At 40.0% G+C, this 72089-nt stretch overlaps 2 protein-coding genes across 2 annotated transcripts; both read right to left on the reverse strand.

Annotated features, from left to right (window-relative positions):
• Positions 1–27341: 27341 nt before the first annotated feature.
• On the reverse strand, positions 27342–43930 carry LOC311085907 (uncharacterized protein; the record flags this gene model as incomplete). Its single annotated transcript, XM_084118525.1, has 7 exons — positions 27342–28482; positions 29057–29130; positions 29744–29857; positions 29976–30257; positions 30445–30762; positions 41671–41763; positions 43792–43930. 7 exons carry the CDS (start codon positions 43928–43930, stop codon positions 28429–28431), a joined length of 1074 nt encoding a protein of 357 aa, XP_083974651.1. The 3' UTR covers positions 27342–28428.
• Positions 43931–69162: 25232 nt separating this feature from the next.
• LOC311085909 (uncharacterized protein) lies at positions 69163–70165 on the reverse strand (the record flags this gene model as incomplete). Its single annotated transcript, XM_084118527.1, has 3 exons — positions 69163–69666; positions 69751–69761; positions 69931–70165. 3 exons carry the CDS (start codon positions 70163–70165, stop codon positions 69430–69432), a joined length of 483 nt encoding a protein of 160 aa, XP_083974653.1. The 3' UTR covers positions 69163–69429.
• Positions 70166–72089: the final 1924 nt, after the last annotated feature.

Raw genomic sequence — 72089 nt, forward strand, 5'->3', positions numbered from 1 at the left:
CACACCTGGGCTGCGTTCCAGTCCAAAATTGTCATGCCCTTCACTCGCAAACTTCCCTCCGTCTCGTTCACTCGGATGTACGTCATTGCGAGTGCTCACTACTGGCGGAAACTGCAATGGGCTGAATTGGAACGTCCTAAGCCCTTGATCACTTGGAATCAGCTGTAGAGTTTATTTATTATTTACATTTTTTTTTCCCTTTAAGAATTTGTTTAATGCAGCATCCAAATGTTTATAGGTGTGTTTGGGTTGTTTTAAATTAAAAATATATATTATTAATATATCATAGAGTTGTCTGTTGTGGTGGTGATTAGATGAGATATGAGGTGACGTCACAATCGTACTGCATTGTGGGACATATAGGTGCCTGAAGTGTACATTTGAAGCAGACTCGCTCCCTCGGTCAAAATCGAGGGAACGAGGGTCTGTCCATATAAACTTCCCTCGTCCACTTCACGAAGTGGAACGCACTTAAAAATGGCGGCAGGGATTCCCCCAAGGGGAAGTGCTTAGGGAAGTTCGCAAGTGCGTGTCTAAAAGTGGACTGGAACGCAGCATCGATGAAACACTTAAGTGAAACACTTCGAGGCTTCGTTTGGCCATAGTCACGTGACATGGGTGTTTTGAATCACGCTTCGGATCAGTGTTTCGAAACATCTGCGCTTCGGGATCTCGCAAAGCTTCGGAACGACTGTTTCGACTCAGCCATCCCTACCTAACATTAAAGTAACACATACTGCATATTGGATCTACCTTTCTTCTGTTCTTGTGTGGATCGTGACACTACATCAATACTGTAATGTTAGTTAGCAGGCTAGCGAAGGCACAGCTTTGCCTACCATATTTTTCTTTGTTTGTTTTTTCAGATGTATTGAGGGTCATTTGTGGATATAGTAATACATTCATTATATTCATTCAAATAATAATTTCACCATGGTTAATAAAAGTTAAATGTTGCTTCTCCTCCCCACTAGGGGGACAATCACAATCACTTGGGGACAAATGTATCAATCACATGTAAATGTCAAGAGAGAGAGAGAGTGGAAAGGAGGTTTCAGAATCCCACAGAAGAATCCTCTATCTATCCTGTTATACCAGATGTTTATTTGTGTTTTAGATGTTCCTGGTGCAGAGACGGATAAGACGAAGTCTGTGAAGGAGGGAGAATCTGTCGCTTTAGATCCCGGTGTAGTGAAAAACCCCAAAGATTTGATGACGTGGTATTTCAATGACAGTCGTTTAGCTGAAATCAGAGTAAGATCTGTACAGATGTTCAGTGTAAAAAGAGATTCAGAGGCAGACTGAAGCTGGATCATCAGACTGGATCTCTGACCATCACAAACATCTGGACCACAGACTCTGGAGTTTACCATCTTAAGATCTTCAGCAACAGCAGCATCATCCACCGACAGCGCATCAGCATTATCAGTGATGGGACTGGCCCTAGTGAGTAAAATTCAGTCATTCAGTTCATTTTTACCTTGAGCAGGTCTAAAGTTTTTCATTGATTTTGTTTTCATTGTGGCCTGTCTGAAAAATAGAGTTCTGAAAATTAAATAATTATATCAAATAATTGAGATAATTTGTATCACTGTGACATGCATGTCAAGTGACACACTTTTGTCACAATTGAAAGCTATTAACATAAAAAATGCACACAAATCGGTCAGTATTCCCATGAGCACCAGATGACGCCATTTATCGGTTCCATAAATAGCACACAACTGATGAAGGTGGAAAGGCAAAATAATCAATTATTGTCAATCTCTAGTTAATGACTATATTTTTTTCATTACAGATTGGATTATGTATTTAATAATACCAGGAGCTGTTGTTGTTCTGCTGGTGCTTGCAGGTGTAACTGGTGAGAATTTCTTTCTTTTGTGTATGTGTTTTCTGTGTTTATGTGTGATGTCATTTAATTTAGTCATCATTACACACACATCGGTATAATGACTATTTAAGATTGTGCTGCTTTTTTAGATGTGAAGTTGTTTAGGGAAGATGACTGACATTTTAACTGTTTATGTTAGTTATCTATGTTTATGTTATAGTGTGTTTATGTTATAGTTATCTATTATCTTACTGTGTTCAACTTAGAAGTTTCATGTTTCAAATCACATGCAAAAAAGTCACATGATACAGTTATATTTTTGTGTGCCATTTTATAGAAACAATCAAATCCTTATTGAATAGTTTGTGGGTGATTTAATCACAAAGCATCAAACACTGTATTCAAACATGTTGAATTGCTAATAAGATGACAATGTGATTCAGTTTATCTGTTTGAAGATTCATTGAACTGAAGAGTATTGTGTGTGTGTGTGTGTGTGTGTGTGTGTGTGTGTGTGTGTGTGTGTATGTGTGTGTGTGTGTGTGTGTGTGTGTGTGTGTGTGTGTTTGTTTGTGTGTGTGTGTAGCTGAAACAACAATCCTCTTCATTTCCTTTACCTTCTGTCAATCTGTTTTCTTCTTACAGATGAACAGTGTAGAAAACGGCCCCATAATAATATCTTGTATCCCTTAAATAATCAACAAAATGACTTTTGAACAGATGAACAGTGTAGAAAACGGCCCCATAATAATATCTTGTATCCCTTAAATAATCAACAAAATGACTTTTGAACAGATGAAGAGTTTTTTTTAATGTATGTGTAATTCTGTCACAACCATTTAGCTTATAACCAGTGTCATGTGTAAAGTGATGTTAGCATTTGCATCGTTTGTGCATTATGGATGGACACTGTCTATTCTGGATCCTCTTCGCTGTGAAGCTTAGTGACATTTTACTGGATTTAACTAACCATGGAAGTTATTCTAGTCCTGTTAAACATGTTGGTGGGCAGCTATTCAATAGTAGCCTGGCAAGCCAGACCTACATCAAGATGTTAGGTCTGGCAACTCACCATTGGTACGGCTCAATCCGAGGGGCGGGATAAACAGTTGTCTCTCAAAATCCCTCTGCATGCAATAGGACAGCGCTACAACCAACCAGAGCATTTTCTCAACAGCGGAGCTAGTTGATAGATTAAACTTTTGCCATATCTGGTCGGCAAAACTACGAACACATCTTCCTTTTTGAAGAATGACTTGAGTGCCGTTCTTTGTTCTGTTCTCAAAGAAAAGCTTAACTCCAAGTCCTCCAGAGTCGCGGCCAAAGCCGATTCGAAAGAGCAGCAGCTCTTCTTTGTTTTCAAGTAGCAGGGAATTCACGCGGAACCGTCACAACTCTGCCGTCATTATGTTAAGCCCGCCCACCGACTCTATACACGATGTGATTGGCCTGACTAGAGTTTGGTTCTTCCAGCTCGAAAGTCAACAGAGAGTTGCTAGACTACCCTGGCTGCAAAATAATTTTTGCTGCCGCTAGGGTGCGTCTAGATTTCTAGGCTAATTCAATAGTCATTTTCTTTTAAATTCACGGGTTTCAGTGTAACTGCACATGAGTCACTACAGTGGACACACTATTGCCTCACTCCATAGGCTTCCATACAGTGGCCAGAAGTTGTAACTGCAAAAAATATTGGTTTGTTTGAAAGATGACAAGATACAAAAATTGATCATGGCTGGAATATCTTGCCAAAATATGATGACTTAACGGAATAATTACATTGTTTAATTTTTAAAGTAGGCTTTTTCATATACATAGTCATGGTATATATAAATTATATATATAGTCAGTTTTGAGGGATACTTCACCGATTAGTATTAAGTTTTGTATCAGTAGAAAGCCGGTAGTATTTTCGAATGACCGTGCTTCCCTCCCTCATGTCCCCCTGAGACGACAGATTTCTGTATTGTGTGTCTGGGAAAAAAAAAACTCAGATGACGCAGAAATCGGCATTTTGTGTCATCAGAGGCTTTTTTGGCAAGAGGCGAGAGACTACAGCCAGTAGTAGGAGCTCGTTCCGCATGTTTTCAACCCGCCCATAGGGGGATCTCACGATAAAACGGTGTCTTTTCAGTTTCGAGTCAACTAGTAGCCTAGTTGTATAATGTCTTCCGATACTGCCCTCTGTAACCGGTAGGTGTGGCTTGGGAGTGGCCTCGTAGGGCAGCGAAGCAAGTGCATTCTGGGAGTTGTTGTCTTCCATCCAAATGAGCCAAAAATACATTTTCTGGCTTTTCTCAGTCTAGAAGGCAGCAACTTATAAAATAATTTCACATTTCTACTCCATAAATGACCCAATTTAAATACTTTCATCTTTCCAGCGGTAAAATATCCCTTTAACTATGTGTTCACTAAAATTGACAACATGCATCCGCAGCTATATTTCAGCCAACCGATATTTAATATAGGCTCATAAATCAAATTTGATGTGGTGTCCTTGCAGTGATCCGACAGGGTGGCACATCGACCGTGACGCGTGGAGCTCATATTGTCCAAAGTTTACTTCATTTATGACATGAATACGGTATACATAAAGCCGAACACATCTTTTCAAAGTATAGTCCATATATATAAAAACATATTACTGTGGCTTCCTTCCTGGACCTTCAAGGACAGCTTTACTATATTATTTATTGTAAGGTCCCAATTACAGCATCCATTTATGATTTTATTAATATAATCATATAGGCTGCACTGCACTGCAATGTTTTTATTGTATGCCGTTTTAAAATGTTCTACACTGGTGCAAATATTATTAGTTTAAAGAGAATGGAAATAGCATGTTAGTAAAGAGAATGGAAATAGCATGTAGCAAATTAGCTCAAAGGGGAAAAATATATATAAAATTATTATATAAGAGACATATAATTACAGCGGGTTATATTTAATTATAAAGATATAGATCAGCTTTTTCAGAATTTTTTTTTCAAGGAAAATGTTTAAATATGTAATTTTGGTGATTAAAGATAGTTTTAAGGGATACAATTATTGACTACAGGGGAAGTTGAAAGATTATTCTCTTGGCCAAGAAGGATAACTTTCTCTATGTTGTAAACTCTATGTTGTACTAACAGTACAAAAGCATGTAGCAAGATCGAACGTTTAAGTGACTGATCTGTGAAATGCAAACACAGAGACAATCAAGTGCGGATATAAATGGTTTAATAAATGAAACTATACAGCTAAACTAAGCAGAGCTTATATATAGAATGAAGAAAAGCAAAGGAAAAGGAAGAGAAGAGCAAAGAATGGACAATGTTAACCACAACCTAATGAGATTCAAAATCACCTTCTTAAAAGGTCAAACTCAGAGACGCATGTAAAGATTGATAAAACGGTTATTTGCATTGGCTTTGGTGCTGAACAAGAGTCCTGGATGCGTGTAGAATACAGAGATTCTTCATGAGTTTGTTAGGCATGAGCTGAAGCGTTCATTGAACTGAAAGTTAACCTGAAAGTAAATTTATAAAGTAAGTCAGTAAGTAAAGTAAAGTCAGGAAGAAGTGTCTTGTGTTATGTGCTTATGAAATTAACGTCTTAAACTGCTGATCTTATTACCTTTGTATTTTCACTATATTTGGGATATTAATATCAAAGAGTATAGAAGCCCAAGAGGCGAAACTCTGTTGTGTTATGGGTAACAGTCTGTAGATGGCGCTGCGGAGGCACGTCCGCCATTATGGACTGAAAGCTGCTGAAATCGTTAGCGCCAGTCATGTGTGCACATGCTAGATTGCACATCTTTTTTGTACCTTTCCGCCTGTAATAGGACATTCACAGATTGTTTTTGTTCTTGCCATTGAAACGTTCACTGTGTGCACTTTCACTGAAGATGTTGAAAAAACAAGTTGTTAATATTTTTGTGATTTTCTATGTAAAAGATTAACTGTCTTTAGAAATGTTCATTTATAATTTTATTTATTTATTTATTTTTCCAAATCATATATATGGTGATGTTCACTAATTTCAAAATCAACATTTGAATAAATATCTTATTACTGTGCGTCTGCCTATATATTATTTCATGAATTTCTGTTATTCATATAACAAGGAAAATGCATAATAGAACATAAATATTGATAGATTATCCTAGAGCCGCTATAGTATTTCTATAGTAGTCTTATAGTACTTCTATAGTAATATTTTGTCCCAAATATTTTCCTAAGGGTAATTAGGCCATGCATAACCAACACATAGACGTAACATTTTCTGTCATTTAACGTCGGTCATCCTCATTAATGTATTTTAAATAGTTTTTATATTTAGATATGACGGCCAGAAAAAATTAAGTTATGTTAAGTTTTTGTTATGTTAAGTTGGTTCAGTGCCATTTGTAATGTATCAGTATTACTGGCGTTGTTTCAAGCAGTTGTCACTAGAAGGCGCTGTTGCCTAAAAGAAAAGGAAGTATAAAACATGGAGTAAAAGAAGGAGAGTGGAGGAGGTTGAGAATGGAAAGATTGTGTCAGTGTGTTTATTTGATTAAGACAGAGATGCAACACTGGCGACGAGGATAAACTATAAAAAACAGTACATCTAAAATTGTGAACCGAAACAATGACAGAGAAAAGCGGGATCCAGAGCTTTGAATGTTTTTCGGACCCAGCCACGCTAGGACCGAGATGGACGCGATGGCTAAAGTCTTTCGAATTGTATGCAGATGGGAAAGGACTCATCATCACAGGGGATGTGACGGACGCGACTAAACAACGGAGGAGAGCTTTAATGCTACACCTCGCGGGACCAGATGTACAAGATGTCTTTTCAACTCTGGAAAACACGGGGGAGGTAACTGACTATGACGCCGCAGTGACCGCTTTGAATTCTTATTTCGTGCCTCAAGTCAACGCAGCATTTGCCCGACAAGCTTTTCACATGTTGACTCAGAAAACAGGTGAGATGATACAACAATTTGCTACTCGCCTGCGGCAAGCTGCAAAAGACTGTGGGTTTCAAACAGACACAGACAATCAGATAAGAGATGCTATTCTCAGCAAATGCATGTCAGATTATGTTCGTCGGAAATTATTAGAGGACGGTCCGAGTCTAACGCTCGCTCGTTCAGTGGAATTAGCGTCACAGTGTGAGAGAATTGAAGAGCAGATGTCAGTGATGTCGTTGAAACCTGAAACAGGTGCAGTTAATTGAATTGTGCAAAAAAGAGACAAAAAAGAGAAAGGATACACCAGAAACAGACCTGCAGAGAGAACAGATGAAAAAGTAGAAAGGAAATGTTACAGATGTGGACACAAGGACCATTTAGCCAGAGACCAAATATGTCCAGCACGGGGTCAAGTATGTCATAAATGCAACGGAAAAGACCATTTTTCCAAGATGTGTCGCACGAAACACCAAAAAAAGAATCGTGTAAATAATGTGGTGGAAGCTGATTATGCATTTGCTGTCCAAGAATACAATGTCAGAGAGGTTGACTTTCCTTGTGGGCGGAGTAAAACTAACACTGTTAATCGACTCAGGTGCCACAAATAATGTAATTGATGAAGATACCTGGGAGGATCTCAAACGGAGTAAAATTAAATGCAAGTCATACGTACCTGAAGCTGAAAGAAAGCTATACACATACTCTTCCAACCAACCTCTAACAGTCAAGGGTGCATTCAAATGTGAGGTGAATATATCCAATAAAACGGAGCAGGCTGAATTCATTGTGATAAGAGGGAAAGGAGAACCACTTTTGGGAAGAGAGACTGCTATTAAGCTGGGAGTGTTGAAAATAGGAGCTGACATCTCTGCTGTGATGGAAACAAAGCAAGCACTGCAACAAAAATATCCAGAAGTGTTCAGTGGGGTTGGCAAGTTAAACACCAACCAAGTTACCTTACACATAGACCAGAGTGTAAAACCAGTAGCACAGCCACTTAGACGCATTCCATTTAATCTCAGAAGAGCAGTAGAGCAGAGAATAAAGGAGCTAATGGACATGGACATCATTGAACCCGTCAGCGGTCCCACACCATGGGTAAATCCTGTGGTCATTGTGCCAAAGGCTAACTCAGAGATTAGATTGTGTCTGGACATGAGGCAGGCTAACCGTGCTATAGTGAGGGAGCTTTACCCCATCCCGACAGTGGATGAAATTCTCCAAGGCGTCAATGGCTCAACTATATTCAGCAAGCTGGATTTAAAGTGGGGTTACCACCAGCTGGAGCTCAGCCCTGAATCAAGAGAGATCACTACATTTGCGGTGCATAATGGCGTATATCGTTTTTAAAAGGCTGATCTTTGGTGTATCCTCCGCCAGCGAACAGTATCAACACGAGATTGCCAAAGCCTTAGCAGGAATTGAGGGTGTAGAAAATATCTCAGATGATGTCATTGTTCATGCTTGTGACAAAGAAACGCACGATCAACGTTTACATGCGGTCATTAAAAGGCTGAGCGAACGGGGATTGACATTAAACGCTGAGAAGTGCCAGTTCAACATGAGCAAACTGATATTCATGGGAATTCTTTTGTCTGAGAAAGGAATCGGTCCAACAGAAGAAAGAGTGCGAGCTGTAAGGGAGGCAAGAGAACCAAAGACGTCTTCAGAGGTTAGGAGTTTCCTAGGTCTGGTGGGTTACAGCAGCAGATTCATCCCGCAGTTTGCAACATTGTCAGAACCACTAAGACGCTTGACCAAAAAGGGGACATGCTTTGAGTTTGGGCCAGAACAAAGACAATCGTTCAAGGCGCTAAAAGAAGAATTGGCCAGAGCAAGCACGTTAGCCTATTTTGATAAATGCGCACCAACCAAAGTGATCGCGGATGCAAGCCCAGTGGGGCTGGGAGCTGTCTTAGTTCAGATCCAAAAAGGGGAGACGGTGCGAATGTAGATATTCACAGACAGAAAAGGAGGCACTGGCTCTCGTGTGGGCATGTGAGAGACTACACGCTTACATTTATGGCCAAGAATTTGAGCTGGTCACTGACCACAAACCGCTAGAGGCCATATACAGCCCCCGCTCTAAACCCTGTGCACGTATAGAACGATGGGTACTCCGATTACAGCCATACAATTTCAGGGTCACGTACTTACCTGGCAGGCAGAACATTGCAGATCCTCTGTCAAGACTGCTGGGGGAAACAGCAAAAACTGAGAGACACATCCATAATTCAGAGGAATACGTCAGATTCATTGCAGTGAGTGCAACTCCTAATGCTTTAACCACCAGAGAAGTCGAGAGAGCCTCTGAGAGTGACATGGAGTTGAAAGAGGTGCGTTTTGCAGTTAACAGTGGACATTTTGAGAACTGTAAAGCATATGCTCCAATAGCTAACGAGTTGTGCTGTATTGGCCATTTGGTCCTCTGTGGAACACGGATAGTGGTACCAAAAGCGTTACAACTCAGGGCATTAGCTCTAGCGCACGAAGGACATTTAGGAATTGTGGGCACTAAACAGCATCTCCGGTCCAAAGTGCGGTGGCCGGGTATGGATAAAGCCACAGAGAAGTACTGCAAATCATGTCACGGGTGCCAGGTGGTATCCAGGCCGGACGCACCTGAACCACTAAGACCAACGCCACTACCAGATGGACCCTGGCAGGATGTGGCCATAGATCTGTTAGGACCACTCCCAACTGGTCACTCCATACTTGTCGTGGTGGATTATTATAGTCGCTACTACGAATATGATATATTGATGTCAACAATATCAGAAAAAATTATAGACAGCCTGGAGTCTATATTTAGTAGACATGGCTTACCTGTTACATGTAGGTCAGATCAAGGACCTCAGTTCAAATCTGAACAGTTTGGTGCGTTTTGTGAGAACAATGGCATTGAACGTGAAAACTACTCCCAAATGGGCTCAGGCTAATGGGGAGGTGGAACGCCAAAACTCCTGAGGAAATATGTCACTGTGTATAGGAGTATAGAACATACCACGACAGGAAAAAGCCCAGCCGAATTGCTTTTTAACAGAAAGATTCGAGGGAAGTTGCCCAACCTTTCAGAGGCATGCAAAGATCAGCAAGTATGCGATAGGGATGCAGAACAAAAAGCAAAAGCAAAGAAGTATGCAGATGATCGTCGAGGGGCAGAGTACTCCAAAGTAAGTGTCGGCGACACAGTGCTTGTGCAACAAGAGAAGAAGGATAAATTCACAACCCCATTCAATCCAATCCCACACCAGGTCGTGAGCAGAACTGGAAATCAGGTGACTGTGGAATCACCCACTGGGGCGAGATACACGCGAAACACCACTCATGTTAAAAGATTCAACACCGACAAAACGGCCGTCGTAGGAACTGGACGTGAACAGACAGATCAGAACACAAACAGCTATTGTCCTGACTCTAATTCTCATGATCAAAGTTCCAAGGCTGATTTCCCAAACACACCGAAACCGGATAGACCCCAAAGGACCAGACAATTGCCTGAGAAGTTGTCTGATTATGTCGTAGACTGAAAGGAATAAATGCCATAGAGGTTAGAGTGTTTGATCTAATCCCAGAAACCTGGGGAAAATGGCAAGGGAAGTATATAAATATGTTGAGAATTGTTTTGAAAAAAAAAAGAAGGGGTTCAAGATATGTTCAGTGAGTTAGTATAGAATTTAGTCTTAAACGTGTTCAGTTAAGTGATATGATTTTATATCCAAGAAAAGGGGGGATGTAATGTATCAGTATTACTGGCGTTGTTTCAAGCAGTTGTCACTAGAAGGCCCTGTTGCCTAAAAGAAAAGGAAGTGTAAAACATGGAGTAAAAGAAGGAGAGTGGAGGAGGTTGAGAATGGAAAGATTGTGTCCGTGTGTTTATTTGATTAAGACAGAGATGCAACACCATTGACTCCCATTCTTTTTCGGTGTTTGCCTTCAGTTTTCAGTCCATAATGGCGGCCACGCCGTCACGTCATGAGGGCAACTGTTGCTATGGAGCGTTCTATTGAGTTTCGCCTCTTGGGCTTCTATACTCTTTGTTAATATCCGCTGCAGAGTTGATAGTTACGGCCTGTTTAATTGAGAGCTGGACGATTAATTTGTTCGTCCGTGACTCTTTCAAAATCCCCTAATTAACAATTCTCTTTGAGCTAAACTGACCTGTTTCACCCACAAAAATGTGCATGCATCCTTCACAAAAGTAATCCATCCGGCTCCAGGGGGATAAACGAAGGCCTTCTGAGGGTAATCCGTGCGGTTTTGTCGTTAAAATATACATATTTAAAACTTTAGAAAAGAAAATAACTGGCTTCCGGCAGCGGTCGACGCGCGTTCACGGAGATGGATGCCGGCGTATGACGTAGGACGTAGCGTAGTAAGCGTCGTGACGTAGAACGAACGTGACAGCGCAGAAGGCCTTCGTTTATCCCCCTGGAGCCGGATGTGTAGTATATAGTGCCGTGCACATATGCTAAGGTTAAATAGTGCCCGCTTAGAGGCGGAGGGATTGATATATGTGATGTGGTTGTTGTTGTTGTTGTAGCCTGTTGTCAGTGCAGCTGCTGCTATTCAAATGCAAACAACTTACCTGGTGTCATCCTTCCACTCGCCACGACGCACGTTATAAATGGTTATTAAAAGAAACTACTACAGGATGGATTACTTTTGTGAAGGATGTATGCACATTTTTGGGACTTGAAGGAGCTGGACCCCATAACTTCACATTATAACCACTGAAAGATCTAAGACATTTTCTAAAATAACTGAAAATGTGTTCGTCTGAAAAATGATTGACATATGCATCTCGAACGGCTTGAGGGTGAGTAAATCATGGGTTTAATATAATTTTTGGCCGAACTATCCCTTTAAACTATTGGTTCCAATGACCCCTGTGACCTATAGTCGTCATGGTGAGCTAGAAGAACAGATATATGAAGAGTTCAGATGCAAAAGCCTCTAAGTGCCATCTGAAATTTTCTTCTAGAATGATCATTTTTATCAAGCTCGTATATTTAAGTTCAGTAATTTCACTTAAATGGCATTGAAAATGACCTATTAATTGTCATTTAAGTGAAATTACTGAACTTAAATATACGAGCTTGATAAAAATGATCATTCTAGAAGAAAATTTCAGATGGCACTTAGAGGCTTAACTCTGAACTCTTCATATGTTTTAACACTTGTTGAAGACCTTTCTCAAACAAAACAAGTCCATATTTCATCTCTGGAAGCCAGGATAAATGAGCAGGCACTGTTACTGCATTCCTGGCATGGGTCAGACCCTCAGTCACCTCTCAGATATCAAATACAGACATTAGATAATACATGAAAAGAACATTTCAGTAATCACACTGGTAACTTTTAAAACGAAGAAAAATCGCATAGGCCTAGAGAAGTCATTCAACTCATGTTGAATATTGAAAAAAAATATTGATTAATACCTTGATTATAATCAATCATTAGATATACATTGAAGCAGCGGGGCATTTTTACGATTTTTTTTATTACATTTATCTCACCTAAATGTTCGCCTACTCATTGTGTTTTTCCAATGGGGTAATTTTGTTGTTACGAGTTTACACAATCAATTCAATCTTTGAATTAAATAGAATAAAGTAGCACAAATAAATAAAATAGAATAGAATAAAGATACAAATAAAGAGAAACAGGTCTAACACTAGTATTCAGAAATACTACAGAAACTGAATCAAATGTAAAATAGCACTGGATTGTCTTTTAGTCCTGACTAAATTAAATACATAGGCTAGTAATCCTGATTACTTACAATTAAAGCTATCTTTTGTTGTTTTGATAACAACATTGACACACACACATGGCTGCGTTCACTTTAAGAGCAAGTGCACGGCTCCGTTACTGTTTTCATTATACTGTCTGTCTGTCATACCGTCACATGCGTTTTATGCTTATTTAAGACATAACCGGCTGTTTTTACGAGCATACTAACCAAGACCGGAATTTTGACACAATTTTGCGTGTTTTTTCCCCGTTAAAGCGATTTTGTAGTATTCCCGGCTGAACAGATGCAATTTACTCTCATGAACTGATGTTTATAAAGAATTTAATTTCCAAAACACCGTTAGAGCTGAATAAATACAAAGAAAACAAATCAACATTAGACATCTGACTGCAAATTGTACAGAATGCAAAGTATGACCTATATGCTTTTATTAATTGTTTTAATTACAACAATCTCATTTTAAAGTGCAATATGAACTAAATGAGAGACCTTAATTAACTATGAATTAATTTTGGTACAGCTGGCGATCTCAATTTAGAGAGGAAAATATAAAATATATAAAATGACCAAATAAAGACCTAATTTAGTGTAAACAACCTATCAGAAGTGCAAACCAATAAAACACTGTGTTCTGCATGTGACAGTAACCATGAATCACACACACACACACACTCTGCATAACATCATAAGCAAATGAAATGGTTATCACTGATGTCTAAACCTGCATAATATGCTAATGACCCCACTAAACGTTAGCTAACGGCTTCAAAGGAGATGGATACAATAAACACTTTAGTCTCTCAAAGTTTAGCAGACATTTTCATTACAATACCATTAACATTTACGGTTTGGGTCTGGATTTCCAGGCTACATCAGAATCATTATTTCACAGACTCAGGCTCTAAAAATGAAGACAAAACATCCCAGTAACTGACCGTTACTGGGATGTTTTGTCTTCATTTTTCTACCGTGGAAAGAAGTGGAGATGCGCTGTCCATGTTTTTTTGTAGTCTATGGTGTGGTTTCAATAAAGGCAGCGCATTAACGGTGATTAAACTGACTGGAACTATCTGTGTATTCGCTGTTTTGGGCACCAGCCAATCAGAATTATGTATTCAGACAGGCCATGGTATAAATACAGAAAATGAGCAAAAAACATAATCAATGCATGCCTTTACAAACCTGTTTGAGCCTCTGTTCACTGTACTTTGTGTGTATGAGTGTTGCTTAATGATTATATTTGGTTAAAAGCCTAAATTAAATCAGTTCATCATATAAAATAAAATAAAAGAATTTTCAAATCCACAGACTTTTAAAATGTGTAGTTTGTTGTTTTCAGCAAATATATCCTCCAATCATCTGTTGGTTTGTGTTTCAGGTGTTTCTGCTGCTGAACGAGATGAAGTGAAGAGAAAGTCAGTGAAGGAGGGAGAATCTGTCGCTTTAGATTCTGGTGTAATAAAAAACACAAATGGTTTGATGACGTGGTATTTTAATGAGATTCTCATCGCTGAAATCACTAGAGATGCGAGTAAGATCTGTGAAGATGAACAATGTGATGAGAAATTCAGAGACAGACTGAAGCTGGATCATCAGACTGGATCTCTGACCATCACAAACACCAGAAACACAGACTCTGGAGATTATACACTAGAGATCATCAGCAGCAGCGACAGCTTCAGTATTAGGAGGATTAGGAGCTTCAGTGTTACTGTGACTGGTGAGTGTCATTTAGTCTGTCAGTGCATTCTAAATAAAGTGCCTTTCATTGTGGACAGTTTTGACCAACATTATGATGAATGTTATAAACCTGCACAATACACAAAATCAGTTTTCCTGTGAGCATCGATGTTTCCTGTTGAGCTCAACGTGCTTTGATGTCTTTTTAGTTCCTGTTTCTCTAAAACCCACCATTTATCAGTTAAATCAGAACCACACAACTGATGAACAAAACAGAAAGGTGTAAATGTCGGTCAAAAACATCAGTAAAATTGATGTCTATCTTTTTATTGTTACTGCTTTAGGTCGAAATCCAGCTGCTCGTGCAGGAATAGTAGCTCTGGTGGTGGTGGTTGTTGCTGCTGCTGCGGTTGCTGCTGCGGTTGCTGCTGCGATGATTTACTATCGCAAGAGTCGAAAGAATCGCAGGAGTCAAGCAACAAGAGAAGGTTAGTATTACATACAGCTGATTTAACAAGATGCAAATATGAGTTTGTGTGTGAACGTTTGTGAAAATATGTATTTTCATTTTGATTGGAATTGAGCTTGTCATTATTGTTCTAACAGGCACCAGGACCAGGACAGAGCCAAATCATAATAATAAGGTAAAATAAAACACACGAAAACTCGCATGCAAACAGACACACAGCACTTACAGATCTGAACAGTTTTATGTAGTTTAATTAAAAATCAGTACATAGAAACTGTTTTACTTTAGATTGAAAAGCAGTGGCATGAATATATAATATATATGTGATTAAATAATTAATACACACACACACACACACACACACACACACACACACACACACACACACACAGGGAAACCCACATTCTCCATGAGTAGTTTCATATTATGTTAATCAAAAAGAATCAGGCATTGAGATTCAAATGTTGTACTACTGTAGTACTGTATTATGTCAAATATTCAGGAAAAGGAAACCACCCCAGATTCCTCAAACACAATTCCAAGTCAATTTTTTTTTCTGTTTGTGTGACTGAATCATCAATCCTGTTTATTTATTTTACCTTTTGTGAATCTGTTTTCTTTTACAGGCGAATGATGTAAAATACTCAATCGTTTGTCAGAATGAGGATCCTGCTAATGGGACATGCTGTAATCAGACTGAGACTGCCAATGAAACATCACAGTAACATTATTATTTTGGTACATTTATTTAATGGGACACTAAAGAGAAGATGGATAATGAGAGAAGAAGAGGATGAAACGGTTAAGCCTATGGCAAGCAGGGCGGGGCCAAGAGTCTCGAGAGTCCCAAAAAGAGTCCCAAATGGCACACTTCATATGCACTTTCTGTCTTGTGGACCGGCTGCCGTGTCCGTAAAGTCCATGAGACTGTAGGGTGTCCCATTTGTCATTTTAGGTTTCAGAAGGGTGTTCGCGAGCACCCCCTTTGCAGTCGATATGCGCTCTGGATTGATAGGAGGAGCAATGACAGTGAAGAACAGTGAAGTTCCTGCCTCCTTGTTCCCCTGAACCTGTAACTTTTTTACATAGCCTTACTATTTTCAAAAAAGGCAGTTAAGCAGGAAACAAGCTTTAAAGTATGAACCAAAGTGACACTTAACCAGCAATAGAATAGAAAGGCCTAGTTTCACAGACAGGGTTTAGATTAAACCAGGGTTAGCCCTTAGTTCAATTAGGACATTTAAGTAGCTTTTATAAACATGCCTTAAAGATGTCCGGTGTTTCTTTGAACGCTGTGTGGGAACGCTGTGCGCATCTGGCTGCCGCTCCACGCTTCGTCGTCTATTGTTTACGTTTGCTGTGCCCGCTTTCTTGGACAGTTGGTGTTCCCCTTTCTGCATCCTTCTACAAACTGGACTTAATTTTTTCTACTTGGCTGAGCGTATTTTTGTTGTTGTTACCGTTGGGAACTCTCTGCTGTCAGCCTGCTACGAGCCCTCTCACCCTTCTCTCCTCCATCTGTTGGACTGACTGTGAGGTGAGTTAACTCTCTTCTTACCAGTTGTTCGATTAGCTTGCTGTCAGGTTGGGTAGCTTTCCTCTCCGTAAGCTTTTATAGATGTTGTGATGGTTGTGGTCCTGGCTAACGTGACATTGCTGATAGCCGATTTTCTCATGGCGATTACAACCACATCAAAGGCTTTAGCACTCGTGCTGTCTCTGGTTTCCCTTATTTTTACTGGGTTACCTTCCAACATGGATTTTGGATACCTGTCACCCGAACTCAGGGCGCTTAATCGGCACCCACGCCTCGACTCTGAAACGTACGAGCACTGCCGCTCGCTCGGGATCACCCGGCGCCCGCGCTACGTGCACCGTTCAGTCCGAAGGATCATTAACTGTCAGCAATCAACACCAATTGTGATCCCGTGCATCTGGTCAAATAACAGAACTCTGGTCAAACCGAAACGCCTACTAAGCGACTGTCGTCCACCGCGATCGCTTGTCTGCGTAAAAATGTCAAATTTCAATGTCAATTTAGCTGATAATTCAGATATGCTGCAAAACCACCTTGCTCTGCTGAACTGTCGCTCTATCTCGGACAAAGGCCCCTATCTAAATGAACTTATTACTGACAAAAACCTGGATATGATATTCCTTACTGAGACCTGGCAAACACCGAATGATTTCATGCATCTTAATCTGCTAACACCATATGGATACCAGCACCTGTCTAAGCCGCGTTTATCTACTAAAGGGGGTGGCCTTGCGGTCATCTATCGCAACTCCATAACGCTTGCTCAACTGGACTTCCACACTACTACGACTTTTGAATACATGGTTTTGAAAATTTCCTCGAACAGTCCCCTAACAATCACCCTGATTTATAGACCACCCAAACAGCAAAACGATTTTTTCTCTGAACTAAGTGAACTACTAACGTTAGCCTGTGATTCATCATCCAAGGTCATCTTGCTTGGTGACTTTAACATTCACGTTGATACTCCCTGTTCAAATAGGACTCAATTAATGAATGTTCTGAACTGCTTTGAACTTTATCAGAATGTTAACTTCCCAACTCATACCCACGGCCACACACTTGACTTAGTTTGTACATCTGGCTTGAATGACATCTCCATCAATGGTCTGGTTACTCCTATCTCCGATCACAAGCTTATTACCCTTGATTTTACATTAACTTGTCCAACTAAATGTACTGACAATATTAACATATCTTATCGTAAGATCAATGCTATTAATGCTAGTATGTTTGCTGCATCTATTACATCTTCTGCTATTTCTGATGTTTTTGATTTCACCTGTCCATCCAAAATATTTGATTTGTACCATTCTGCCATTGCTGACGTTTTAGATGAGCATGCTCCAATTAGGACTAGGTCTGTTCCCTTGTCCCACTCTTCGCCGTGGTTTAATGCTGAGTTACGTGCTATGAAAGCAAGAGACCGACAGCTGGAACGTCTTTATCGGAAAACCAATCTAACTGTACACTTTCAAGCATTTTCGGACCATATCAAGCTTTACAAAACCGCCTTAAATACAGCTCACTCTTCCTATATCGCTAAAATCATCAATAACGCAAACAACAGGTCTAAAACACTATTTAGCATTGTAAATAAGCTTGTGCAGGCACCCGCGCACAATGCCTGTTTACAAGAATCTGACGACTTGTGCTGTTCTTTTCTGCAACACTTTCAGGGAAACCTGGATGCTTTACGTGGGACTTTTAGTGATGAACCGACCACTTCTAGTTGTGAGCAAGCTCAGATACAAACACTTAATAACTTTATGTTGACCAACCCCATCTTGATTAGTGAAATTATACAGAAATCCAATTCTTCTTCTTGCCGGCTGGATCCTGCACCTACAACCCTTCTGAAACACTGTAGGGGAGAGTGGGGTGAGTTGTGCCAGTTTTTACTCAAAGTGACTTTAAAGTGAGGCCATGGCAGTAATGCCTTCAACTTAAGGATGTACATATATTTCAGGATGTGGTGCATCCCTGAGAACAATAACTTTGGATCTGAAATAAATTGTTTCAGAAATATAGCTCTTGGGAAAAAAGTGGTCTCATGGCACAACTTGCCCCTGGTGCGGGGGAAGTTGTGCATTTGGGGGAATACATTGGGGGTAAATTGTGCCAGTGATTTCTGAAGTAAAACAGAACATTTTAATGTTATGAACCGTAATGCTATATGAAAGCAAGATAAATTCAATACAAAATTACTCATTTAAGGTTTATTTAGATATTGTCACCCTGGAATACCATAGCATGCGTTTTTCCTACTATGGTCAATTGCATAGGAATTTTGTATTGAACATAACTCTGGATCACAGTGTCATAGAGACAAGGGGGCGGGCTCATTTTACTCAGACGACCAATCAGTCTCTCAGGATCATTGTGAAGCTATCAAGCTACGCCCTAGCAACCATTTAGAGCACCATAGCAACACAATATATGATATTTGTGAATCATTTCAGGCAAAAAGGCTTTGGCAATAGATGCCTGTTGACATAGCGCTGTCTGTCAATTATGTAACATATAAGAATAAAGTGACTAGGCTAATTTCTAAACATCCTATTGTGACATAGGCCACTTAAAAACGGAATAAAACTTCTCTTAATAGTGCAAACTCAAAACTGAAATCAGTGTTAGCTAAATTAAACAAATAACAGGCAGGCCTAAGTCAAACAATGATGAGGCATGCCCATCTCCTCACTTCTCAAGATTATCCCCTGTGAGTATGTAGGTCTAGGTGGTCTGGATCTGGCACAACTTAACCCAGGCCCTTTGGCACAAATCACCCCAGACCCACAAGTTTGAAAAACTAGCATGATCCAGCAGTTAAGAGCTAACATCATGCTAACTGTATAGACTCATTGTGTAGCCTACTAAAGCACTAAAACATGTGTGAAATGTTTTCAAACTTGTCTATAATTGTTCAGTCACAACAATCAAAAAACCTTAATCATAGAAATTTTACTTTGAAAGGGAAAAAACAGTTTTTTGCACTAAAATATGCTTAACTCTCATGCCATGTGTCTCTCTTCTTTGGAGGACGAGTAAAAGTGATTGCTTTTCAAAATTATGTGGTCACATGACCAATTTCTTCTATGGTTTTCCAGAAACAAGGGTGGAACTACTTCCCCCCCTGGCACAAATCACCCCACTCTCCCCTACCTCTGTCATTTCTGCACCTATCTCACATCTTGTAAACATGTCTCTTCTCTCTGCCTCTGTTCCAGTCTCACTAAAGACGGCCGCAGTTACACCTATTCTTAAAAAAACAAATCTGGACCCAATTGACTACGCTAACTATCGCCCAATCTCCAATCTACCGTATGTCTCAAAAATCATGGAAAAGGTTGTTGCCACTCAATTGCAGTCATATCTATCTCTCAACAACAGTTTTGATTTATTTCAGTCTGGTTTTCGCCAAAACCACAGTACTGAAACTGCATTAGCAAGGGTTATCAATGACCTCTTACTCTTTGGTGACTCGGGAAACCTTTCCTTACTTTTACTACTCGACCTCAGCTCAGCTTTCGATACTGTCTGCCATAAAGTCCTACTCATGCGCCTCTCAGAGATTGGTATCTCAGGAGCCGCGTTATCCTGGTTTTCCTCCTATCTGACAGATAGGAAATACTACATCACTATGCACAATTACAAATCTCCCACTGTCACTCTCAAACAAGGTGTTCCACAGGGATCAGTTCTTGGCCCATTACTATTTATTATTTACATTCTGCCTCTTGGACAAATCATTCGCCGCCACGGTTTTCAATACCACTGCTACGCCGACGATATCCAGATATATACTGCTTGCCGACCAGATTCTATTCACCAGACCACATCACTATCATCATGTATTAATGAATTAAAGACCTGGCTCAACTCCAATTTTCTCAGTCTGAATCTGACTAAAACAGAAATATTAATCACTGGCCCCCCATCTCTAACAAAAAATTTAAGTAACATTCCCAGACTTGACCTTGAAGCTACATCAATAATTCCATCTACCACTGTCAAAAATTTGGGTATCATTCTTGACCCTGCACTGACGTTCGACTCTTACATTAGTCAACTTTGTAAAGCGTCCTTTTTTCATTTGCGCCGTATTGCCAAACTCCGTCCCTATGTCAGCCCAAAAGACGCTGAAGCACTAGTACACGCGTTCATCACATCTCGCCTCGACTACTGTAATGTTCTTTTTTCTGGACTACCAGCACACTCTATCTCACGTTTGCAATATATTCAAAACTCTGCCGCAAGACTACTAACTTACACTAAAAAAACTGCCCATATCACTCCAATTCTGTTTAAACTGCACTGGCTACCCGTGTCATCCCGGATCACTTATAAAATTCTTCTGCTTACCTTTAAGTCACTCAATGGTCTTGCTCCAGCCTATCTCTCTGACTTACTTTCTCCTTATATTCCCCCTCGAACTCTCCGATCTTCTGGCTGTGAACTCCTCTGTGAGCGGAGATTTCGTCTGTCGTCTATGGGTGGCAGGTCTTTCTCTGTTATAGCCCCTAAGCTATGGAACTCTCTTCCGTTGGCTCTCAGGACAACAACCACGTTGCATGAATTTAAGCATAAACTCAAAACCCATTTGTTTAATCAGTATTATCAGTCATGAAAATGTTAATTTGACATAACACAGTCACAATGTTAACCTAGGTACCAATAATCTATTGCATCTTTACTCCAACTGCCCACCATGCTGTCTGTGATTAATGTTTGTTGCCTCTGTTTTATGTTTGTATTGCAAATGTAATGCGATTTGCAACTGCAATCGCCCATTACTTGGACTGGGCAAATGTCCATTGTCCGTTTATTTGTAAATTGCTTGTTATTTACTGTCATTGTGAAGCGTCCTTGAGCTTGGGAAAGGCGCTATATAAATTAAACTTATTAAAGAAAAATTACTGGTGTGCATCTTGAGACGAAACAATGGCACTGACTATTTTTAAGATATTTCAGTGCAAGTTGCTTTCAGTTCAAACAGTTCAAACATGCGTTTTAGTCTGGGATTTGGTTTAAGCCTTGTCTGGAAAACGTCAAACACTTGCCCCCTGTTTCACAGTGTGTAGAGGTTTATTAAAGCTGCTAAAGAGATCCAGACAGGAACAGTGAGACCTGTGATTTTTTTTTTTTTTTTTTTTTTTTTTTCACTGATCTTGTTTAACATTGGTTATTTTGCCCCGTCTGTGTTCGTCCTCTTGTAACTGATTGTTTTACCCTTCCAAGACAGCTATTATCATCAAGAAGTGTATTTGTCTAGTAGTCACAGATGGCCTTGTACTGTAAGACACAAGCACTTTTCACAAATGCACAGTTGCGAATTTGAAAGCAACTGTCAATCAAACGACATGCAGGTGCTGAATGGAGTTTGCACCGATACTGTAGGTGCCTATCATTTTTGGATTGACATCTTGCACTTACTACAGTACATATCATGTACTGTATTGTGGTCTTCAGATTCTAATGCTTTAGCTAGATCTTTCAAGCAATGTTTGTCCAATTTTTATTTTTTTTATTAATATTTTGTTCTTAATGTAAATAGCTTAAATAGAATTTAGAAGTGTCTAATGTATTGTCATCTATTTTTGTCATGTTAATATTTTGTCATTTCAAAGCTAAAATACTGTCATTTGCCAAACCCTCACAAAATCCTGTATCATGAATCTTACCATGATGTATATCAATAAACTGGACATGAATGTTTCCTTTTTACAATCACTAATGGTTCAGTTTATTTTTGTTAGATATTCAAATGTGGTAAATTATCTGTGTATATAAAGATGTTTTATTTTGTGTGGAAAGACAAAAATTAGATCAAACTATTTGTAAATATTTGTACACAACTTTGCATCAGTCAGCATTAAAAAAGGGCCTTGAAGTTCTTCCTTTATAAACACCATTTTCTTTCTAAAATATGGAAATTAATTGGAAAGATATTTGTTTGTTCATGGGTTAAATTCCATTAAAAACATTTTTCACTCATAACTGGTGTTTTTAAACTGTGAATTCCTACTTAGGACACAAGATGGCGTAATACATTATTCATAGTAAACATCTACTCACCACCAGGCACTTTATTATGTACACCTTGTTAGTAACGTGTGTTAAGGCCAGCTCATTTCAAACCGCAAAATAAAAGATGGATCATACACCAGCGTTTAATGAATAAAGTTGTTATATTTTCTTTAACAAATATAACAATAACCACAAATAATAACCAACAAGTCTAGGGAAAAGTCTATAACAAAATCTCAAAGATACATGATTTAAGAATTAATGAAGTAAATCACTTGGATGGGTGAAATGCAGAGCATAAATTCTGAGTATGGGAAACCAAACGTGGAAGTAAAATGGATAAACATAAAAAAAATAAACCTTTACAGCCATATTATCTTTGAAAGCACAGGTTTTAGGTTTTATTTAGCATCAAACAAACACAGAAATAAAAAAACTGATTAATGAAAAAATAAAAGATAAGATAAAAAAAAATGAAAACCCGCTCAGTAGATGGTGATATGCACTAAAATATATCGGTAAATGAAGAAAGCGTCTTAGCATCCGTTTCCATGGTGACTCCTAAATTTGAAATTCTGTTGAGAAAGTATTTGTGTGGTCATCGTTAACTCTGAGTTTCATACTCTGGGTCTGGGTGAAGGAACTTACTCCAGACTGCGGTTTTGAAACCTAGGCTATACCTCGAGGATGCAAGGTTTGGGTTAATCAAGTAAGTTAACCTTGCTTTCTGGAATACCCCCTAGTGACTGTGGAGGCCAATTGAGTAATTAACTCATTGTCAAGTTCAAGACAAGAAACCAGTTTGGACGATTTGAGCTTTGTGACAGTGTTAACATACTGCTGAAAATAGCCATCAGAAGATGGGTATACTGTGAGCCCATCTTCACACCCAATGTATAATTGGGGCACACTGTGTGGGATGCTGTTCCTGCAAACAAACAAACAAATAATTAACTGGCATGGGAAACAGCTGGAAAACATTTAAAATTATAAGGATTATTAGTGTGATATCAGACACTACCGTGTTCTAGGACCCTGGTTTTTGTGACAGCCCCACCAAGCCAATTCTACTCAAACATAGGAGACCTGATTCAAGCTTCAAACAAACAGATGCAAAGACTAGACCCATGCATGTAAATTATCCATTATAATGCTCAATGCATAATGTAAAAAGAAATCTGATGAAACCTGAGAGGATCTAAATGTGATGCTGCAATCGACACTTTTAATTTAATTTCCACATTTCATTTAATCAGCCAGAATTAGTTTAATTGTGCAGGGGCATTTTTTACCCCCTTACCTAAGCCCCCTTATTTCCGACCCTGATCTAATCTATGAAATGGGAAAATCTTTGGGTTAAAAATGCAGGGTATGTTTACAATACAGAAGTATTAGGTGCAAATTTTGATGTGGGATATTATTTAAAAAACATGGTAGCTTTGCAGCTGTCCATTGTCAACACAAAATTTGTAAGCTGAGACTTTGTTTCACACCAGAAGTAATCTGCTCTGTCTTGTCCGTGCCTTTTTTACTCCTCAATATATTTCTTTGTAGAAGTTGGAAATCCCATAATGTCCACTTTGTTAATGAATCACTCAATTGAGTCTGTTCTTTGGTAAAATGGGTTTGGTCAGTATGAATTGGTTTGTGATTCAGTCTGAATGATTCAGACAGCTCAAGGATCATTTAGACTCAAATATGAAATTCAGTGATATGTCATTGATTTACCAAGTTTTTATTATTGGGCTTTTGGCTGCTCTACTGTGAGATATGTATTGTTTTGTTTATTGATAGTACTGGTGCGTACCATCGGCTGTCGTGACAATTCCCTAGGGCCAGAAACCTTGGCTACATACCCTGCGTGCAGAGATCCGGGCCTGGTATTCGTCCAAATACCTTCAAGGGAATTTGGCCAAGGATAAGGAAAATATCCTCAGGAGACACTATACCCCTGATGAGTGGAGGTTTCAGGAAAACCACTCTCCAATGAGAGGAGACCTAGCAACACTCTAAAAAATATCATCAAGGAGGTTTGCAGAGAGCCAACAACCTGATAGTATCTGAGAGGAGCTCTATAAATGGATGTCTCAGCAAGATGACTCTCTAAAATGAGAAGAGGCCTAATTATGTTCTACACAAAAGACTGCTTACCAAGGAGGCTCACAAAGAGACTGACAACTCCATACTGCTATCCAGAAGGAGATCTGGGGATGAAGGCCTCAGCAGGACAACTCTCTGGAGCGAGAGGAACCCTAACAACTCTCCATCTTAAGCCAGGGACAGACTTAATGACTGTTAGGCCAATTATGAATGTAATTTGATACTTACGAATGATCGTGCCGAAACACGCAGAGTCAGAGACAGTTGCGTTCAGTCGATGTATGAAATCTGCTGCAGTTGTTGGAAACAGTCTGTAAGTGTGTTCAGTTCAGTCTTAGAATGTTTCAGCTAGTTGTTAAGTGTGTCCATAGCATTCCCCATGCTCATCTTATACCAATGGGAGCTACCAGTTAAGGCTAACTACAACCATTGTAAAACCTGTAATATGATTTGGTCTCTAGGCTCCAACACTCTCAGATGTGACGTACAACAGGAGGGGTTTGCCCAAGGTGAACAGACCGCTGCCTCTAGGATAGAGCCCTGCACGGGCCTCAAATTTAGGCCCGAGCCCGGCCCTGGCCCGAGACGCTCAGGCCCTAGCCCGACCCGTGTCCGACAGCTCATCAGAATTATCAGCCCGAGCCCGACCCGAGCCCCCTTTTTTTTTTCTTTTTTTTTTTTCATTACACAGCGGCAGCCTGCCCTATTTGCAGCCATTAAAATAGCTCAGTTTTGTTAGTTATGTTTCTTTGTTAGTTATGTAAATTAATGTTTCTTTTCATTTCTTTATTAGGTTAATTTAGACAAATGTTTGGAGCATTTTTTTTTTAAATGACGACCAAGCAAACCGAGCCGACAGCAAGTAAAACATGTTTGACAAATTGAGCCTCTCAAATCAATGCTATAATACTTTACTTGTCTACAATAAAATCAATAGATATAAAAAACTTCAAGCATATCACACAGACAGTTAGTTTAATAAATGTTTATTTATTAAACCACAGTGAGTAAAAAATTTTTTTTTGAAATACTGAGGCAGGCTCAGGCTGCTCGCAACAGCGCTTGCAAACGAAATGAGCAATAGCCTATTAAATTAAATAAATTAAAAACAAACTTGCAGATTATCTTACCTCAAAAATGCACCACAGAACATGGCCATTCTTTTTTTCCAGTGGTTTCCAACAGTTAAACGAAAACAAAGTCCAATCAAACGAAAAAACATCAGAGGTTTCCAACAGTTAAACGAAAATAAAGTCCAATCAAACGAAAAGTTAGAACAGTCTCTAACAGAGCATCGTGGAGAAAAAGAATAGCTAAGCATCCACAGTGGAAGGTTTTAACCCAGTCCTCCTTTCTTCTATCACGAATTCTTCTCACGCACGCGATTTTTCTCTTAATATTCTCCATTATTTGCACATGAGGTGAATCGTGGGTCGCGCTGACGGGAAACCTTCTGTGTGCGTGCGTGAGACAGACTGTCATGTCAGTCATATGTCAGTGTAATTTTAAGATTAGCTGATGGCTATAATGGCCAGTATTTAAAACACGTTTTAAGTGCAGGGCACGTCCAGTTCCCGCGCGCGAGCAGAGAGATTCGCGCTTGGCACATTATATTCCGTGTACGAGCAGAGAGATTCGCGCTCGCGCATTATATTAATGTAGCCTACTTTCACGCTACAATAATGCGCTCTCGACATTTGACAGGAAAAAAACGCCATAAGTTATGAGGTTACGAAATGTCTTTCTATGTTTGTTTTTCTATCGTCAACGTTTTTTTTTTTAATTAATGTCTAAAAATATAAAAAGCAGGATAACCCAAAAAAGGCCCGAGGCCCGGCCCGCATTTTAACTATGACGTGAAAATTGTCCCGAAGCCCGGCCCTAGGGGCGGAAAAAAGTCGGGGCCCGTCGGGCTCGGGCTGAAATGCAGGGCTCTACTCTAGGAGACCATAAGAGCTCCAAGCCTTCTTTGTTTGGCAGTTCACAAGAAAGTATAAGGGGGCTAGTCAAAGGTGCTAGCCTCACCATCAAAAATGCTCAACTGAGACTCCAGCAACAAACCAAGCATTCAAACACCAGACTCTATCACTTGAGAGCCAAACGTGCCTGTGTTAACACAAACTACTATCCCTCAGGTGACAGCAAAGACTACCTTGTGTTCCCTGTAGAACTGAATGAGTACTCCTTACCCTAACACATAATGCACAAGTCATGCGTCCTCAAGTGTCGTCTCAGAGACTGAGGCACAAACTTCCTAAAACGCTTGGATGAGTGATCGTCTTCACACGTACATAAACAAATGGACCATGAAGACAAAATAAATTGTTGACGTATACTATAGGCACTCACTGGTTCTCAATATCCCTCCTCATCTCCTCGCTCCTCCGTCCTCCATCCTATGACCCGGAAACCGATCGAGCTCAGCCATCTTGAAGAACATTTCAATTCTCTAATTGCACCACAAGGAGGGAGGAGGCTTCCAGAGGAGTCATAAGCGAGGATACACGGGTGATCAAGTATTCCAATGTATAAATAAGCTTTCCTTTGATTCCTCTGTCCTCCTTTTCTTTCCTTGCAGCCTTCCCTTATATCCTACATGGGGTTGAGCGAATAAAGGAAGCAAGGAAAGGAAACGGGGATGCACAAAAAAGAACTGAGAAGCACCCCATGACTCCTCAGAAAGCCTCCTCACTCCTCGATATTCGCCTCCTTGTGGTGCAATTAGAGAATTGAGATGTCCTTCAAGATGGGTGAGCTCAATCGGTTTCCAGGTCATAGGATGGAGGACAGAGGAGTGAGGAAACGAGGAGGGATATTGAGAAGCACCCTTAGTATACTCTGGTCGCACCGGTGACGTCATAGGCTATCGTCGGTCAATGTTATTGTTGCATTTAGACACGTGTTTCAGACATCAGTCACGCTGGAAGCATTGCCGAAAGGCATTCCTAGGACGCAGTGCAAATTCCTATTCAAAAGAGAACACTAACAATGCCAATACTGGAAATAATTTTTTATTCAAATTGATTTGAATTTTCACACTTTTTTTTCTGAATGAGCAAAGCCATCTGAAGAGATAAGAATTTTAAAGAATATTTAATACCTACATTTTGATGATTTATGTTTTTCCTTTGGACAGCAGCACTGCTATGCACTGTTTTGCCATAATTTTCTACTTTTAGTTATTTTCTTCACACAACCAATGAAAACAAAAGAAATTACAACATCCATCAAACATGGGCATGCTACTATAAATATTAAAACAGTACATCGCACATTGAATTTATTCTTAAATAATTCCCAGACACTGACAGGAAAAAAAAAAGAAAAAAAAAAAAAGGATATGACCTTTATTTTAAAAAAGATGTGAGATTCAAAAGTAGTTCTTAGAAATAACTTCTGCCTCGCTTCCTGGAAATAACTACTGAAACTAGCAGAGCTTGTCTGCACGGTCACTGCATGCATGTATATGGTCATGTTGCATATGCACACAAAGTATAAGATATGTTCATATTTCATAGTAATATCAGTGTTTGATTTAAGACCTTTTATTGAACACAAGTTCAGAATTTTGTAGTAAAAAGAAATTCTGTAGAGCAGAAGTCAAACAGTTTCATGTGAGCAGGAATGGAAAAAGCCCTTCAACCACACTCTTTACTCAAACACACAACTGACACACTCAAAAACTGACATCAAACACAAACCTCCAGCAGCAGACACATTCTCACGCACAAGCTATTTGTCCAACAGATCAAACAATATCGGTTTAGATGTAAATAAATGAATAAAGCAGGGTCTCCACTCTTTTACATTTATGTTTTGCACTTTTTTTATGAGATTGATACCCATAGTCTCTTTTACAGAGCCCATAAAGAGACAAGGTGACGAAAGGAAAAAAATAGTTTTAAAAACAAATTATAGTTTTGCGAGAGAACGCAATGTTTCTCTGGGGAATGCAATACTTGTGTTTTTTTAAATGTCTCTTTAGGGGCTCTGTACTTTAAGATGAAACATGAAAGGAGGTTTGCAGTGAAAGTGATCAAACAGCTGTCTAGTACTTGTAAATTATAAAAATAATTTAGTTTGATCATCGGCTCATGTTGAGAGGGGCATAATCCATGTGATCCTCCCTTTTTACTTTCTGTAATAAAAAACAAACAAAACAAAAACAATGCATAACAAAATATATGATAATAATAGAAAAAGTGGCAGGTTATTTCTGAAGATTGATTGAGATGTAATGTGATCTGCACTGTTATATGAAAAAAAGAAAAGAACAATCCCTCCTATGGCAAAGCTAACATAACCCAGCTTGAGGAAACGCCTTTTAATTTCTTTATTTTTAGTTCAAAATAGGTTGTGGGTGGCTATATGATAGCATAATAATAATAATAATACATAATACTAATAAATTCAATTATATTTAGCATACAATTTCTAGCTAGTAGTTATCTGACACAATAACTTTTATTTTAATGAAACAAAACCTTATCTGTTCAAAAGGACTCGTTATAGTCTTGTTGTACAAACTGTAAATATGTTTCTTTTCCTCAATGTAATTACTTTAAAATCAATTTAATAAATTAGTTTAAAAATTGGAGATCCGGCAGTGTTTCTCAGTTGCTAAAATGTAGTTAAGTTCAAATGACTACTTGCTTGCTTAAATGTAATTTGTGACGTGTATTTTTATGTGTAACATTATACAATTGTCTTACCGTTTTCTGTGCGTTTCTTTTGTAGAACACTGGATCAGCGTAAGTGATCTCGTCTTCGCGAGTCTCAACTGTTTCTACAAGAAAAGATATATTAAAACAAACAAACTCAACTTGATCTGTTTCTTTACAACATATTATTATTAGGGCTGTCAAAGTTAAAACACTAATGCACACATTTAATTAATTAATTGTCAGGCATTTATTTAATTAATGAATTAATGGCATCAACCATTTAACATTAGGCCTATAACCTTTTCACACACAAAACATTCAAAACAGAGTTTGTGTTTACCATTAAATTTAGAGAAACATTCTTTAATTTATAAATCAAACAAAGTGAAGGTTGTTTAACAGGAGTAAAATCATTTGCATTTTTTGCATGGTGAAATGTATCAAGTCATCATTCATAGAGATTTTAATTTGAGCATTAGCAGTTTCTTTACACATGTAAGATTATTTTTATAAAATGGAGAAAGTATTTTTATTGCTGAAAACATGCAGATTTTCATTTCAGTTTTTTTGCATTTCCAGTGTTTTTAATAAAAATTTACTTTGATAATTTATGAAAAGGAATTAATAATTGTGAGACAATAATTGATTAAATGATAGTGCTATCAATCGATCAAAAACATTTAGAGCACATTTTAAAAAACAGTATTTATTATAATACTACTTTGTAACACTTGCCTCCGCTGTCAATTTTTCTACATTTCCTGCAGATCCAGAAGATCCCGAATCCAGCAACAATCATCAGAGATCCAGCAGAGATCAACACTATCAGAGACACTGAGACTGGAGGAACTGAAGGAGAGGAAAAGAGAGACAGTCATTAATGCGAGTGAACGCATCAGTGTGATCTCCAACAGAAGACAGAGATCAGGTCAGTAAATACACACATATATCATCAGTGCTGTGGTACCTGCACATGTGTGACAGAGTGTGTTGATGTCCAGATGTGTGGTCTGGTTGCTGATGGGATTGTTCAGCACACAGCTGTAGGTGTTTTTATCCTGATATTCCACCTCCAGAGGTAGAGAGAGACTGATGCTGAGATCACACACACTGATGCTGGACAATACACTGATTCCTTTGTACCAGGAGAGAGTCGCATCACACACATTCAACACTGATGAACACACCAATGAACATGATGATGATGATGAAGAACAGTCTCTGATGATGTTAGGAGTGGGCAGATGAACTGGAAAACATGAGAGAATAAAGAGAAATATGGATGAATCTAAACAACAATCTTATTTTCAGTTTAATGTGTTTAGTGTGATGACTAGCAGGGAGTGTGTCTGTCTTTTCAAACTATAAAATTATCAAACATTTCAATATGTAAATAGCTAACAAAATACAAAGGGCTGGATAATGTCTCTACTCACCATAGACAGAAACACTGAATGTTTTTGATGATCGTTTCGCTCCACTTATCAGTAGTTGATAAACTCCAGTATGTTCAGTTCTGGTGTTTGTGATGGTCAGAGATCCAGTTTGATCGTCCAGCTTCAGTCTGTCTCTGAATCTCCCATCAGGAACATCATCATATGTGGAGAAAATCCCAGCAGCTTTACTAATTTCAGCTATCAGAGACTTTTCAGCTCCAAATTTCCACAGTATGTCTTCATCTTCATGTATTTCAGTATTAGAGTTTAGAGTAAGAGAATCTCCCTCCATCACTGACACTGAATCACCAAACACACCTGGAGAACATGAAGAGGTTTTTTCACTGATTTATGCTCTTAAAAAGCCTGAAATCAGTTTTTAACCTTTAAATATGAATTGAAGAACAGCAGCAGAGATGCTGAACAAAATGGAAGGTGACACATTTCAACAGTCAGACTTGTGTGAATCAATATAATTGAAATCTACAATGTTTTAAAATGATCTTCTGTAGCAAAATAAATGTAAAGTTACATGATAAATTAATTGTAACTGAAATGCTAATAAATGACACCACACAAATATATGAATAACTTACCAATCAGACGGCAGCAGCACAAACAGAACAAAACAAGCGTGTGAAACATTTTCAGTTCAGCGAAAACTCAAAATGATTAAAGCAAGCGTAACAGAACTGTTAATCATGTGTGTGAATCCTCCCCTAACAGAGAGTGACCCTCCTATAGTGCACATGCACAACCGCTCTGACGCATGTTATAAATGGTTACATACAGTCTTATAACAAGACTAGATGTAAAAAAAAAAAAAAAAAAAAAAAAAATTTTTAATAGTGGATTTTTTTTATTTTTTATCATTTTGATAATCTTTAAAAATGTAACATTGACGGTGTTAAATATTTAAAAGTAGAAGAATATTGTGTGAATATTGGATGAAAATATATGATGAACATGATACAGTGAAATGGAGACTAACTCTAATTTTAAAATGGCTGTGTATATTTATTCAGCTCTCATTTTCAGTGTATGGAAAAAGTTAAAACCGTGTCTGATCTCACATACGTTTACTGATGTTTATCTTCTGAGTCAAACCGAAAAATGCTGCGGTTGGTGTTCTTCAGAGATGCGGTTTGATCTGTTGGTGGACCAACTTGTTTGTGAGAGCGAATGGCTATTTAGAGCATGTGTGAATATAGGTGAAGAGCTTCTTCCTGTCCTGCTGCTATAAAGTCTCTATTCTACTACAGAAACAATAGGCCTAAACCATGATGAGAAACTGTGTCTGACACAGACAGAGAAGAGCAATAGCAAAACATTTATCATATTTAACACATATTTTAAAAGTGTAGATTGTAAACATAGTTTTTTTATTTATTTATTTTTTATTCTAAAACGTATAGTTATTATTGAGATATAATAGATATATAAGAGCTTATTCTCAACAGAGCCGGACAGTAACGGAGTACATTTACTTGAGTACAGTACTTAAGTATAATTTTGAGGGATCTGTACTTTACTCGAGTATCATTTTTGGGGAGTACTCATGACTTTACTCAAGTACATTTGAGAGGCAAATATTGTACTCTTTACTCCACTACATTTCTATCCATAACCGTGAGTACCCGTTACTTCTTCTTCTAAAAAAAAAACAAGGAAAAAAGAAAAATCTCGGACACTCTCAATTTGTTGTTTCCCTCTCAAATGTGATTGGATTGTGCAGGCGCCACTGATCGGGACAGCCTATCAGCAATCACCTTCAGCTTTCCGCCAAAGTCAACTCCATGGTCAGATTTAGATAAGAGACGAAACCATGGACGAAACAATGGATGAAGACGCAGCAGGTCCATCCTGGGAATGTGCCAACCCGTGGCCCCACCTCGCCAGACTATTTCAATTTTCTGAACAAGTTAATGATAGTTTTCGCTTCAAGTGTTTGCTGTGTTTACCAATGTAAGCACTGTGGCAGTAGTAATGCAATATTTAGAAAATGTACTCTTGTACTTTTGATACTCAAGTACTTTTAAAAACAAGTACTTCATTACTTTTACTTAAGTAGACATCTGACTGTAGTACTTTTACTTGTACTTGAGTAAAATTTAGCAAGGGGTATCTGTACTTTGACTCAAGTAATGAAGCTGTGTACTCTGTCCGCCTCTGATTCTCAATAAGCTCCCTATGTCGTGAATCAGTGTTTCGTGATCACAAATTCGGGCACTGGTAAGGGCAGTAAAGACGCTGGCTCATTACAGATTGGGACACAAATGACAACGTCCTCATTGTACAACATCACTAATTATGAACAAACTGATATATTTCTAACATTGTTTATGTTTAAAGTAGGCCTACATCATGATAAATAGCGTAGAGTGGCACCCCTAGGTCAAGGTCAAGGTCAACTTTATTGTCAATTTCTTCACATATACCAGACATACAAAGAAATCGAAATTGCGTTTCTCACTATTCAACCCACGGTAAAAAAAATAGAAATAAATAAAATAAATAAAATGCAATACACACTATTTTTAAGAAAAACAACATACTTAAAACCAATACAGCAGAGAGAAAGACTTACTGTATTCTAGAAAGATAATAAAATATTTCTATATACAAGAATTTATCAACAACCCAGGTTTTAAAATTATATATGAGATGCAATATGTAGAATGACCTATAATATAATAAAGAGCATAGATAAATAGAGATTATGAGGGCGGGTGTAAAAGAGAGGAGAGAGAGTTCAGCCGGGGCGGGGGTGGAAGAGAGGGGAGAGAGTTCAGCCGCCTAACAGCCTGGTGAATAAAACTGTTCATGAGTCTGGTGGAACGAGCACGGAGGCTCCGATATCTTTTCCCAGACGGCAGGAGGCTGAAAAACCTGTGCGCTGGATGGCTGATATCGCCCACAATCATGCTTGCTTTGCGGGTAAGGCGGAGATTGTACATGTCCTGCAGGGAGGGAAGGGAGGCACCAATGATCCTTTCAGCTGTGTTTATTATGCGCTGCAGTGAATTCCTGTTGTAGTTGGTGCAGCTTCCGCCCCACACAGCAATACAACTGGTTATGATACTCTCAATGGTACCTCGGTAGAATGTGCACATGATGGGCGAGGGGGCTCTCGCTCGTTTAAGCTTGCGGAGAAAGTAGAGGCGCTGCTGGGACTTCTTCACCAGTGATACAGTGTTAGTATTCCAAGAGAGGTCTTCACTGATGTGCACCCCCAAGAATTTTGTGCTACTCACTCTCTCTACAGCAGCCCCGTTGATGGTCAGTGGTAGGTGCTGAGTGTGGCCTCTCCGGAAATCGACCACAACTTCCTTGGTCTTGCTGACATTCAGCAGCAGGTTGTTGTCTCTGCACCACGTGGTCAAAATACTAACCTCCTTCCTGTAGTGGGTCTCATCATCCTTGGTGATGAGTCCCACCAGTGTTGTGTCATCCGCAAACTTTACCATGTGATTTGTGCTGTAGGTTGGTGTGCAGTCATGAGTCAGCAAGGTAAAGAGCAGGGGACTGAGTACACAGCCTTGAGGGGCACCTGTGCTCAGTATGATTTTGCTCGAGGTGTTGTTGCCAACTCGTACTACTTGTGGCCTCTCACTAAGGAAGTCCAACAGCCAGTTACATAGCGAGTTGTTGAGCCCCAACTGGTCTAATTTATGAATGAGTTGTTGTGGAATTATGGTATTAAACGCTGAACTAAAATCTAAGAACAGCATTCTCACATATGAATCTTTTGAGTCCAGGTGAGTGAGGGCTGGGTGGAGAGCGGAGCAAATTGCATCCTCTGTGGAGCGTTTAGCTCTATATGCAAACTGGAAAGGGTCCAGGGTAGGTGGGAGGATGGATTTTATGTGTGACATGACTAACCGTTCAAAACACTTCATAATGATTGAAGTCAGTGCCACAGGGCGATAGTCATTAAAGCAAGAAGGAAGAGGTTTCTTTGGTACAGGTATGATGGTGGTGGTCTTGAAGCATGATGGAATAACAGCCTGTCTCAGAGAAGTGTTAAAGATATCCCTAAAGACATCCTTCAATTCCTCTGCACAATCCTTCAGCACACGACCCGGGATGTTATCTGGACCTGCTGCCTTGCGAATGTTAATAGTGGAGAGTGTTCTCTTCACGCTGGTGGCAGACAGACATAGAACCTGGTCGCCAGGAGAAGGTGGGATCTTCTGTGGCCGTGTGTTGTTTTGTGCTTCAAACCTTGCAAAGAACCTGTTAAGGTTATTTAGCAGAGAGATGTTATTATCGCAGGTCTGTGGAGCGGGTTTGTAGTCTGTAATGGTCTGAATGCCCCGCCACAGGCTCCGTGTATCTCTGCTATCTTTGAAATGATGAGTTATCTTGTTTGTATATTTCTGTTTTGCTTTCCTGATGCCACGGGACAGTTCAGCTCTCGCTGTTCTCAGGCCAGTTTTATCTCCAGCCCTGAAAGCTTTGTTTCTAGCCCCCAACAGTCGATGGATATCCCCTGTCAACCACGGCTTCTTATTAGACCGAGTGATGATGGTTTTTGTGTATGTCAAAACTGTCCTACTGTCCCCTCCCCCCCAAAAAACACTAGATAAAGTCAAGGTATGTTTTTGGTGGGGACTACATTGACAAGAGTGATGTAGAATTATTCACTGTGACTGTGCGTTCACACCAAACGCGAATAGCGTGTCAAATTCGCGTCTACCGCATGTAGTTGGACGCTTGAACATTTTGAATCCATTCGCGTGTCCAGAGCGAAATCCGCTTCTTGTGGGCGGGGCAAGTGCTAGGCGGTTGTCTGTTTGTGTTGTAAATGGCTGATATTGATCGAGCATTCCTCGAGAGAGTTACCGCTCTGTATTTGCTTTGGAAAGCAGAACAGCGGCATAGGGGTCATCGTCGCCGTAGGGGAGACCGGGGACAGTTGCAACACTTTTTGCATTTCTCTCAGTTACTCAGAGACTATTTGGACTAGACCAACCAAATTTGTATATATTAAACATGCATCTGTCTGCTAATTACCCATACCATTTAAAGATGATTATATATGACATATCATTCACAGTATTTATTTGAATGGAAGAAGCCAGGGGACCCCAACCCAGGGGACAGTTGCAACACAACCCAGGGACGGTTGCAACATGTTAAAAATACCTTAAATTTCACTAATTAACTTAAGCTTTTTGTCTCACTGACTACGTTTACAAGCTGTCAATATTTGGGTTATGGTCAGGTTAAGGTCACTATTTGGGTTTCTGAAACATTCGGAATAACCCGTTTACATGGGTGAGCAGAGAGAGTTACTCCTGTATACATGGATTTTGTAATCAATTGGCAATATCCCGATGTAAACGGCGATGCACGGTTAGCGCCTGGACGTACGGACAACCTTAGACGCAATATGCGTCATTTCCGATTCTTCTTCCTGTATCCAAAGACAACAACAACAGCAGCAGCATGCGGATAATGAATAGTTCGGGGCAGATATTGATCGCCTTTGTTTGCGCTTTCCTCCTCGCTCCAAAAGTGTGGTGCTGTGCTGCGTCTCGCCATGTTTACCTCTACTTCTTGTTTACTTCCGGTGTACTGCACGCAGGTTTTTGTATGCGACCAAGATTCCTTGCGAATAGAACACGCGCAGAACACAAATCAATGTTCCTTTTGATGGGGATATGCCGATACGCGTTTACATGACCAAATATTCGGGTTAGAAAAGGGGTACCCCAGGGATCATATTCGGGTTTTTAAAAACCGGGATATGAGCATATTCTGGGTTTTGCCGGTGTTAACATGGCCGTGCGCGACCGGGTTATTGCTAATATTCTGGTTTTGAACGGGTTATTGGCTGCATGTAAACGTAGTCAATGAGCATAGAATTCTGAAAATATTAACTGTTTAAGGCCTACTATAATATTATAGTATTATTTATTTCAATAATATTATTGAAATACCGGGGACAGCAGTCATTTAGTGAACGCGGCGAGAGCGCGCAAGTGGTTTGTTCGAAATACTCCAGTTCTGCTGTAATTCAGCATTGTATTTGACTCAAGGTAAGTGTATGTTCGATTCTCTGCTTATTTTTCATTTTTACCTTCTCACAAATCTGTATTTTATCTAGACGCGTTAACACTCTAACTAACAGCCGCGAGTGGAAATTATTATTATCATTATTGCTGTTTAATTGCACTTAAGTACTGGCTTTTAGCACTTTCGATTCGGGACTTTTTCGCTTTATTGCTTTAATTGCTCGGCGACACAGCTGTCCTCACTCAGGCAGTGACAGCACTATATTTCTGTAGTCTGCGCGCTGTCGCGGAAGCGTCAGCGGGAGCGTTCAGCTCTCGTGTTCAGCCTCCTCGTGTGAAGACCATCGACTCTACCTGCGCGACTCCACCGAGCAAAGGACACCAGGAAGACACTTAAGTTTCTTCTTCTCCCTTTCCTCTCCCACTTTTATCCTTTTCCTCCTTTCTCAACATGTGCTTTCAATACATTCCTGTTATCTCTCGGCAACGCCCTTTCATCATTCACAAAAGGCAGCGCAATACTGCTAATCTGTGTCCCATTCTCTCATCCTCTCACACACCTCTCTCTCTTTCCGTGGGTCTATGGAATTGTCAGTCAGCAGTCAATAAAGCTGACTTTATTCCAGCCTTTGCATCTCATTCTACTCTTAGTATCTTGGGCTTGACTGAGACCTGGATTCGTCTCTAGCAATTTCTCTTTCTCTCACTCCCCTCGCCAGTCTGGGAGGGGTGGGGGTACAGGGTTTCTCATTTCTAACAACTGGAAATACTCAGCGCTCTCTTCTCTATGCAACAACAACTCATTTGAATATCATGCTATTACACTTACAACTCCCATTAAAATCGATTTTGTAGTCATTTATCGCCCCCCAGGTCAGCTGGGTAACTTCATAGAGGAGCTGGATGTGCTGCTGTCCTCTTTTCCTGAGGACGGCACCCCACTTGTAGTCTTTGGTGACTTCAACATTCATCTTGAAAAGCCACATGCAACAGACTTAATTTCTCTCCTAGCCTCTTTCGATCTCAAATGGCTCATCACCACAGGTACTCACAAATCAGGCAACCAACTGGACCTGGTTTACACATGCAACTGTATCACAGACAACATTTTGGTGACACCTCTCCATGTTTCAGATCATTTCCTCATAACTTTCAGTCTACAACTCTCTACCCCTGCACCACCAATCCTCCCACCAGTCACTTTCAGACGTAACCTGCGCTCACTTTTTCCCGCCAATCTTTCCTCTGCCGTGTCATTTCTCTTCCCTCACCCTCACAATTCTCATCTCTGGATGTGAATACCGCAACGGATACCTTATTCTCCACTCTAACCTCTTCTCTAGACCAAATCTGCCCTCTCTCCTCCAGGCATGCACGCGCTACTCCCTCTAACCCCTGGTTATCTGAGGTTCTTCGTGAACATCGGACCGAACTCAGGGCAGCGGAGAGGAAATGGCGCAAATCAAAAGACACATCTGATCTAAGTATGTATCAATCTCTCCTCTCTTCATTTTCTGTTGATGTTCATGCTGCTAAATCTTCCCACTTCCACAACAAGATCAAAAGCACCTCTAACTCACGATCACTCTTCAAGACATTCAACTCTCTCCTCTGTCCACCCCCACCACCACCAACCTCCTCTTTAACTGCTGACGATTTTGCTAACTTCTTCACCGACAAAACAACAACTATCAGCAGTCAGTTCTCAGCTCCACACACACAGGAACCCAGACCAACCTCTCCCACAGCCAATAACCTTCTCTCCTCCTTCTCTCCGCTAACCAAGGAAGAAGTATCTAAACTTATCATGTCCAGTCATCCTACCACCTGCCCTCTAGACCCCATCCCCTCACACCTTTTACAAGCCATCTCTCCCACACTTCTACCAGCACTCACACACATCATCAACTCATCCCTCCACACTGGCACTTTCCCTACTGCATTCAAGCAGGCTCGGGTAACCCCACTGCTTAAAAAACCAACACTAAACGCATCATTTGTAGACAATTACAGACCTATCTCTCTCCTACCATTCATTGCAAAAACACTTGAAAGAGCTGTTTTCAACCAAGTAACATCATTCTTGTCTCTGAACAACCAGCTGGACGCCAACCAATCCGGCTTCAAGAAAGGACACTCAACTGAGACTGCATTACTGTCGGTCACAGAAGCCCTACGGATCGCAAAAGCTGCCTACAAATCCTCAGTTCTCATTCTTCTGGATCTGTCTGCTGCCTTCGACACTATGAATCATCAGATCCTTATATCCAGCCTCTCAGCACTGGGCATCACAGGAACCTCCCTCCACTGGTTTGAGTCCTATCTCACAGGTAGGTCCTTCAGGGTCGCATGGAGAGGCGAGGCATCCAGAGCACATCATCTGACCACAGGGGTTCCTCAGGGTTCAGTTCTGTGTCCCCTCCTCTTCTCCATCTACACTACATCACTGGGACACATCATACAGGCACATGGTTTCTCCTACCACTGCTATGCTGATGACACACAGCTCTTCCTCTCATTTCAACCAGATGATTAAGTGAAAGTGAAAGTGAAAGTGACACGTGACGGCCAAGTATGGTAACCCATACTTGGAATTTGACCTCTGCATTTAACCCATCCAAGTTAATGCACACACATTAGGAGCAGAGTAGTGAGTAGTTAACACACACACACACACACTGCAAACGTGGATACACACACCCAGAGCAGCGGGCAGCCTTTTGTGTGGCGCCCGGGGAGCGATTAGGGGTTAGGTGCCTTGCTCAAGGGCACCTCAGTCATTTCCCACCGGTTCTGGAATCGAACCAGCAACCTTTGGGTTACCAGTCCAACTCCCTAACCACTAGTCCTTGACTGATCCCACAGTAGCTGCACGGATCTCAAGCTGTCTGGCGGACATCTCGACATGGATGAAGGAACATCACCTGCAGCTCAACCTGGCAAAGACTGAGCTTCTCGTCCTCCCTGCCAATCCGTCTCTGCAACACGACTTCACTATCCAGCTAGACTCATCATCAATCACCCCATCAAGATCAGTCAGAAATCTTGGAGTAACAGTTGATGACCAGCTGACCTTCACAGATCACATTTCAAAGACAGCTCGATCATGCAGGTTTGCACTGCACAACATCAGGAAGATCAGGCCTTTCCTAACTGAGCATGCAACACAACTTCTCGTCCAGGCCCTGGTCATTACTAGGCTTGACTACTGCAATGCTCTTCTGGCTGGACTTCCATCATGTGCAACTAAACCTCTACAAATGATTCAGAACGCTGCAGCTCGTCTTGTCTTCAACGAGCCCAAGAGGGCCCACGTCACTCCTTTGTTCATCTCACTGCACTGGCTACCTCTCTCTGCTCGCATCAAGTTTAAGGCACTGACGCTTGCTTACAGATCTGTCACAGGCTCAGCTCCGTCCTACTTTCACTCACTCCTACAAGTCTACACCCCTACCAGAAGCCTTCGATCGGTCAACGAGCGACGTCTCGTGGTCCCATCCCAGAAAGCCAAAAAATCACTTTCCAGAACATTCTCATTCACAGTTCCATGCTGGTGGAATGATCTCCCCACCGGCATCCGGAATGCAGAATCCATGACAACATTCAAAAAAGAGCTGAAAACTCTTCTCTTCCGTGAGCACTTAACCGCATAAAAAAAATAAATATATATATAATTTTGTATATATTCCTGTAAATGTATTCCTGTAAATTCTCGCTTATCGGGCTTATGCTACTCTGAATAATGCCTGAACTTCGTATTTTGAGCACTTCTTGCGTTGTTTTTTGCCTCTTCACGATGACTTGCTTAATTTAGTCCCAATTTGTAAGTCGCTTTGGACAAAAGCGTCTGCTAAATGACTAAATGTAAATTATTGTAGTCTATAATTTATTTATTTAGTCATATTTATCAAATAACAGTTATTGAGTTTTGTTTGTTTATGTGTAGAACATAGGCCTACATAGATTCAGAGTGCAGGTGTTAGAGATGCTATTCAATCTCTCCATATTTTAGTGTCAGACAGGAAGAATTGAACAATTTGCAATGCAACAAACTTTTATTAAACATGCAATTTATAACTTGTTGCAACCGTCCCCAACCCTATCAGCCATGACAGAACATCATGTGCCTGCTAGACACACTTTGACACATGCTAACCATGTCACTTAGAACAGGGCTCTACGCTAACTTTTTTCCCAAGGAGTTCATGTGCTCCTAAATGAAAAAAAATTAGGAGCACACAAATAAATATAGGAGCACAGTGAAAGAAGTTGATTAAACTGCTCAATTCATATGGATTAGTTTTATGATCTTTTAATGAACTTTTTTTCGAAGCATCAAAGTGGTAGTGTAGGCTGTCAATGGAGGGAAAAAAAAAATCTCTGTTTCATCAAAACGTTCTTAATTTGTGTTCCAAAGTTGTTTGGAACGAGTAATAAGTGACAGAATTTTCTATTTTGGGTGAACTACCAATAATTATGCAATTAATATTTTTAGCCTACTTAAAATATATATAAAAAGAATGAACACCTCAATAAAGTATAAAGTGCTAAAAACAAAACAAATGCCCGCTTGCTTTTTTCCTTTGCAGTACTTGCAGAAGGCTACATTAAGTTGTCCTCAAAAATGAGTTTTTGTCGTCTTCCTGTCCTCAGTGTCGACTGTTTTGGTCGTAACTTCAGTTTCTGCACTTGGTCTTTTGGTGAGACCTAAACGTTCCTAATAAAATTGTGATACTCATTTGCAAGTATTGATAGTGTGCGAGAGTTCCTTGTTTTGATTTTTTGCACTTGGTCTTTTGAGATAATGACTATAGGCTTCATTCTGTGTTGCTTATATAGCTCACTAATGTTAAGTGTTTACTTGACTTTTTTTTTTTTATGGTGTAGGGGCCTGTTTACACCTGGTCACTTCATGCGTTTTTACTGATCAAAACGATTCCATTTACACCTAGTGTGTTTACTATAAGTGTGTCACACTATAAGTGTGTTTTCGCGAAAATGATATAAATCGGATCTTCTATTCCCGCGCTATGCAGATTTAATGTAGGCCTATCCAAAGTTCACGTCACCAAAAGCAACAAATATGAGCTGCATTTTATTGATTATACAGCGATAGGAGAGAGCGACAGCAGCACTGGTAGCCTAATATCATTTCTTTTCTTTACTATTAATGAATATGATTGTGTGTTGACCGTCTACGACTTACTTTCACTTTCATTTGCGGCAATTTGCGCGTTGGCCTGATGAATGGATCGCTCATCTGTCGTGATGCGTGTTGCAGTGGCGTCATCATATCTGGCTATAACATGACATATAGCCAATAACACGCTCTCACACGTTTATTTTTAGCACTGTTGGGAGGAGTCACTTGACTCTCTCACTTAAAATCCAGCAGTTCCCGCCATCCGCGGCGCTACCATTGGGCCCGGGTGGGCCTGGGCCCGCCCATTTTCTACTATGGTTTTGTACATTTCTTCATTCGGATCTATTTGCGATCCATTCCATTCTAAACAAACAACGCAGTTTACATGCTTCGTCCTTACATTATTCATTAAGATAATATAAATGCACGCACAATTATCAGCGAACTTGATAAATGTTGCAGATATGTTTTACTATGCATGCATGATGCACAAACAAATGCCTTTCAACTTATGTGTGCAAAATTCAGAATAAAATGAATGTGCAGCAATTTGTACAAATAGAGAGTCTGTAGGCCTACTATACGTGTTGTACATTAAATAAGCTCATTTAGCTGAATATTTGTTAAAATATTATAATGTTATTTTTTTCATCTATGTTGATAATGAAAAGTGAACCGCACGAGTAAGATAGGATGCGCAATATATCGGGAGCCATGAGTGGGTCAGACATGATTTTGACCACTTAATTAAGTTTTGTTTTGTACAAAACATTTCTTTGAAGTGAATTTCGTTTTGTATAAATTGTATCTTAATAAAAATATATATATATAAAAAAAATCAACCAATTGCCTGGATTTAATAAATATAGCAGACGACATAATCATGACATGGAGGCGCCGGCGCGGTCACTTGCATTGTTCGTGAACTGGAGCGCATCTCATCATAAATTAACCGAAACTCAGTGTATGCCTCACAGACATGAAATATATCTTAAGAAAGCTTGAAATGTCTTTTTAACTATTTAAAACGAAAAGAAATAGGCTACTCTCTGATTATGTAATCCATGAAGTGCATTTCTCTAGGCGCGTTTGGAGATGGCTTCGTAAACTTCATGTTTGCAGCCCACACTGACAGAAAACACTAGTTTATTAATAAAAATCAATGCATGCTCACCAGATTTACAAATGCACATGTTGCTTGTTGCACGCACACATATTGTCGAAATAACGAGATATTATGTTGAAATAACATTAGGCCTATTAATAATAATAAATCTTTAAGAATAGTTGATTGAATGCTGAATGTTGTGCTTGTTCAATTTAATAAAATGAATATAAAAAATTAAAATGTGACAATTAAAATAATTTAATATTAAATATTAAGTGGGCAATTTTTGTAATAGTATTTATATAGGCTATAATATATCTAGCACCCCCTCAGCAGCGTTAAAAAATTCCCTGGCACCATAACGGCCCACGTATTAAAAAATGGTTTAACCCTTGTGTTATGTTGGAATTCTGTGCACTCCCCTTATGGTCCGGGTCAAATTGACCCGCATTGGATTCAATACAATTCCTCAAAAATCACACTATGAAAAACAACAAAGATTCAGGTACAAACTGTAAACTTTTAATATCAACATTTTTCAAATATTCAAAAAATATATATATCTGAAGATATGATTTAATGAAAATGTTTTTTAACCATTTTTTAAAACTGTTTTGCTATGACAAAATTTGAATATACATTATATTTATATATATTTGAATATATATATATTTTTTCAGAACATCATAACTGAACAATTAATCAATTAATCTGAGCTAATTTTTCCTGCAGTCTATGTCGAAGTCTCAAGATATTGTCATGATCCTGGTATTCTTCTCTTACACTCTTCCTCCCTCTTCTGGTCACACTCATCATTACATCCTTTTACGCACACACATTCTCATTCATTATCTCATTCGTTCTCAGCTGTTTCTCATCACCTCCCTCTTCACCTGTTTCCCAACTTCTCTGATTAGACTCTCTATTTCTAGGCTTCCCTTTCCTTTGTTCCTTGTCAGATTATTGCCGAATGTTACGTACCTGTTTTCCTGCTGTTCCAGTCCCAGTCTTGTCTTGTCTTGTCTTGTCTTGTCGTGTCCTGTCTGGTGCGTGTTCTTGACTGACTACATTGTTACCTCGCCTCTGCTTTGTCCAACCTCCAGCTACGTGAGTGGTCCACAGTTTGGCGTTCCCGTGCTCTCTACGGACCCAGTCTCTCTCTCTCTTCCTCCGGGAAATCCCGCTGCCGGTCCTGACCGTGTATTTCTGTTCCATTATTGCTGAGAGACTTTCTGTTTCCTTTGGCTGAGATCTTCTTCTGTTGGATTTAGTAATGAGAGACTTTCTGTTGGATTTATATGCCTACCGGCCACCTGTGTTATTTTCCCTGAACTGTTTTCAACTATTAAATATTGTCAGATCACTTTCTGCTTTTGGGTCCTCTCTCCTTGCACCTTCAGATATCTTGAATATATAAATGAGAGCTTATTTTACTATCTGTGTCTGTCAAAGATTTTCATTTGTAATTTGCAATTAACTCTGAACACCATGATTTAGCTTTTTCAAGTGTGTTTGGTTTGGGTTAGAGCACTTAGATACACTGACACTTTAGAACTGGAGTTGATGCCCAGTTGATACATAAAATAAATGTTTTTGTTGTGTCTGTACAGTTGCTTTTGAATAGCCTATGGGGGTCAAATTGACCTGCGAACATCACAAACGTAGGCTAATAGTAATTTTGTTTGTCTATGTCAAAAAACACCAGCATGTTGAAACTTTGCATGCATGTTCATGATGATAAATGAGAAAAAGTCACAAAATATCAAGAAAAAAAACATAGGTTAACCAGTATTTCCAGCAACTATAAAATCTAAACGGGTCAAATTGACTCGCAACATAACACAAGGGTTAAATGGGGCTCGGGCTCATAATTACAGTTAATGTGTCGGGCCGGGCCGGGCTCGGACACAACGTGCTCGGGATAGGGTCGGGCTTTTTGGGCCCGATCTTAGCTCTAACAGACGGTAGCCATTAGCTAAGCAAATAGGGCTGGGCGATAAATCGATTTTATCGATTAATTCGAATGTGTAGTTTAGGTCGATTTTTTCAAGTACACCTGGCTGCAGCCTGCAGATCGGGGCGGGGCTGCACCTGGGGCGGGGCTGCACGTGCAGCCCCGCCCATAACGCTTTTCATTGGTTAGGGGCAAAGTGATGACGTCGATGCAACGGTAAACAGGAAATGCGGTTGAAAACTCATGCGCCATATCGCGCTGACAGCGCATGCGTCGTATTTGCGTTAAGTGGTGACGTCACGCGTCTTAAAAACGCATGCGCAAATTTGAAATAATACTTTAATAAAATGATAAAGTATTAAAACAACTCTAAAGTAATAATGAAAGCAGCAAAAAGTAGTTGAGCATATCCATAGTTTTAACTATGTCTGATCTAAGGTAAACATAAGGAATTACAGAGTATAGGCTATATATTGTGCAATATCTGTGTAGTATTTTAAGAGTTTTTTACATTCTGTTGCACTTCACTGTGTAAATTACAAAATTACTGTAAACATTAATGGCACCTTATATATTTCTTATTTTAATCATTCCTCTGTAATAGTTCTTGTTTATTTTTGTGCATTAGGTTATTATAAAACATTTATGCCAATAAAGTAGTTTTAAGTTAAACTAACTACATACAGTACATTGTCAATCTCTGTCTGTATCCCATATTATGCATGCCAACTCAAAAAACCAAACTCATACCAGTGATAACTTTTATTTCAAAACAAAAATAATTGTGTAAAAGAGATATGCACACATACAGATAATCACGTACATCAACCGTACACACACACGCGTACATACACACACGTGTACGTACGTCCACACACGCACGCGTGTACGTACACACACGCATACGTATACACACAGACGTGCACACACACGCGTACGTACGTACACACACACACAGACGCGTACGTACGTGTATGTGCGTACACACACACACGCGCGTACACTCACACGCGCGTACACTCACACGCGCGTACACTCACACACACGTACACTCACACACACACACACACACACACACGTACGTACACTCACACACGTACGTACACACACGTACGTACACTCACACACACGTACGTACACACATACATACGTACGTACACTCACACACGTACGTACACTCACACGTACGTACGTGTGTGTGTGTGCGTGCGTGTGTACGTACGCGTCTGTCTGTGTGTATACGTATGCGTGTGTGTACGTACGTACGCATGTGTGTGTACGGTTGATGTACGTGATTATCTGTATGTGTGCATATACACTCACACCCGTACGTACACTTACACACACACGTACGTACACTCACACACACACACGTACGTACACTCTCTCACACACACACACACACACACACACACACACACACACACGTACGTACACTCACTCACTCACTCACACACACACACACACACACACACACACACACACGTACACACACACGTACGTACACTCACACACACGTACGTACACTCACTCACACACGTACGTACGTACGTGTGTGTGTGCGTGTGTGTACGTACACGTCTGTCTGTGTGTATACGTATGCGTGTGTGTGTACGGTTAATGTACGTGATTATCTGTATGTGTGCATATACACTCACACACGTACGTACACTCACACACGTACGTACACTCACACACGTACGTACACTCACACACGTACGTACACTCACAAACACACACGTACGTACACTCACACACGTACGTACACACACACGTACGTACGCTCACACACGTACGTACGCTCACACACGTACGTACGCTCACACACGTACGTACACTCACACACGTACGTACACTCACAAACACACACGTACATACACTCACAAACACACGTACATACACTCACAAACACACACACGAACGTACACTCACAAACACACGTACGTACAGTCACACACGTACGTACACTCACAAACACACACGTACGTACACTCACAAACACTCACACACGTACGTACACTCACAAACACTCACACACGTACGTACACTCACACACACTCACACACGTACGTACACTCACACACGTCCGTACACTCACACGCGTACGTACACTCACACACAATCTACTCAGCCTGAAAAAAAAAACAGTCAACCGAGCAATAGCCCTCAACCTCCTTCTCAGAATAAAGTCCCCGCAGGACTCCGCTTCGGCCATCACCCACAGACCCAGGTGGGCAGTCCTTGTATACTTCAGTGCAGTGTAAGCACAGAGTCAACTGCGAGTAGGGCACCCGGAACTCTTGCCTATATTGTCTGGAAAATGCACTCCAGTTCACAACACCTAATTTAGATAAAATACAGAACAAACAATATTGAATAATTTTAAAGAGAGGCATTAACATAGTACAGAGTAATACAAAGAATTTATTTTTTATACATTTTAAACATATTATAGTCAATGTTAGACAAGATATGCTTGAGTGTCACTGGCTTTGTCTGTAAAGTACCTAAGAGACTTACTTTGTTAATGAACAACAAACTAGTTAAAAAAGTTTGTCAACACAAACTTTAATTTGGCTTGAGAAAGCCTATCCTAAAAGTTTGAAATAGTTTTAAAAGCTTGAAGGTTATTTTTATATATATATATTTTTTATATATACCTTATATTTATATATATTTATATATATTAATAACAGTAATATCAAAATACATTTAATCAATGTATTCATAGAAAAAGAATATCCTACAATATATCTTTGTATATTAATATTAACTCTTAAATCCTAGCCTATATTTCTTCTCCTGGTTTAGTTTTGCCACTATATTTCTTTTTAAGGGCCTCTGTTGTTTTAACCTATGGTTTTAACACTATATCCTAATCCCACCAAAACCACAGACACCACGCACACCACGCAAACGCGCGCACACACACACACACACACGCACGCACGCACACACACACACTTAGACCTACGCTGTCCTAGTTATTTGTGTGATATGATGAGTAAAGTTAGCACTACACGATCTCATTTTTACACCAATTAACATCACACTAAACGCCACTTCAGAATTAAAAATGGTAAAATAAAATGTAAATAAAATTAGAACAAAAAAAGAGTAGCTTGCCTGTAATGTACTCACCATGCAGCGATGAACATGAAAACATGCTAGAATCACGTCATGACTTCACGCCACTAACCAGTGAGAAGAGATGTTGGCGGGAAGAGACGTGCAGCCCCGCCCCAGGTGCGGCCCCGCCTCGATTGACGTCACACTTGCCACTAACCAATGAGAAGAATTGTGGGCGGGGCTGCACCCCAGGTGCACCCCCGCCCAAATCTGCAGGCTGCAGCCAGGTGCTTCTCGATTTTTTTAAAATGAAAATCGGTTTTCTCTTTAACATTCGCCGACGCTCCCCTCTGGGCTCCCGTAGCTCCGAACGGGCTCAGCTCTTCCCCCGCGCGTTTGGCATCAGGGGGGCAGGGTTTCATATTATTTTGAAGTAGCCCCGGGCGCCGCCATTGGCTAGCTGACCATCACCTGCTGTTAGCATCCCATTGACTCCCATTCATTTTGGCGTCACTTTGACAGCGAATAACTTTACATCTGAGGCGTTTAAAGACTCCATTTGTCCATTATTTATTTCTAAAGAAACACGAAAATGTATAAAAGGCTCCATTACCTTGTATCTTACTTTATGGCCCCGTAGAAGCAGTTTTTGTAAAAATAGGCTAACGATTGCGTCATAACATGCGACTCTCTGTCGCACAGTAGAGAGATTACCGTATGGACAGGAGGAGAAGCTCGCGGGCAATCGGGGGGACGTGGAGGCAAAATGACAAAGTAATTAATCAGAATACTTAGCAAAAGTTTATCCTGCTTCTAGCTCATAGACACCTCCTACTCACGATCTCCGTCTCTGCAAGTTTCGGAAGGGAATGATTCAGATTTCTCTTGGTACAGCTACTAGTAGATAGACGGGTTGCTCACGTCACATCTACGTCGTCAAGCTCAGTTTGAGTCTGCGCAGTACGCTCGACCATCAGGAAGTTAGTGCTTCTAATTGACTTCACTTGTCTCCGTTGAATCCAATGGGGTCGCTGTGTCCAGTTTATATACTGTCTATGTTTGGCATAGAGATACACAAACAACACGGCAAGACCGCGGCAGCACAAACACACCCGCCAAAAAACAGCCGACAGTCTTACAAACTGAATCCGCAGGGCTGCCAACTCTCACGAATTCACCGTGAGATTCACGCAATCGTCACTTTTTAAACGCTCTCACCACGCCACACATCCATTTTCTCACGCAGAGAAAAGTCGCGAAGCAAAGAGGACACTGACACCGACAGACAAGACAGAGAAGGTTACTATTGCTATGAAACAAATTCTCAGCTCTCAGATTCTGTCGATTTAATTACGAAATTCAAACAATAAACACCGTTTTGGCGCTTGACAGATCGCTGACAGAGTTCAAGCGGCACGTGAACCGATCATCTGTTACTCTTTACTACTAGTTAATAGTAGGCTAAATAAACACGAATGATCAATAGGTAATTTGAAAGATACAGTTCAACTTACCGAAATTAAATAAAATCGATCGATCTGTGTTTTTCAACTGCGGAAAGAGGTCTATAATAACAGCTAGAGGACAATACGTCACGTAAAGTTACTTTTACCTCTGGAAAGCCCATTAATGACCATATCACGTTAGTTGGACTTTAAAATAATTGCTGTAGAGAGTAGTATTTTGCTAAATATGATAACTATATTACATATTTATTATATTTTTACCTATATCATTAAAATATTATAATGTTGAACTTGTTACTTGTTATAAAAAAACGCATAATATTTAATTTGAGATGTTATTTTTAACCTTTAATAATAATACCAGCTGACAGGGCTTTAAATTAACATGTATCTACTGTACCTAGTATTTATCCAAAGGAATCGATATTGAATCAAGATCAGAATCAAATCACAAGAATTTAATTGAAATTGTGAAAGCAATAATAAAAACAGTAGCATACCAGTCATTGTACCATGTAAACATTGTGTTGTCACTAAACTTAATAAAATTCTGTTAGTTACCAAATGTTTTGACAATCACAATACACTTTATTGTGATGTACATTTTTTTTTTTTTTCACGTTCCCCACCAATCCCAATCCACCCATTTCATGTTATGTCACATTTTCACTGTTTACAAAGGCAGGGCCTGCCATCTTGTCTTTTTGGCTTGTTGTTTCTGATTGCACTTTAACCCCAAGGGGAAAATCCAAATCAAATTCCAGAAGGGAAAATCAAAACAAAATAAAGTTAAAAATTGTTTTGAACAATTTCTTTGTCATCTGCAGATTGATTTTAAGTAGGGGAAGAAAAAAAATCGATTTAAATCGTAAATCGGATTTTTTGCGAAAAAATCGGAGATTTTTTTTTTAGGTCATATCGCCCAGCCCTATAAGCAAAGCAGTTTTTTTTTTCATTTAAATTCAGCAAGAAACGCATCGGTATACTGCACCAGAACTCTTGTCTTAAGTAGCCTAACTTTTATTGTGCCTTTATATTTTGAATTTGAATTATATAAATTAATTATAGTGATTGATTTTTACTTTTGAGCCCCGGCACCTGCCTCTGAGGAACTATTTGCACGTCCCTGGCAGTTGGTTTGTAAAATATGTTCATTGTTTTGTCAGATATCTTGATTTCGTCTGAAGATATGCAGAGAAGTGTGTGTGTGTGTGTGTGTGTGTGTGTGTGTGTGTGTGTGTGTGTGTGTGTGTTGTGGTTGTTGTTGCTGTTAATAAACAAAAAATAATAGGCCTATAATTTTATTAAACAATAAATTAAATTAAATAGTCATTTTTATTTAAAAAAGCAAAAAATAAAAAAATAAAATCCTGTTTAAGGTTGTTTTTGTTTTTTTTATCTATGGTTAAGGTAGGGTAGGTAGGATTTTTATAAAAAAACTTTTTTTCAAATTTGTTTAAACTGTCTTTATATTCCAATACATAATTAAAATGTAAGTGCTCTGAAAAAGAGAGTATAAAAATCGAGTGACTGTAGACCTTTTAACCTTTTAAAATACCAGTTAGGTATTTTATTACATGTGATTCTGACATGATGTCACTGCATGCACTGCGCTCCTTCCTCTCCACTCGTCTCAGGTAATAAATGCGTCTTCCAGTTGAGCCTGAGCGCTTGGCGTCGCGCGTTCATGTGTTTTGGGGGCGTGGCTTTGGAAGGAGCCCAGAAGGGAGGGGGTGGGAGTGAATGGAAATAATGAGCTGTGTTTATTGCAGATTAAAAAGCAGATTAAATTTTTATACTCTTTTTCAGAGTACTTACATTTTAATTATGTATTGGTATATAAAGACAGTTTAAACAAAATTGGAATGTTTTTTTTTTTTTTTGAAAAATCCTACCTACCCTGCCTTTAATTACGCATAAATTCAGGTAGGCTACTGAGTCGCTGTCCTCAGTGCCGCAGAAAAGCGCTGAAACGGAGATGAAGGGGAACCCGTTTTTGTGTGTGTGTGTGTGTGTGTGGCTTATTTTAAAGCAACACTATGTAGCTTTTCAACCTTCATAATATATTTCCAAGACCCTTGTGATGGTACATCGACTTACAACAGGTTGAATGACACGTCTGCCATAGCCTGATGGGGTCTGTATCGCTTTTACTGGCACTACGTAACTTCGGGGTTCGGGTAGTAACCCAAGCTTTTCAAGCTCTGAAAAAGTGCTTTTCTTTTTTGGATTTTCGTCCATTGTGGGTTCGCCAGAGTGATGAGTGATTCACCGGAAGTGGCAGTGCACAAAGATCACTGAATGCGGAAGTACTACTGCTGAGTCCCAATTCGCATACTATCTGTCCTAAATAGTATGCGAAACTAGAATTAGTACGTCCCAAATCGTAGTATGTTGAAATGAGTATTCCAAAGATACCCGGATGGTCTACTATTTCCGGTTAGAACTCGAAATACAGATCAATGCACACTCTAACTGCTAATATTGCCCACAACCCATTGCGTGCGGGAGGGAGGAGCTTTGTGGTGATGGTGGTGATCATAGATATCATATAATAAAGGCTAGATGTCTTACGGCAGAGTCACTTGCGGTGTTACAATATATTCGGTTCCTGAAATATTTGGTTCCAATGGGTGGAGCTACCATGAATATTCACGAGACCATAGCGTGCATGGGCGGGGCGTATACAAGCGAGTGGAACATGCAGAAATTATTAGCGTGAGTGCCTCAGATCGCGTTTTGCCCTAAACTACTCCTAACAGTTCGTTTCTCACGAATGACTGAGATTAAGCTTTTTAAATTTCTATTATTGCATGTTTAAATAAATATTTACAAATATATTCTTGTGTTTTGATTATGTCTCCCAAAGTTGTCTGTAGGCTATTATTGAAATAGCTTTTATATTATATGATGATAGCTCAAGACAACATAGGCTACTTGGAGCTGCATGTTGTTGCATGCTTTGAATGTTGCTTTACACTCAACTGAAAATCTTTTTGATTCACAACTGTCAAAGGTTATCATAAATGTTAAGCTTCAGTTGCTTTAACAGTTGTTTTCTCTAGCAATGCTTTAGAACATTGGTCAAATTAAGTGATAATTATTTCAATTGTATTGATGTATACATAGCAAGGTCCAACTAAAGTAATGTTATAGCTACTCAGTTTGTGCAATTTGTAGTTTTGAATGTACCACTCCAAAGGTAAGTGCACTTAATTGTAATAAAACAGAGACAAAACTCTAGCAAATTGATTCATTTAATTTAGTTTTTTTATTTTGCAATGCCAAATTTCAAATTTTCTTTCATTGATATCATGCATGGGAGTACAAAATTAAGGGTGTTTGCATCTAGGGCAAATAAAAACCTCACTGTATATTATAGTATAAGACCTCATCTAAAAGTAGTATGTTTTGATCATGAAGAGACAGAGAAATCACTAAGTGTTAGGCTACTTAACTCACCTCTCATTGTGAAGTTCTGTGCCCTTTCTAAGAAGGACATATACAGTATATATACTGTATATATTTTTAGAAATATCATGAGGAACCTTTCCAGATTTTTTCAATTCATACAAGGTTTTAAACATTTCCTTATCTATATTGACAGTCAAAATGACAAATTCAACAAAGTTGGGTGTTCTCTTACGAGAGGTCTCTCGTACTTGCGTAAGATATCTTACGCTAGGGGAAAACCTCTTTTCCTCGAGATATTGAAGCCAAAAATTATCCTTAATTTTGCAATAATGTAAAACGCATTGCAGCAGCATGCAGACATGGGCGAGACAGCTCGCGCGCCCATTGGCTGCTCTGCGGCAACTGCACCAGCCTATCGATAGAGGCTCCTCATGACGTCAGAACCAATGAGGGCGCTTCGCGCCCATTACGTCATGTCCCGCCGAAATCGGGTGGGGCCAGGGCTATAAATAAGGCCCAGAGAGGCTGGTTTGGTCAGTTTTTCATCTCTTCAGCGGGCTCACGCATCGCTGGATCCTGAGAGGAAGCCGCGCCGTCTGATTGCAAGCACCCAGCGGGATTACTCTGCATCTGAAGCTGCCGGTCGACAACTCGCCACCTTCAGTCGCCGTTCCTGCTGACGCTTTCCGGCGTACATATCCTTTTCTCTGTTACTGTGTTTTGTGTATGTGTGTGTGTTCGCCGCCGCGACACACACTCTCATTGCACTAAAAGAGCCGGGCGTCTTTTTCAAGACGCCCCTTTCCCCCCCAACCCGCAAAGCTCGCCGGTGCGCCCGCTTGCCTTGCCTGCTTGGAGGATGATACCTGCTCTCCCTCTATTCGAGCCGCGCAAACCGCGCCGTTCACAGGGGATGTCAGGAGCGGACGGTCACGGGGCTAGCTTTCTCTCTCCCTCTGTTCGAGCCGCGCAAAATGCGCCGTTCACAGGGGAGGCTGGAAGCGGACGGTCGGGGTTAGTTTTTCTTTACGTACAAGAAAGCTACCCTGCCTCTGCGCCCCATTCACGCGTCAATCACCAGCGGGCAAGCAAACGCCGAAGAAAACATGTTGACGCTATTATATGCTCGTGCATCTGAAAGCCTTTGTGTTACCCCCCTGTGGCTCAGTGGCGGAATCTTTGGTTTTTCACACGAGAGACCGGGGTTCGAATCTCGGTCTAACGGCAGATTAATTATGCCTCCAATGTTTCGCTCTGTTAGTTCCCTGAAAGGTGACTGCAGATGTGCATTTTGCAGCCAACGAGCGCGTTGTACAACCCGCTCGCCTGCACCCAAACACCGTTTCTATGGTTCCCGCGCGTCACTGGCGAAAGGAGAAAAGAGTGATAATGTCCCGCTGCGGCCGGGCCGAATTCTATTTCTAACACATTTCTCATTCCCCTCTGAAGTTCAGGCGACTGGAAATGTCATACTGCAGTGAGCGAGTCTGTTGTAATGCACGCACGCCTGCAAACAACGCCAGCATGTTGACGCTCTCTGTTTCTATGGCAACTTCTCGCTCGTTCAGTTCCAGTAAATGCGACTGTTCCAGTGTATTCTGCAGTAAACAAGTCGGCGACACAGCCCGCTTGCCTGCACACAAACGCCGCTTTACGGCTACCCAGATAAATCCCATAGAGTGTATTTTCTGGTGTTCCGGCCACGGCCGATGGTGTTATGAGTGTAAACAAAATGCCCGCTGCCCAGTGCTCATTCCTACACAGAAACACAGGTTTCTCTGATAATACTCGCGCTAAATAAATGCCTTTGTGTCTTCCCCTGTGGCCCAGTGGCAGATTCTCAGGTTTTCACGCGATAGACCCGTGTTCGATCCCAGGTCTACTGGCAAAAAAGAAATTTTTGCCGTCAATGCTCGCTCTGTCAGTTCCCTGAAAAGGCGACTGCAGATGTGTATTTTTGCAGCCAACGAGCGCGTTGTACAACCCGCTCGCCTGCACCCAAGCACCGTTTCTATGGTTTCCGTGCGTCACTACCTCCATTCTCACACATTTCTCTGGAAATGTCAATATTGCAGTGCACGAGCCTTTTGTAATACACGCACACCTGCAAACAAACGCCAGCATGTTGACGTTCTCTGTTTCTATGGCAACTTCTCGCTCGTTCAGTTCCAGTAAATGCGACTGTTCCAGTGTATTCTGCAGTAAACAAGTCGGCGACACAGCCCGCTTGCCTGCACACAAACGCCGCTTTACGGCTACCCAGATAAATCCCATAGAGTGTATTTTCTGGTGTTCCGGCCACGGCCGATGGTGTTATGAGTGTAGGCAAAATGCCCACTGCCCAGTGCTCATTCCTACACAGAGAAACAGCCCGTCACACAGGGCTCGCGCACATGATATCGACCCAGATCGATTGCGCATTAAATGTGGTAAATGTGCCCACTGCCCAGTGTCCACAAACACTACGTTCTGCACGTCTCAAGGTTTCTGTAAAACGAAACCAACATGCATCCGCTCTGCTCAGGCAGACAATGCTCTCAGTGTTGTAAATGTGCCCGCTATCCCACGCCCACATTCACACATAGACATGACAGGTCTTACGGGACTCGCCCAGCCCTCCCCCTCTCGGTTGACCACCGCAGAGGAGTCGAGCGCAGGCAATCTGCCCGCTGTTATCAGCGCGCCCCCTGCCTCAAATGTCATAAGCGCGACGCTTATGTTGCAGCACACTGAAGCCCCTCTGTCGCTGAGCGACCAGAGCGCGCTTCGCACTCAACCCCTAGCCATTCGTGCAAACGCATGGGCAAGGCTACCCGGGGTTTCGAAGTGGGTGCTATACATTATAGAAAGAGGCTGTTCGCTACAGTTCGGTCGACGCCTGCAACGCAAGCGGCGCGAATCGATACTACGGTGAAAAAGGAAGTAGCACACCTACTTCGGGCCGAAATAGCGAAGTTACTGAGCAAAGGGGCTTTAGAACCCCTATCACAAGCTCAGAGCGAAGGGGGCATGTACAGCAGATATTTTCTGGTACCCAAAAAGACGGAGGTCTCAGACCCATTTTTGATCTAAGACGACTAAACAAAGCACTTCTGAAACGACGGTTCAGAATGCTCACGACCAAGAAAATCCTCTCGCAAATTTGCCAAGGGGACTGGTTCATGTCGATAGATCCGAAAGACGCTTATTTTCAAATACAAATAGCGTCACGTCACAGGCGAATTTTGAGATTCGCCTTCGAGGGCCAGGCATATCAGTACACAGTCCTGCCATTTGGCCTATCCCTGGCACCTCGCGTATTCACGATGTGCATGGATGCAGCGCTCGCACCCCTCAGTCTCCGAGGCATACGAGTGCTGAATTATTTGGACGATTGGCTGGTTCTAGCTCGATCACAGTCGGAGCTCATAGAACACAGGACCATATTACTCGATCACCTCGAGAATTTAGGTCTCACAGTCAATTGGGCAAAGAGTTCACTGTCTCCCAGTCAGAAAATATCTTTTCTGGGCACAGATCTGGACTCGCTGTCTATGACAGCACAGCTGTCGCCGCAGCGCAGACTAAGTATTCAGCGCATGACAGAGATTTTTCGCCACGGCGCTTTAGTCCCGCTCAAAAAGTTCAAAGGATGCTGGGTCTCATGGCTTCAGCATCCTCAGTGCTTCAGCTGGGTCTGCTTCGCATGCGCCCGCTGCAGTATTGGTTGAAAGCACGCGCCGCGCAGAGCTTGGACCTCCGGTCTCGCGCGCCTCAAGGTCGATCAGAAATGCGTCGCAGCTCTGAAACCTTGGACAGTGACCGACTGGTACCGGTCAGGTGTAAGCCTGGGGACTTCCTCGAGTGTGAAGGTGGTGTCTACGGACGCCTCGACCTCGGGATGGGGAGCGCTGCTCGAGGGCAGACCGTTATTCGACCAGTGGTCGGAACGGGAAAAGCTTCTGCATATAAACTGCCTGGAAATGATGGCAGTCGACAACGCGCTGAGGCGCTTTTGTCCCCAGATAAAAAGACACCACGTCTTGGTCCGTTCGGACAACATGTCAGTGGTGGCTTATATAAATCACCAAGGCGGTATCAGATCCAGAATCCTTCACAGGCTGACGGAACGCCTCCTGGTCTGGGCTCAGCACAATCTGCGCTCGCTCAGGGCAGCGCATGTGCCCGGCCATCTGAATGTGGGACCAGACAGACTGTCCAGAAACAATCTGCCGACAGGAGAATGGTCTTTACATCCACAGACAGTCAAAATGCTATGGAGGACATTTGGCAGAGCGGAAATAGACCTATTTGCGTCTCAAGAGAACGCTCATTGTCAGGAATTCTTCTCCAAGAGCAGGGATGCGCTGGCTCACGTCTGGCCCCGCTGCCTGCTCTATGTGTTTCCCCCTGTCACGCTCCTACCCCAGGTGTTAGAGCAAATCAGGGAGAGCGGATGCCCAGTGCTACTCGTCGCCCCATTTTGGACAAACCAAGTCTGGTTTCCAGTCCTGATGCAGCTGACGAGTACCGCCCCGTGGCCGATACCGGTGAGGAGGAATCTCCTCTCGCAGGCGAACGGCTCGATCTGGCATCCTCGCCCGGAGCTTTGGTCCCTACATGTGTGGGCCATCAACGGGTACCCGTTAACCTCCCAGCGGGAGTGTTAAACACGATCACGCAGGCTAGAGCTCCATCTACGAGGCGGCTCTATTCCTCAAAATGGTCTGTGTTCACTAGCTGGTGTTCAGCGAGTGGCACTTCACCCTCACGCTGTGGGGTGCCGGAGGTTCTCTCCTTTTTACAAGAGCTTCTGGATAAGGGCAGAACCCCATCCACGCTCAAAGTTTATGTGGCGGCCATAGCAGCGTTCGCTGAACCACTGCTTGGCCAGTCATAAGGAAGGAACGATCTGGTCATTCGCTTCCTTAGAGGAGCTAAGAGGCTGAACCCTCCCAGACCACCCTCAGTTCCCGTTTGGGACCTTTCCACGGTTCTGGAAGCCATGAAAGGTGCCCCATTCGAGCCAATACAGTCAATAGACCTGAAACCCTTGTCTTTCAAAACAGTGTTTCTTCTGGCTCTCGCTTCAGTGAAGCGCATAGGGGATTTGCAAGCGCTCTCAGTGAGCACGACGTGTATGGAGTTTGGGCCGAATGACTCGAGAGTCATACTCAAACCAAAGCACGGATATGTTCCTAAATCCCTCAACACACCGTTTAGGGCACAGGTTATCTCCCTGTCGGCCCTGCCGGTATCTGAGGAGGAAGGGGACGCAGGCTTCCTTTGCCCGGTCAGGGCGTTAAGAGCCTATGTGTCTCGCTCATCTGTTTTCAGACAGACGGAGCAGCTCTTTGTTTTGTTCAGCGGACGTTCTATGGGACTAGCTGCGTCAAAACAGAGTCTATCCAGATGGATAGTTGATGCTATAGCGCTAGCTTACACATGCAAGGGCCTGCAATGCCCGATAGGTGTCAAAGCGCACTCCACAAGAGGCATGGCCTCGTCGTGGGCTTGGTCCAGTGGGATTGCCTTGCAAGATATCTGTATGGCGGCAGGCTGGGCCTCCCCGTCTACATTTATAAGGTTTTTATAACCTCGAGGTTCCCGCTTTGCAAGCTAGGTTGCTCTCGGTTTAATTTTTCAGTATTGCCCGCCCGATGCTATCGGCTCGGGATGCTGAAACTGCTAGAGCGTCGATCACTGATCGCCTATATACTTCTGTGGGCAGTACGTAAGTCCCCCATATTTACCAGTCCAGGCTGAGTTCGCCCTGGCTGTGTGGAACACTTGATATAACATGCTCTTATCAGAGCTCAATATTACAGGAATGATGCTATTCTAGCTCCTCTTCCTGGATTCTCTGTGAGTCCCTTGTGATTAGGCACTGTATGAGCCCCGGGCACCTGCCCTTGGGACTTTAGTGTTATGTCTCAAGCACGCACGGCGTTTTACATTGTGTTCCCCTAGCGTAAGATATCTTACGCAAGTACGAGAGACCTCTCGTAAGAGAACGTACTCGGTTACTAACGTAACCTCGGTTCTCTCTAGAAGAGGGAACGAGTACTTGCGTATCTTGCCGTGCATGCGTCATGTTCTGATTCGCTTCAGCGATGAAAAACTGACCAAACCAGCCTCTCTGGGCCTTATTTATAGCCCTGGCCCCACCCGATTTCGGCGGGACATGACGTAATGGGCGCGAAGCGCCCTCATTGGTTCTGACGTCATGAGGAGCCTCTATCGATAGGCTGGTGCAGTTGCCGCAGAGCAGCCAATGGGCGCGCGAGCTGTCTCGCCCATGTCTGCATGCTGCTGCAATGCGTTTTACATTATTGCAAAATTAAGGATAATTTTTGGCTTCAATATCTCGAGGAAAAGAGGTTTTCCCCTAGCGTAAGATATCTTACACAAGTACTCGTTCCCTCTTCTAGAGAGAACCGAGGTTACGTTAGTAACCGAGTACGTTTATTTATATGAATTGTGGTTGAGACTCGTTATTATTTTAAAGGTGAACTAAGTAACTTTTTTTACCTTAACTGAACAGCTTCGGAGTCATTGGAATGGTTATATTACTTATTTCGGGTTGAATGGTGGTCGTTTCGCACCCCCCTGGTGCCCGTGAGCGGAAAATACGCACTTGCAACTTTGAGCCGGCGGGCCGCCGGCCGCTGCGTCAGGAAGTCTCACGTGATATCAGGTCTCGCGATGTAAACAACTGCTTTACAGCCAAAAGAAATCTGCTAAAATGCTGTCATTATTGCACTCCCTCACGCTGTCCGAACCCGAATGAAGAAGACGTTTTAAAGAATGTCCCATCTGCTTTGATGTCGTTGATCTACTAGCCTCTGGTGTCTGAGAATCACCAACGAGTTTTTACAACAGTGTTGTCAAATATCTATTCCGAAGCTGTGGGGGGAGCTCTAGAGAGAAACCTGCGAGCAAAAAGCGAGAATACAGCGAAGAAGTCCCAAAGCTACTGAGTGCTGCTTTAAAACATAACCATAGCCAATTGGATGTTGAATGCTTCACAAACTATATGTACTGAACCAATTATTTATTGGCCAAAGCTGTGTACAGTAGTAAATTGCACAGAAATAGAGGTCAGAAAAGAAGTTTCTCGGGTGTGGTGGGATATGGACATATAATTTTTATAATATAAAACTACACTTTTAGCAATTGATGTAATTTTTACAATAAATTTTACAATAACATATTGTATTCATGTTTTTATTGTAAATGCAAATGCATGATGGGAAATTTATGGACAGTCCTGTAATTTTATTGTAACTACACTGTAGAAGCATTATTTTACAGCCACCGCATAGCATTGTGGGATCGCTGCTGTTTGAATTTTGAAATTGCGCGGCCAACGGTACCAGAGAATCAAACATTTTTGGAAGAAGAACACATCTCAGGTATGAAACGTTAACATGAAATCTATTTTATAAGTATATGGATATATTAATACCGTTGATATGAGTGAGTGCTGCTGATTGTTTCGTTTGGTATATTTCAGTGACATATAAGACTAGATATTCACAATGGAAAAACAAACATGGTGAGTAGAATCGAGTCGAGCTGAGCTTGTAACGTAACATTAATGGAAAACTACCACAATGACGATAGCTCAAATAACGTTATCCCAGACTGTAAAAATAAGCATTAACGTTAGCCCGGTAAGCTTCCTTAGCTCAGGTTATTATTGCATTGATTGCACTTGCTACCGGACAGGCTGTTGTAACGTTATTAGGACTTCTGTTTTGCTGTCTTGTAATCGGGGGTCTTGAAGTCGTGGTTTGCACACTAGCATAAACGTAGCTTGTAGATTTTACGGTCACTGAATAACATTACTTAACTTACATAATTAAACGAAGATACCAGGATTGTAATTTAATTAATATTTCAAATAACGAGATTGAAATATGGGCTTTAATTAAATGACAATGTTGGTATCTTCATTTAATTCTGTAAGTTAGCTATAACGTTAACTGTGATAAAAGCTGAATATAGCATCTGGTATGTTCAGATGTTATAACTTTACTTTGTGCTTGGCCAACCAGGGTGAATGAGCAGGCATGTAAGCTGTCTTTATCTAAAATAAACTGCGCGTGCGCAACTTAAACCAACCAGCATCGTCATTAAATATTTTTAAGCCTGGGTTCTGTTGAAAGGCTTTCACTGCTCTCTTTGTGTTCAGAGAAGGCAGCAAATTATCAGTAGTATTAAAATCAAGTTAACCATTTTGTTTGTCTCAAATTATATGTGGCTGCCTGGCAGACTGTATGGAATATTAAAATAATAATAGATTTGTAATTGGTATTTGTTGTGTAATTGGTAATACATTTGGTAATGTTTACATTTTGTATTCCCTAGCCCTCTGCCACAGCTGCTGATATCCAGAGAGAGACCCTACCAAGCACACCTTGCTTAACTGTACAGGTAAGGTATATTCCCTTATTTTGTTAAAAGGGTAGTTCACTTTTAAATGAAAATTACCCCATGATTTACTTACCTTCGAGACATTCTTTCAGACAAATACAATCTGAGTTATACAAAAAAACAAAAAACAAAAGAACAGACACATCCAAGCTTTATAATGTTAGTGGATCAGTTTGAAGCTCAAAAAAGTGCATCTATCCATCATAAAAGAGCTCCACGCGGCTCTGAGGGGTTAATAAAGGCCTCCTGAAGCGAAGAGTTTGTGTAAGAAAAATATCCATATTTAACACGGCACAAAGTAAAATTCTAGCTTACGGCCAAACAGCCATACACAGTCTACTTGCATTCAAAGTGCAACTTACGCAACTTATGTCGTCAGAAGTAGCGTGGTGCGTCATGGCGTAGTGTAAATATCAGCAGTACGTTGCATAAGTTGCGCTTTAGAGTAAAATCTGTATGTTATTGTTCTTTTGGCCGGAAGCTAGTAATTTTACTTCATGTAAGAAAAATATTAATATTTAAAACTTTACAAACTCATTGCTTTGCTTCTGAAGGCCTTTATTAACCCCTCAGAACTGTGTGAAGCACTTTTATGATGGATAGATGCACTTTTTTGAGCTTCAAACTGATGTTGCAATCCACTGCCATTATAAAGCTCGGAAGCATCAGGGTGTTTATTAATATAACTCCGATTGTAAATATATTGTGAATTTTATCCGTTTCAGGTCAGGATTTCTTTTTCAAATGGTTAAAATGTGCATTAAAAAGTTGGATGGAGACCCAGCTATTACTGTTAAGTGTCTGTTCTATGTTCTAAGTTGGTATTCCCATGCAGGACATTTATGTGTAAACAGAAGAGTCTGACGGACATCAGTTTAACATTACGACTTTCATTAAAGGTAGGGTAGGTAATCATTTTTCTAAAAAAAAAACATTCCAAATTTGTTTAAACTGTCTTTATATACCAATACATAATTAAAATGTAAGTACTCTGAAAAAGAAAATATAAAAATCGAGTGACTGTAGACCTTTTAATCTGCAATAAACACAGCTCATTATTTCCATTCACTCCACCCCCTCCCTTCTGAGCTCCTTCCAAAGCCACGCCCCCAAAACACATGAACGCGCGACGCCAAACGCTCAGGCTCAGCTGGAACAAGACGCATTTATTACCTGAGACGAGTGGAGAGGAAGGAGCGCAGTACATACAGTGACATCATGTCAGAATCACATGTAATAAAATACCTAACTTTATCACTATGAATATAAACAAATGAGATTTATTTTAGTACTCACTATCAAGCTAGCATATCGATAATGGTAAAGTTTCATTCGGTAACGAGCTATATTTATAAGGCAAAACTAAAAACAGGTTGCATTGATACACGTTTTTCCATTACCATCAGTTACACTGTGATGAAGGTGAATTTCGTGTAAGATTCATAACATATACGGTGTTTTGCATGTAAGAGTTTCCATGATGAAAACATTGTTGACTCTAATGAAGACTAACGTTAACGTACACTCCGAGTCCGGAGACAAGTACCGCATCGTCGGTTCGAGGACAGGTCCGGGGTTGAGAGCGAAGCAGAGGAGGTCGTTCAAGAGTGCGGGCAGGGTCCGAGGAAGTAGTTTTTGCCTTGTTTGCCTTCGCTGACTGCATATGCAGGTGCTTTGAGCTGAATATTTCCTGGAACGGTGACATGTGATGAGTGCACGCCGGGCAGCGCGCGCAGTGGGGCTAGGGCACGAGACATGAAGGCATCTGATTGGTTCTTTACATTCGCACCGAATGGCAGTGATTGGTCAGAGTTTTTACTGTCCTGCAGCTGCTACAGAGGTCTGATTTTTTTCATTCCTTTTTCTTAACACATAATGTATTGACTACTATCAGGATGGAAGGACCATTTCACCCAGTATAAAAAAAAGTGTTTCTGAACAGGATTACCTACCCTACCTTTAATTAATTAAATAAAACATTTTGAAGTGTGGTTAAGGTATTTAGCAGATGTTTTTGTCCAAAGCATCATTCGATATACAGTGCATGCATACAATGACATTATATATTTACAAAAAACAATGTAAAAGCCAATGTAATTCTAAATGTTAAGTTAAGTTGTTAATATTAAATAAATACATCAAAATCATTTTCGTTTATGAGAAAGTAGGAATAGGTTACTTTTGTTTTTTACACAGTATTTGTAATTATTTAACAGATATGAAAACTTAAAACTTTTTTTCCTCTCTCTCGGTTTTCAGATCTTTTTGTGGAATCAACTCCCAGACGGGCTGCAAAGCAGGGAAGAGATACGGGCTCAACGCACCTGTTTACACCCTCCTAAGAAAACAGTTTTTAATAAAAGATTAAAAAGATATCATTGTTGTGTTTTTAATTGCCTAATACGGATAATTACAGCATTGTATTGTAATATTTACAAATAACAGGATATACAGTACATTCAATTACAATATAAAATTTTAATTCTGTCCTGTAAAAATACAGGAAATTCCTGGCAACTGAGTTGCAGTAAATATACAGTAAATTGAAATAAATTACAGCATTTTACTGTAATTATGCTACTATAATCACAGTAGCACTGCTGTATAAATACATTACTTTATTGTAATTGTAAACAGTAATAATCCTGTATATTACTTGCTGTAAATTTACTGCAATTAGTTGCCAGGAATTTCCTGTAAAATTACAATAAATATGCATAAAGTTATCTACCTATCCTAAATACAATCTAGACTGTTTAAAATTGATAAACAAAAACATCTGCCTCAACATATTTCTGTGTAAAAGAGTTTTTTTAAAGCATTCATTCATTAACTCGCAATTATTTTTTATAGTAAGAAGATACAGTGTCTTAAAATTACATATTTTATTCATATTCAGCTGTAAAAACAAGAATGTTAGACAAGAGAAAAAAATGGGATCAAGGACAAAATTAATACAGCAGAAATAATAAAATATTTACTATATTATTCAAATATGTATTTATAAATATACCTTTCCTTAATTGTTTGGTATACCCATGCCTTCTACACCAGTGTGTTTTTGTGTTCACTTGTTTACAAAAAGATTACATAAGAATGATAACATTACTAAACTGATAAGATGCAGGCCTAATTTTTATGATTAATGGTTAGTCATTATTATCAATTAATTTGACCAACTTTCTAATAAAGCATTGCTAGAGAAAACAACTGTTAATGCATCTGAAGCTTAACATTTATGATAACCTTTGATAAAGTAAAGGTTGTGTATCAAAAAGATTTTCAGTTGAGTCAGTATAAAGCAACATCCAAAGCATGCAACATGCAACTCCAAGTTCTTATGTCGTCTTGAGCTATCAGCCTATAATTTAAAGGCTATTTTAATAATATGCAGACAACTTTGGGAGACAGAATAAAGACAAGAATATATTTATAAATATTTATTTAAACAGCAATCACACCCCTTTAAAAATCCTAATCTCAGTCACTCATGAGAAACGAACAGGTCTATACCATAGAATGTCAGCAACAACTAATCTGGGAAAATTTGGAGAAATATGCCTTTATTGTAGGTCTTGCAACGCTTCCTACAGGATTAGTTCAGTTCAGGTAAACTCAGAGTACTGAAACACATGCTACAAAACGATGAATTATGGATAAAATATATACGAGTAGTTTAAGATTAACTTCGTTCAACTTTATTACCTGTTTGAAATAAATAATCCATAAAACAGAACGAGGCGCTCACGTTAATCATTTTTGTTCCACTCGCTTGTATTTGTCGCCCCACCCACGCTATGGTATCGTGAATATTCATGATAGCTCCACCCATTGGAACAAAATATTTCAGGAACCGTATATATTGTAACACCGGCATCACCGGCAGCCATCTTACCACAGGGAAGCTGTGAATTAAGGTGAGTGATCAGCACGCACACAAATCCTCTTATCTCGCTGAAATCTTGACGGATTTACAAACGGTTTGGTTTCTTACAAACGTTATTAACGTGGCTATAATTCTTTCATATGGAAGTCCATTGTTATAATTATTCATATGTATGCAGTGTCATAACTACATCTCTGACGTTTATAACAAACCAAACCGTTTGAAAATCGGTTGAAAATTGAGCAAGTTATGGTTATTTAAAAGTACATGCACCATGTTACGAGTGAGCGAGCACACTGTGGTAAGATGGCCGCCGTGTGCGGACGCCGACCTCCATTGGCCAGCAGCGCGCACGACACATCTAGCCTTTATTATATGATATCTATGGGGGTGATGTAAACATGGCAGCCGGATGCAGCAGCGGAGATGCGCCCTCAGTTTTTAAGTGTAAGAATTCAAATGTTTAACCCTAATTAAAGTTATATTTTATTGTCTCGTAATGTTTATGTTGTGCCAAAAAAGTACCGTGTTTATCTTGTAGGGTCCGATGAAGATACTGAGCGCCTCATTGGGGTTATCAGGCTACAAAACAATAAAAAGGCTCTAGTACAGTGTCATGCAAGTGTCTTTTTTTATGTATTTCTTTTGATATTTCTGTCTTAGATTTATACCTTACTATAAACCCTTATGAAAATAAACACCTTTTACTACACTAAACATAGTTTAACCACACTGACTTATTTGTAGTAATACTGTGGCTGCACAAATGTTAACTTTATCAGTCCAACCAAAGAAACATTACTACACTTTTACTATAGTAAAAGCATGGTTCATTTTCATCGGGGTATTTTTGAGTATTATACATAAGTATAAAATTAAGTATAAAATACGTTAAACAATAGTTATACTATAAACTTTAAATATTTTAACTAAAATAAGTAGCTTTCGTTACACACATTGCACATGAACGTCAGAACCAGCCGCCTCACAAATGACCTGCGTTTGGTTCTACGACGACGCCCTGCTTCACTCCTCAATTTGGTAAAACACATTGTAAATGTATTGTGGAAAAAAAGATGGGAATAGTAAATAAAATTATATTGGACATATAAGAATGAATGAAATGTCAAATGTTTTGTTAACAGTCGCGGTGTGCGTAACTAGGCAACCACATTCTCGTTAACGTTGCATGACGTCATCGAAGTATGTCCCAGAACGTGCATACTCTTTTGCTACACACTCTAAAGTATGTACTTTTTCCTCACAAACTACGACTTAGGTCGCAGTATAAGTAGGCGAATTGGGACTCAGCCTAGCGTGATAATGGCCTATTCTAACCGGGAATAGTAGACCATCCGGGTATCTTTGGAATATCATTTCAACATACTACGATTTGGGACGTACTAATTCTAGTTTCGCATACTATTTAGCACAGATAGTATGCGAATTGGGACTCAGCATTGGACATTGACAAAAGACTCTTACCTTTTTACAAGGACAATCTGAGCAGAGACTCTTATTTTGATATGGGAAGATACCGCATACATATCTGCATTGCAGGCGCTTCTCATACAGAGGATCTGACAGAGAACAGACGCGATTCACGATTTTCGATTTTCCTCTTTGTAATCTGTCTGCCGAGTCTCCGGAGGCCTGCTGCAACACCAGGGCTGTCAGCAGAGGCGCCACCGGGAATTTTGGGCCCCATGACAAAAAAAATCTAATTGGGCCCCCTCTGCGCAGCTGTTGTCACCACATCTCTAGGACCTAACTGTCCCATCAAAAGCTTTACATAACTCTAATCAAAGGCTTGCAACTGGCTTGCTTCTTGTAGTTCAATACTAGTACTAGCACAATATTTAATGCTGTGATTTGTAAATGCAAGTCTGCAGTTCACCATTTGATGCAAGATTAAAAGCCACCATAAAAATGTCCTTAAGGCAATCCTTTACACATTCTCAATGTATTTTTATTGTAAAATTAATGAAAGATTTAAAAAAAGAAAGAAAAAAAAACTAAATATATATTAACTTTATAATTAAAATAAATTAACATCATCATCTCAAAACAATGAAAACAGCAGATTTTTTAACATAACTGCACATATATGCCAACAACAAAATAAAGTTTAAGTGTAAAACGTAATTTCCACAGCGTCGTCGGGAAAACTCAATTTGCGTATCTACCCCGAATTGATAAAATAAAATAAAATAAAATTCTGAATCAAAACTATAAGGAAACACCAGTAATTTGTTTAGGCTTGGTTTGTAGGGAATTCCAAACCTGTGCACATATATTCAAACGCACATAATTATAGAATCAATTCTTAATACGCATGTGAACACCATCAGCGTTTCTCACAGGTTCGCGTTTAAAGTCTGTGTAGAGAGAATGGTGTCGTCTTAGCGGCCCCAAATTTAATAACAAATGATCGTTGCGACGGAAGCGAATCAATCAAAACTAACTTTAGCTCGAAAATAACTTTATTAAAGAACCGCTATAAAGCCAAAACAATCTCTGTTACCTTAAATTATACGTTTGTCTCTGTAAAGCTCCTTTGAAACAATCTACATTGTTAAAAGTGTTATATAGCCTAAATGAAGATGACTTGACACCATTTTTTTCTGTTTTCTTAAATTACATGGAAATGTAGGCCTATGTAAAATTACTAAAATAATGGCGATAATAGTTTCCATTTCACCACCAGTTGGCGCAAAGGGACAGTTGGCACCATTGTTCACACTGCAAAAAAAAAACAAAAAAAAAACTTTTTTAAAAAAGTTTTCATTAAACGTTTCACAGAAAACCTGTTATTTTACAGGTATTTCCTTAATTATAATGATCCTCACAGTAAAAAAAAAAAAAAAAAAGATTTCTGTGGCAGCAACAGAATATTAAACACTAACAGATCTCTCAAGATCTCAGCATCTTAACTTATTACAATCCAGTTTGTGGATTTATTCATTTTTTATAAAGTTCTTTTAGGGAATTAAAAGAGGTTTAGATGTTGATAAAATAATAAAAGTTTTAAGTTCGTGTTTGCATTAGTTGGGCTCTTGATTGTTGACTTTTTAAACTGACTTTTTCTCTGACTGCTTTAACTGTGTTTATTAAGCACATTTGTTATGGCAAAAAAGGCAAATCTGATCAGATGAATAATAATAATAATTCATTACATTTATATAGCATTTTTCTCTGCACTCAAAGTGTTAAGGGGAAATCTCCTCGAGAAGGTTTTCACTCCTCAATCTCAAGTCTAAATATTTTATGCATTATGACTTTATAAAATCTTTCAAAATATCAAAGCACTGCAGGATTTATTGTAGGGCAATAATGTGAAATTAATAACTCATATTATTAAATCATTTAATTAATGATTTGATTCTGGTTAATATCAGTGCATGATGATTATATCATCACCAACATCACCTGATCAGATTTTCTCGTGCATTTTTATTTTTAATTTTTTTTGTGGCCATAAAAAATGTGCTTTAGAGACAAACAGTTACAGCAGCCAGAAAAAGAAGAAAAAAACTTCAGATAAAAAGTCAAGGGTCAAGAGCCCAACACTGATCACCATAATGAACTTTTATTATTTTTAATAAAAGATCAACATCTAAACCTCTGTTGTCAACAAGAACTTTTGTATGAAATAGTCAAACTTGGTTTGTAATAAGTGAAGACACTGAGATCTTGAGAGATCTGTTAGTGTTTAATGTTCTTTAGGGATTTAAAGTGTTTCTGTTGTCTGAGTTTTGAGAGGTTGCCATTGTGCTGAAGAGTAAAGCCTGTGTTTCAGTCCAGAAGACCAAGAAACATTGATGTTATGATGCATGTTGCTTTATTTAAAGGCAATAATGGTGTAATCACTAACACAATGATGTCTAGATTAACATTAGCTCATGCATGTGTGCTATTGCTAGCTAATTCACACGTCTGTTCACTGACCATCTGATGCTGCAAGCTTCAGTCACACTAACTCACTGCAACACATTTTTGCAACACAGTCATAAATGATCTTTCCTTCGTTGTTGGTTTACAAAATGCTGAATCTGCTCTGTCTTCCTCCTGGGTCTGAACTGCTTTAACAATAATCAGATATGTTAAAAACAACAAAGCATGCATTCTTATACAGAATTTTGCATATCTGATTCAAATGCATTAATAGTTGTAGTAATAATAGAATTCATGACCTATTTTTCTACATTTCCTGCAGATGCAGAAGATCCCGACAACTACAGCAACAATCATCAGAGATCCAGCAGAGATCAACACTATCAGAGACACTGAGACTGGAGGAACTGAAGGAGACTGTGAAGGAGTCTGTGGGAGCAGTGCTGTAACGGCTGAAGAGAGACAGTCATTAAAGAATGTGTCAGTCTATAACAAAAGAGACCAGGGCTGTGTTTCCAAACGCATTGTGAAAGAAGTTGATCACAGAGAACACTGGTGGCAATGGTCTCCACAATCAACTTGGGCTTACAATGTTTTTGGGAAACAGATCAGGTCAGTAAACACACACATCTATCATCAGTGCTGTGGTACCTGCACATGTGTGACAGAGTGTGTTGATGTCCAGATGTGTGGTCTGGTTGCTGATGGGATTGTTCAGCACACAGCTGTAGGTGTTTTTATCCTGATATTCCACCTCCAGAGGTAGAGAGAGACTGATGCTGAGATCACACACACTGATGCTGGACAATACACTGATTCCTTTGTACCAGGAGAGAGTCGCATCACACACATTCAACACTGATGAACACACCAATGAACATGATGATGATGATGATGATGAAGAACATTGTGAAGAGTCACTGATGACAGGAACAGGCAGACGAGCTGAGAAAGATGAGATCAATGAGCAGAAATATGGATAAATCTACAGTGTTATATTTAGTTCATTGTGTTGATGAGCAGTGATTGTGTCTGTCATCTCAAACTATAACATAATTAAATATTTAAATAGCTAATGAAACAGAAACACAGGAGGAATTACATCTCGACTCACCATAGACAGAAACACTGAATGTTTTTGATGTCAGTTTCAGTCCAATTATCTCTAGTTGATAAACTCCAGTATGTTCAGTTCTGGTGTTTGTGATGGTCAGAGATCCAGTTTGATCGTCCAGCTTCAGTCTGTCTCTGAATCTCCCATCAGGAACATCATCAAATGTGGAGAAGATCCCATATTTTCTACTGCTTTCAGCTATAATATACTTTTCAGCTCCATATTTCCATAGCATGTCTTCGTCTTCATGTATTTTATCAACAGAAGTGTGTAAAGTGACAGAATCTCCCTCCATCACTGACACTGACTGTATTTCATTTGTTTCGGCAGCAAACACTCCTGATGAACATGAACAGGTTTTCAGATTAATGCTCATGTTGGTTTAGAAAGTCTGAGATCAGTTTGTAACCTTTAACAGCAGCAGAGACTACAAACTATATATATATATATATATATATATATATATATATATATATATATATATATATATAGCCTAATTGAAATATATATGATAAATTAATTACAGTTTGAAACTACATGTTTAAATATGCTGGATATATTCAACACTTTTTTTATTGTTTGACTTTTGTAGTTGTTTATGATTAGAAATAAAATGTTATAAAATGTTTTAAATTATAATTTTTTTAATTTCTGGGGATGATTTGCATTTGTAATCATTGAAACTAACATACCTTAAACAACAAGAGAGATTTGATCACAGAAGATGAAAATAATCTAATTTGAACCGCCACAGGAATTTATTACTCTGAGATGTGACTGAATTACAGTAATTATAATTTACCGATCAGACGGCAGAAGCACAAACAGAACAAAACAAACATGTGAAACATTTTCTGATGTAATAACACTAGCACAACTGATCTGAACAAACACAACAGAAGTAATGTGAGCAAGACCTCCCCCGACAGAGTCTGACCCTCCTAATGCACACACACACACACACACACACACACACACATGCACGCACACACACAAAAGCTCACACAAACACACACTCACACATACACAGTAAAGCTGCTTTGAAACAATATTATTAAAATCACTATATATATGAAGGTGACTTCACTTGACACAGACACAAACAAACAAACACATGCACATCTCACGCACAAACGATGAACATTATTTAAAAAAATCCTTGCTGCTAGTCGAGTTCCCAGCATGCATTGCGGCAGGAATGAATGATGTAGTTACTGTGAGTGAATCTCATTGTTGTTATTTACTCATTATGAGCCGCTCCTCATCTTTCCAAAGCCTATTGAAATTCCAACTTTAGTTTAATAATTGGTTTAATAGATTTAAAATGATGCATTCAAATTGCACAGTTACTTGCCTGACTGTGTTAAATATGTAAAAACAGAAGAATATTGTCTGAATATTGGATGAATTACTTTTCATGGTAAATTGTTGTTTATTTATTCAGTTCTTAATATATATATATATATATATATATATATATATATATATATATATATATATATATATATATATTAGGGGTGTAACGGTTCACAAAATTCACGGTTCGGTACGGTTCGGTTCGGTACGGTTTCCATAGGCTACAGCAAAAATAAATAAATGCCAGAGAAATTTCCTTGAATTAGTTTTTTTTTAAATTATTTTATTTAATGAAACTAACATCATAAAGTACGATTTATTTTTTTTTTTTTGCTTTTTTTACTGAGCAATAATGGAGCTATACTTGACTCTTCTTATGAGCATATAAAACAAAACAGCTCCTTGGACAAAATGAAATGTAATATTGTAGTAGTAGGCTATTATAAACAAAGGTTTATTATGACCGCCGCTAGCGTAGCTAGCGAAAGCGGTCATATAGGGATTGTCAAAGTTTTTTTTGTTTTTTTTTTCCGTCACCTTACTGAATTTTTCGTCAACGATACCAGGGACACCGAAGCACCGGGGAACATGAAATTTGGTGGGCATGTAGCCCCACTAGACTTCTAAAGAAAAATTTCGTTTGGTCCCCGGGGGCCACTCCCCCCCCGCGCTGGGCCCCCCCAAACCCCAAAAAATGCAGTTTTTCCTAAATAACTACCTGAACCGTGGCACCGAGGATGAAGAAATTTTTATGGTATGTTGGTATTCTAGACTTTTACGGAAAAATTTCGTTTGGTCCCCGG

The sequence above is a fragment of the Abramis brama genome, assembly GCF_963993115.1.
Source record: "Abramis brama genome assembly, chromosome: 6".
Taxonomy (NCBI): domain Eukaryota; kingdom Metazoa; phylum Chordata; class Actinopteri; order Cypriniformes; family Leuciscidae; genus Abramis; species Abramis brama.